The sequence below is a fragment of the Coloeus monedula genome, assembly GCF_965178545.1.
Source record: "Coloeus monedula genome assembly, chromosome: 2".
Taxonomy (NCBI): domain Eukaryota; kingdom Metazoa; phylum Chordata; class Aves; order Passeriformes; family Corvidae; genus Coloeus; species Coloeus monedula.
This window is the reverse complement of record NC_138782.1, coordinates 43,896,416-43,968,136: the sequence shown is the minus strand read 5'-3', so window position 1 is coordinate 43,968,136 and position 71,721 is coordinate 43,896,416. Positions and strand designations below refer to the sequence as shown.

The 71,721-nt window shown below is 44.2% G+C and overlaps 1 protein-coding gene across 1 annotated transcript; it reads left to right on the top strand.

Annotated features, from left to right (window-relative positions):
* Positions 1-29,495: 29,495 nt before the first annotated feature.
* On the top strand, positions 29,496-67,456 carry FRMD1 (FERM domain containing 1). The gene is made up of 14 exons (XM_082299573.1): positions 29,496-29,554; positions 39,613-39,777; positions 44,527-44,617; positions 53,305-53,384; positions 55,493-55,569; positions 57,205-57,391; positions 59,580-59,735; positions 61,907-61,972; positions 62,182-62,250; positions 62,440-62,614; positions 63,502-63,837; positions 63,964-64,092; positions 64,816-64,895; positions 66,947-67,456. Exons 2-14 carry the CDS (start codon positions 39,682-39,684, stop codon positions 67,232-67,234), a joined length of 1,830 nt encoding a protein of 609 aa, XP_082155699.1. The 5' UTR covers positions 29,496-29,554; positions 39,613-39,681; the 3' UTR covers positions 67,235-67,456.
* Positions 67,457-71,721: the final 4,265 nt, after the last annotated feature.

Below are 71,721 nucleotides of genomic sequence, written 5' to 3'. Positions count from 1 at the left end.
GAATTCTAAACAAGAGCAATGAAAGGTAAAAAAAGAGCATGAGACAGCAGAGCTGGGTGGATATGGCTGCAGTTCTCAGTTGCAGTCCCACAGCACAGAGGGTACCTGATCAGCAGTGGGTGCCCACCGTGTGTCCTCCCAAGCAGTGTACAACATGCTCCTTCTCCCTTGCTTGCCACAAGGCCTCATTCCTGCAGGTTTGTTGGAAGTAGGAGGTAGGCAAGCTGAAGGTGTCAATACCCTTCAACCACTTTCTTGGCCTCTAGCTATGTTGTAAATACCATAGCAGCATGGCCACGTGATGCTTGGAGCTCTGCCAGTAGCTGAGGCTCTTATTGCTGACCACCCATTATGGACAGCTTAAGATATAGCTAAGAACATTAACCAGGAAATGACATCCAGAGCAAGTAATCCCTCCCACTATTTCAGTTTTTTGTGTAAATGTGGTAAAAGATGCCAACTGGAAAGCTGCAGAGATATTTCTGAGCCAGGAGGTAGAAACACTGAAGTGTATATAAGTTAACAGTCATTTTAAAATGACTGAAGCCAAGTTCTGTTAACATGCAGAGGTGCTTGGAGAGAGCCTCTCTACTCTACATAATGCTCTGCTATCTCAGTTGGGTTTATACCCAGTAGAAAACTTATCTTTTGAGGTTCAGCAGTGAATGACTATTAGCAATAACTAAATACAACCCCCCTTTTGGTTGTAGAAGTGCACTTAGAACAATCATTAGGCATTTCTGTGAGAAATTATCTCCTCCATCAAAGCCAGTTATTTATGACTTATGAATAAGACCTCTGTTTGCAAAAAAAAACCCCAAAAAACCAACAACCCTAGCTTGTCTGGCAACAAGCCTGTAATTATTCAGAGCTTCGTGTGGGTGTGGTGAATCAGTGAAGCATACTCCCTGTATTTATTTAACAAATAAGTATACCTCTAGCGTATTTGGCTGCCAACTTGCGATAATAATGAAGTTTGCTTCTGAACTAACTCATCTTGCCTAAGGAAGGGCAAAAAACAGATCAAACATGCTTGAATCAAGCTGCCCTTGCACATTTTTTAGTTTGCCCTCGTTTCAAGCTTTGAGTTCCAGCCATCTTTGGGAAAAATGCCTCACACCATTCTATGTGTAAAGATGTAATCTTTGAACAAATCTGCTGGTTTTAGTTCCAGGTGAGCTACTTTTCACACCAGGCAGCTGGAAACCACAAGCAGAGCCCTCTGGGCAGTAGCCACATGGCTCTGGAAGGCACACCATCTAAATTTTGCCATTTCAACAAAGTGAAGAGCGTTGCTTTTGAATTCTGGAGGTTAATAACAACTCTCTTTGTCTCCCAGGAAATTTCTCTTTCAATATACCTATTTTTAGTCATTCAGCTTCAGTCATGGGAATGGGAGGTAATGTTTTAATGTTCCTGGTCAACCTTACTCCATAATGAATCAGAGAGGCTTTTTCTTAAGACATAAAAAACATTAGCAAAATATAACTACACTAAGATATAGAAAAGAGCTGCCTTATTTGTTTTTACCAAGACAGACATGTCATGTACAGAATGTGCACACACAGTAGCTGCACATGTGTGTGCCATGTTGCCAGGCTGTACAAAAATTATCAGGTAGGTGAATGAGGGACATGAGTGCAAGTATTGTTTCAGTGGGTGTTCTGTGCCTCAAAGCATGTGCTGCTGCAGTTCATTAAACTCTGGATACATTATATTAGATAGGGAGAATTTCCACATAGATCATCTAATCACAGAATTGCCTGGGTTGGAAGGGACCTTAAAGAACTTCTAGCTCCCAACTTACCTGCCTCAGGCAAGGACAATTTTCTCTAGACCAGGTTGCTCAGAGCTCCATCCAACTTGGCCTTCAACACTTCCAGGGATGGAGCATCTACAACTTTTCTGGCAACCTGTTCCAGTGGCCTCACCAACTTCACAGAAAAGAATTTTTCTGTGTAAATAGTCTAAACCTGCTCTCTTTCAATTGAAACCATTCCCCTTTGTCTGTCACTGTGTGCCCTTGTTGAGGATAGAACTGTTCTTCAGATTACTGGTAATGCCTACACAGGTGTGAGGGGAGGAGCGCTGGAAAAGTTGCCCACAAGTTGCCCACATTGTGGCGATATCTCTTCCTGAGCCCCAAATATTTTTTTTTGTATATTTTGAGAAGGAAAGTATTTTGAAACATCCAGAAGTCACACCTCTTGTGTCTTACCCTTATCTCAGGTAACGCCTATGGCAAAAAATGCATTACCTGTAGTGGGAATTAGAGCTCAGATATGCAGTCATTGTCAGATAAAGCTTCTATAGTTCAAGAATGTAACCACCCATAATAGTTTCCCTGCCCCACTGCTGTGCTCACATGTAAAGACCAATGCTGTTCATAGTGGCTTGATCAGAGAGCTGGACCTCTGCTCCAGAAAGTTGTGATTGGATATGCTGATACAAACTGCAGGGCCCTGTCCCAATCTCTTAGCGCCCAGTGTTCCCACAGAAGGCGAGCCGGCAGAACAGGTAGCCTGTCCTCTGCTGAACTGCCCCATTCACCACTCAAAGTTCAGTCAATCATTATTGAAATAGGCTGAGCAAGGCTAGCTGAGGAGCAAGCACAGCATCTGTACTGCCACTGCCCTGGAGGGATGGATGCTCCACAGCAAAACTGAGAGCAGGCAGCTGAAGCTAGGGCCAGCTTCAACAGGTGACATTTCTTGTGCTCATGGGAGTGATGCATTTGGGCTCCCAAGGTCAGACCCAGCCCAGATATCACAGAGGGGACTGCTGGCTCTATGATTGCAGCAGATGGTTACTCCTGCAACAGCAGTGTGCTGCGTCTCCTGTCTAACCTTTTCCATTGTTTTTCTTTATGTTTGCTACTGGAACAGGAAAGGTCACAATGCATTATCAGACACAGATAGGACTTGAGCAGTCTGGGACTGTGTCTATTAAATGTCTCGATTTTGTATTTTTTTTTTTTATCTTGAAGTATATACATATGTTTTGCTCTCAAAGGCTGACAAGCGTTGGTCTCAGATTGCCTATAACTCTATCCATTGCCAGCAGGCCAATACCATCAGAAAATCCTTCGTTCTAACTTCCTGCTGTTTATAGTATTGTTGGAAATATGTGGCTGCAAAGTCACCCTGGAGACATGCATTATTGCCTAACCAGGTTCAGTTTGAGTTTTAAAACAGATAGGGCTTTAGTTCTGCTTTTAAGAGCTGATTTCAAATTAGGACTTTAGTTCCCTAACTATTTCAGTTTAAGTCTCTCCAAGGGATCCCTCATTGTGAGAAATCTGCTTAAAGTATTTAAAGATAAGATTTATTGTACCCAAGACAGCTATGCTTTCCTTGTTCTCTTTATGTGCTGTGCCTGTCTGGCATTTTATTACACTTCTTTATTCCTTATTATCTTCTTCCTTTACTCCATCTCCAATAACTGAAATGGATATCAGGTGCAGCACAAACAACAAAGGCAATGCAGAGTAACTGGGATTTCTGGGATTTCTATTTCCTCTTGTCGGCCCACCAGTTATTTCAACATGGAACAGTGTTCAGAGTGCCACTGAGAGGCATGTTTGCTCCAGTGCTCATCCTCATGGACCCCAGTTGTGCAGTGGTCATTGCCAAGGCTGGAGCACAGCTTCAGGACACTCTCTGCCAACCCCAGCACCGTAGCATGGCCCATCTGGACAACGCTCATTCAAAGCTGGGAAGTGTGTTCTGAACAGGGTTGCTGCAGCAGGAGCTGGACTGTCCAGTCCCATAGATGAATGGGTTAAGTGACTCCAAACCTCCCTTTTTTCAAGTTTGCCTCTTCTCTTTTTTCCTGAGATATTGCAGGTAGTACAGATACATTTGAGAGGTGATGTGATAAAAATACTAATAAGATAAATCCACTGAACAATACCGTCCTGAGTGGAAAACAACTGACCATTGTTTCAGCCTCCTCCTCTGCTTTCTTATCTTGTGTGAAAAATACCTGTGGTTCTCAGAGCACAAACATGAAGGATAGAGTGAGGCCAGGTCTACAGCACAGACTTCTCCTTGGCAATGATACCTCTGCCAAAGGTGTGAAGAACAATGTTCCCTGACAGACACAACTGTGCTGGTCAAGAGCTCCTACACAGGTATGGCTATATCAACAAATCTGCACTTTCTCTGATTTTAACCACAGAGCTTCTGACCAAATTTGATGCGTATTAGTGCTTTAAAGTACTGGTCTTATGACCAGATTTACCAGGACTGCTTGGGAAGCTGTCACCCCAGTGTAGTGCCACCAGAGCATGAGGCCCTTGACTCCTGCACCAGGCCTGGGAATGGACTTGGGAGGAAGGTGGGATCTCCAGCTCCCCTACTTCTCTCTTTGAGTCTTTGGAGAGAAAGCATTTGTGCCTCTCCTGTGTAAACATCTGTGGGAGTGAAGACAGACGAGACCTGTGTGAGAAACAAGTATGGCACCAAAAACAGGGCGTGCTTCCGAGTCTGTATATCCTCCTCCTTGACAGAGTGCACATGTGTGGGACCACACACTCACATCAGGGTGACTGTCTAGCTCACAGGCTTACAAAGCCTAGTCCTCACTCACACAGATCTCACCAGCTGTCAGCAGTGTCTCTTAATTCCAGAGAAGCTACTTTTTTTCCTCTCCTTCTCTTCCACTGCAGCCCCAGAGAGTGCTGCTCAGCATGAAATGCATCAGCCCTGTGCCAGGCACAAATCCCAGACATCTGTGGAGAGGAGTGGAACAGAAAAGATTTCAGTGAAGTCACTGGAAGAATATTTGTATCTTTAGCCTTGACGTAAAAAAAGAGGAAAAAAAAGAAGACTACAATTCTGACAAAATTCGGGTCTGAGCTTCATCTCACATGTCTTTCTGAACTCCCTACACTATAGTTGACAACTGTGGTGAACATTCTTATACATGTAAGACTCCCAGACAGATTTAGTAGCATAGTTACCTCAGCAGCCAAAAGTTAGAGCCCTGTCTCTTGTTTCTAAATTGTGTGACTTTCATATCATTTTTAACATAATATTTTTAAGTTACTTTTATGTCAGTTATGTCCTGCAGCTGCATTTGGGAAGAGGCCATGTAACCAAGCAGAGAATTTATAGGGGATATAAATATATAGAGAGAATTCATTTCCACCTGTACAGTGTACACAGGTGAGAGGACTGTGTATGCTGAGGGGCTGCTATAAGGTGTAACCTGGAGCCCCTGCAATGACCATTGCAATGGCTTTTCAGTGTTTTCTTCACCATCTCTCAAGAGGGACTGGGGGGGGCGCTGGTTTCAGAGCACTGCCAGTTGTACCTGTGCCAGTCAGATCTCATCTCAGCCTCCCCAGCACTTCCCACCCTGCCCATGGCACAGGACCCCACGTCAGTCCCCGCAAGCCCCTGCAGCAGGACTGGTTTCCAGTTCCCCTCAGTCCTGCCTGCCTGGCCATGGACCTCAGCCCATCCCTAGATATCAACAGGACAGTTAAAACTCAAAGCCGAGTTTCACACCTCATTTGGCTCCTCTTGACAAGCACATTCAGATCCTGTTCTCTTCCTCCTCCTGCTCCCGACTGAGCATCTGCACCACCTCAAATGCTGGATTCACAGCATGTGGTGCACCAGCCCTGGAACCTAACTCATAAGAAACTGCTCTGACTGCAGCCTCATTATTTTTATACTGTTTGGTATCTGAAAAGTTATCACAATGTGGCTAACAGGAGCTTCCACACCTCTCAGATGACAAGCAGCTGAGAAAACCCCAATCCAAACAATTGTCACTTTAACAAATATATTAATTCAATGAGGCTCACAGGATTTAGATTTAAATACTCAGACGACTGATAATTGTGTGCTTCAATACACTGAGCAGCCGCGGCTCCCTCAGACATGGGGTGCATGGCCGGCACCACCCTGAAAAGTTAGGGTGAGGGTTAGGGTTAGGGTTAGGGTTAAGGTTAAGGTTTGGAAGACTCTTGGAAGCATCACAGATAACAAGAGTTCAGTTCTAGGCAATGGGAACCAAAGTTTCAGTATCACAGATTAGTCTTTTCTGTTATTTGATTATATCCAAGGAAATTTGGAAAGTTCTTGGGATCTTTTTATTACATGTCTTTTGGGCTGGTTTGTTATTAAATTTCAGCTTCAGTTGGGCTACATGAACAGTGTTGCAGAGCTCAGAGCTGCAGCTCAGAAGCCTATGAGCACTCTCCCAGGCAAATTCTGAGCCCGGCATGCATGGAGCTGAGCAGTTTGGGTACGTCCAGACTGTGCCAGTCAGTTCCAGGGCGGAAAACATTTGTGAACATCTTTAATTCGCAAGAAAAGCTATAGCCCTCAAGTCTTCCTTGGCCCAGCTGCCATCTGTGAGATTTTCCACAGGCTGAGCAAGGCAGGATATCTCCCAGGGGATATCCCACAGCTGCACCAAAGGCTCTCACACTCGGGTCACTTGGGATGCATTGGTTTTCTGCTGGCAAGATGTCAGTGCCAACAATGCTGCTCCCAAGCACATGTAGCCCTGACCTCACCAAACAGGTACTGGGGCTGAGCACAGCAGGCAACTTGCGCTGGAGGCTTTCATCGTAGGCTTTGAAGCACAAACAAAAGACAGGAGAACAGAAAGCCGTGAAACATCTCCTTTAAATAGGATCCATAGCTTAAGACTTATCTTTTGTTGTGAGGCAAGAAGTTGACTTCTGTGTTGAATGCAAAGAGGATTTGGGACAGGAGTGTTGTGTACTTGCCATGTCCCTAGTGGTCAAACCACAGGTATTTCTTTAATTCATTAGAGCATATTACAACTCCACTTAAGTATGTGAATACATAAATAATATGCAGACCATAACCTGGGCTTAGCAAAACAGATATTCTTTCCAGCAGAGCCAAAACCAGCTGTGATTCTCTTCAGCTCCACCTATAAAGCATGAATCATAATGTAGCACAAAATACCTACCCAGTTGTTTTTCAGGTTTATGACTATAAAAAGAAAAGTTTACTTCCACCTCTGCAGAATCTAAACTTTGTAAGAAAATTTTTGAATAGCAACTAAGTGACACCAGTTTTAGAATTTCCTAATAATTTTAGAATATAACTTGATAAAGCTTTCAAAAATACTAAGCACAAGGCACAAAAGAAATATTTTATATGAGATGAAATCCTTGGTTTAAAGTGCTGCCATATCCCCAAGCATCCTTCAGCTCCAGGCCAGTAACAATTGCTCCACACATCTTATCCTCCATGCATTTCCTTCCTGGACTACAGCACAGCAGCATCCCTAGCCAGATTGTGTGGAGCAGAGCCAGCTGTAAGCTGACCTGTCATCCTCTTGCACCTCATTTTTCATATTCATTCAGCCCTCCAGTGTGGCATATGATGGAATACTCATACTGTACTACCATCCCTGTGTCATGAGAGATCCAGCCACTGACTGAGCCTGAAAATGCCCAACGCTGGACTGTAGTACTGGTCAGGCTTCTGGAAAGCCTTCCACATCCTTTGTGACTTTCCTTCCATCCTCACAAAAGCCCAGGAAAGTGTCATGTACAAAATGGCTGAAGAACAGTCTGGCTGCTTCCTAAATCACAGTTAAAAAAGCAAATTTTGCCATCCTTTAGGCATCAACAGTTCTTTAGCCTTCTAAAATTGGGGTGCTAATCTAGTTATCTGAGTTTCATCTACAGTCAGTGGAGACAACATTAAAAGCACCTCAAAAGGACAGTTCTTCCCATATATGCTAGACATCTATTTTTACAGGATCAGTTGCCCTCTGGAGGAGGTTTTTGTCTTCGTTGATTAAAAAGAAAGACAAGCAGCACAGACTAAGTGCTTAACCTTTAGAGGACAAAATCTAAGTAGATCTTATCCCCAGTCACATATTTTCCTACCTGAAGGAAGAAACAGAGAAGACTCCCTATAAAGAGAGATAGATTAAAACTCTGAGGTATAAAAAAAGCAAAATTGCAAAGATAAATCCTTTTGATGCCAGTGGTGGACCAACCAAATCACAAGCAGGCATAGCTAGGTTGTACCAGGTGGGAATTGAGTAAGTCCAGGCCCTATGATTGTATCACAAACCCTGGAAGGGAAGTCTGAGAGGTAGGCGATTACATCAGGATCCCTGGGGTGATTTACAGCCAAGGTAACAGAGAGCTTTCTCTCATTCCATCATTTTTATAGTAATCATAGACAACTTCTTACATTAATCATTAAAAAAAAAATTGGAAAAGCAATTCTGTGATGTAGGAAAGGCTTATAAGCTGGCACAGACTATTCATCACAAGCTGGTATGACAGCAGTGAAATGGGAGAACCAGGACAGAGATTACCGAAAGTCTTATTGCAAGAGCCCTCTACCACCTCAGCTGGGATTGCTGCAGCCACTGCATTGTCCATATTCTGGCTTTGGTGATAGTGGCCTCTCATGCATGGATGAGGATGTGTAAGAACAAAATTTGCTTTCTAGAGCATTGTTGAGGAATCTGGTCAGATGTTCCTACTCCAGGAGGACAATGATCCTGTGCCAACAAACCCTACATGTCTTGCAGTCCTAGAGACAAATTCTGCACTGCAGAATAAGGACTTTGGCAATACTCACAATATCTAGCATTCACGTAAGACATTTGCTAGGAGTACGGGTCAAGCATGTTCACTCAGGTGAAGAGCTAAAAGTCTGGAGCAAGCCTGTGATGAATTCCCACTCTCCTTCTCCTCAGGGCCATGAGAATCCTTGGCAATATCGCCACAAAAATTGGGAGCTGGGGAAGGGATGCCTGGAATTCCTGAAGCAGGGCCAAGGTGTTCTTTGCCTTTTCATCCCTTACAGGAGGCAAACATAAATGGGATATGACAGTAGAATTATTACGACAGTAGAATCATTTGCACTAGGATCCTTGGTGTTTGAATCAGTATAGCAAATTCACAGAAAATAAAAATTGGCAAGAGAAAGAGGGTCCAACACTGGCAGGTGGAGATCTCTTTCCTGCTCTCTTTACTCTTCCCTAATACCACATAAGATTTTTACTCTACAGTAGAAATTCTGGAGTAACTTTTTCAAAAGTGCTGCTTTGCCATTTTGCTGACTATTCCTATATCATACAAGGAGGAGTAAATGCTTATCTGTACAAGGAGAGAGGAATTTCAGCTGTACCTTCACTCTTTGCATGCCTTCCTTGCGTGCTGCATTCCTTTTCCACTGTATGGTCATTCCCTGGAAAAAAATTAGTTTCTTTATCTCTCAGTCTCACTTAAGATACATTGCCCCATGCATGGCTGTGTTTCAGCAGCAGGGGCTGTGGCAGGGACCTGTGTGGTGGGGATCCATGTGCCAGTCACAGCTGGGTCCGGCCACTTCCAGAAACAGTCTGGGTGACTACCACACACCAGAGCTGCAGCCAGGCAGACAGGGGGTCCCACAGCATCCCAGCTCAGGCATATTTCGGGACAACTAGGAGCCACTGCAGGCAGGAGATATACAGAGAACACTTTTAGGGAGAGAAATGAAGACAGAGATAATTGTGGAGACATGGAGATGGGGACACACTCTTGGAAGAAAGAGCTCCATGTTAAAGGGAAGCAGCCTGTGGCTTTTGGGCAACCCAGAGTGGGCAGGGACAACCCTGCGGGACTGTGGCAATAGGTGACCAACACTAGGGAGAGGACAACTCTGAAGGACTGTGGCCAACAGGCAAAACTGTAAGGAGCATGAAGAAAAGGAAAAGCCAGTAAGAGTGACAGATGACCAAAGGAATACCAGTAAGAAGCATGGAAAAGCAGCAGACTAAACCCATTGTGTATATGGCCCCAACCTCTGGTATTACTCAGTGTAACCCACATCAAAAACAGGGGGAGGTGAGACTAGGAAGGAGGGAGGAAAGGTGTTTTCCTGAAACTGTGCCTGGGGAAGAGTCAAGAAAGCTGCTTACCCAAGTGTTTGCTTAATTGTTCATGGTTTCTTTTTCTCAATACCCAAATCAGCGATTAGAAGCTTCTGTTAATTGCCAATAAAATAAAGTAAGTAAAAATTCCCTGAGTTGAGCCTGTTTTGCCAGTAACACCACACACCCGGCATTTTCTTCCTTTGCCTCTTTCACCTTTTGCAGATAATCTTGCACGCACTGCCCTGGTGACACCAGTGGACCAGTTTTTCCACAGATCCCCCTCTTTTCTACCCTCTCTTGCATCTCATCACTTCATCCACATTTACCCTTTGTTCTGCCTGGCCTGATCAGCTTGGCCTTGTGAGAGCCTGGGCTTCCAGCTAACAAAAGACAAAGTCACAGCAGGAACCTGGTGAGCAAAGAGCACCTGGACACGCTCAACAAAAGAGGGTAGCTGCATCTCTGTGCCCATGTTGTGAACCTGGCCAGCTCCAACAAAGGACAGTGGGACTGAAGGCAGCTTGTGGCTTCTTGTGTGATGACTGACAAGCTATTGGAGCCCAGGAGAAAATCAGCACGGTGCTTTCTTCTGAACTGAGGCATAACATTCAAGTAATACAAATGGTATTAAATACAAATAGGAAGGAAATGGTTTGCACTATTCTGTTTGCCTACAGCATCTCTTCTTAAGTTTTTCACAAACAATTTCAGTATATTAGACTCCTGCTGATCTTAAGAAACTCCTGAACAATTCTGGCCCTTCTGCTCCAGAAGTATTTGATAGCTTTACCCTGAATGTGCTTGAATGTTCAAACATGCTCTTTATTTCCCATTTGAATTTATCTGCCTGCCTCTTCCATTGCGCCTCACCTACTACTCTGTTTGGAAGCTGGGGAAAAAATTTCACATGGTGTAAAATGCAGCATTGTCTCTTTGTTGTTTAGCCAGAGAAAAGCACTGAACTGTTGTTATTCAGACAAGAAACAGAACAAGCAAGAAGCAGTGGATTGGAATAAAGGGCAAGCAACGGATTTCACTAATATGCAGAAGGCCAGCACAAGTCATATATTAATTACATGCTGGTTGAGAAAGAGTCTGAAATCTGTTTGGGATCTAGGTAGCATACAGCTCTGCACTGGCTTTTACACTGGACCATGAGTTTCACCCTTGCAGTCTCTGCCCTTGAAAACAGTGACCCTTTCCTTGTGAAAGGCCACGGGTTCCCCCTGCCTGGTGAGGGTGGTGGGTGCCCAGCCCTGCTGGGATCTGCATGGAAAGGCAAGGAACGAGGAGCAGAGCTGCTGAGTCCAGTAGTGAGATCTGTTGAAAGATATGAGCAGCCTGAGGGTAAGGAGACGCTGAGAGAGACAAGAAAACTCCTAGGGAGTGGTCGAGCTAAACTAACAAAATTCTTTCCCATGCACATGCCTAATACTTAAAATAATAAAAACACCTTTTGGGGACTACTGAGCCATGGGAAAGCCAAACAAAATCTGTTTTAAATTTACTTTAGTCATCAGCTCAGGAATACCAGAGACCCTGCTACATGAACTGGATATTTAAATACTACAAAATTCCAGAGAGTGCGATAAAGATGGACTTTTATTGGCCAAGAGGCGATGTTCTTGTGCAATGTTCTCAGTCACAGTGCATTTACCCTCACCAATGGAGTAGTGCTTTTCCCAGAACTGGTGGGATTGCCTCCTTTACTCAGCCCTGCAGCCCAGTGCTGAATCCCTAATAACTTGGCCATAAAGCAAACAGCTCAGCTATGGCCCAGCCTAATCTCTCTGTGCAGAGAATTGCTGTGACATTTACACACACAGTTTAGCAAAGCAGCTTCTAAATTTTGCATTAAATTTTATTTCTAAATTTTGATGGGCTTTCTCTGGGCTGTCCCCATTCCCTGCAGCGCTGCAGTCAGAGTTGGACTTCAGAAATGCAAGAGCTGCAGCAGCCAGCAGCTGCCACTCTGGGGTGGGCTGGACATTTGGAGCAGTAGTAGCTGTTCTTGAATAAATGCATAGGCAAAAAGGCCATGGTGAGCAGAAGAGCCTCGAGGTGAAAACCCCAGTGTGTTTTCCCAGTCACTGGGGAAGACTGCTCATCAGAAAGGTACTTTGTGTAGAAAATGTGTTCTTCAGTATGTTTGCTTCTCGTTCAACCTAGGATTAGATTTTGCCTGATGGTAACACTCGGGCAGATGTCTTCAGGCATTCCTTTTTCTTAAAGCAAACATATGCTGGTTCTTTGAAAGACACCATGTTTTTGCTGATTGTGTCTTAGGTGGTGGCGTGGAGACATCCCTGTGGACACACGGTGTGGGACTGGCAGGTGGACACTTTGGTCTCTGCCTTCGCTTTGAACAGGATAAATTCTTGAGGCTGTAGGTGCTTGGGGGCATAAAATCTGTTGGACAGGCTCGCCTTGCATGCTGCTTGTCCTTTTGTTTTGGGGAGCACTGTGAATGCTGCAAGATACACTTTGGGTCTGCCTTCACCCATGGGAACAGAATCAGACACAGTGGGGAACACGATATGGGGACATCTGAAACTGTTAACTCAAATTCAGTACAGTGTAAACATCGCTGGACTGCTTCCAGACTTGTTGTAGGACATCTGTGTACTGCTGCACACAGCCAGGCTCGGTCTCTCACTGCTCAGGAATCCTTCCGTCATGGGGAAGGCAGCCTGCAAAGAAGTGCAACCACTCATCTGAGGATCAACTAGATGAAGAGATGTGTCAGAATCCAGGGAACAACAGCAGTATTCAGTCATGACCAACATGGTTTGAAAGCACAGAACTAGAGATGTAAGGGATTTGCTACAGATGTGTGCCCAGATTCTTCGGGGCCCCAAGAAGAATCCAGGCCATAGCTTGATGATGTTGTAAATCCAGCTTTTGCGCTCTGATTAGATCAAAAATGCTGCATCCTCATGCCAAAAAAGTTCTTTTAAAAAAGGGTGAAGTAGAAGTAAGCACTGTATCTAGTATCCAGTCTACTTATTAAGTGTAACAGTTTTACAGACATATGGCACAGCAGTTCCTCTCCTCAGATGCTGTGTGAAAGCAAGATATAAAGAATCTCCAGAAGAAGACTGCAGGGGGGGGGAAATAGCTGAACTGACAGAGCATAACATCATGTTTACAAAGTAAACAAACTGGGAAGACAAAAGCAAGCCTTCTCTCAAATCTTTAGTTAAAAGAGCCTTGTGTACAGCATGCAGCTATTAGCACCAGCACAGCAGAGATGAGGCAGAGAGATTTGAAACTGATGTTCCTTTAAAGAGCTTGCCAGGTGGTGCTGCAGCACTAACTGTCTCTTAAAATCGTGGTTTAGGAACAGACACTATTTACTGGATTACCACCAAGCAAAGGCCTGTCACCAAATTTATTTCCAGTAGAGGCATCAATGGGCACTGAGTTACAGGATCTGAGAGCCGTTGTCAACAGTGGGCTGAACCTGCATCCCCAATGGCCATCAACTGCAAACCAGCTATACAAACCCTGCCCATCACTTCTTCTAAAGGTGCTCTTTGAAGCAATCACTGAGGGGATTTGGAATACTTCAGTGCAAAAGGATGAAAGCTGCCTTGTGCAGTTGCAGCTTGCCTTACAGAGGTGATGTTGCATGTTTTTCTGTGTGTAGAACAAAACCCCACAAGTAACTGCTGCACATGGACACCTTGAATAATTAGAGCTCCATGATCATCATAAAAACTGGGCTCACTAATGCATCCTGCTAAGAGGATCTCCGCATCACTGTTCCTTCCTGTAGCACCAATGTGCTATAGAGACACAGAGGCTGTGCCTTGAATTACTTACTCAATAGAGTTACTGTTTAGCTTATTCTTAAACAAAGATGAACTAGGTTTGCCTTTGCTGAAGCCAGCTCTGTCGGTAAGTGGGGGTTAAGGTGAGAACCCCACACAATCACATACCAATGCGTTCACACTTAGTGAATCCTGCAGTAGGAAATTGTCCTCAGTGCCATTTTGTCTTCTTTTGGTCTCACTTTTTTCCTCCCAAAACCCTTGTGGTGATAACCAGAGCTACTACCTTGTGGTAAATAATCAGGCTGCTTCACCGTGGATAGGGGCTCTGGGAGCAGCCAAGCCATGTTTTGGTGCTCTTATTGCAGGTGGTAATCTGTCCATGCAGAAAAAATAAAAAGGAGGCTTCAGAAAGGCTCATGGTGGTAGGTCACTCGGTGTCCCAGGTGTCCCAGCTGTCCCAGGTGTTAACCTGCCATAGGAGGGCCTGGCCAAGGATGCCTGGGAGCCCTGGCCTAAAAGACTGGCAGAAATTACACTATAGGCATTCAACACTAAGGCCATTCTTCTCCCAAGATGTGGAAAATTCACTGCTGGATCTGAACATATCATTGGTTCATTTTATTGGCAAAATACCCTGGAAATGAACCTCCTAGCTCTCACACAAAGCTCCAGAGTGCTTTGGTTTCAGAGGGGTGGGCGAAGGCGGCGGGGCGAGGGGTGGGGGGGATTATGCCTGGCTGTTGTTCTGTTGAAAGTCGGTTTGTTTCTGTCTCATAAAGTATGCAAGAATGTTCCCATGCCAGCCCCCAGCAGCATGCTTTGCACATTAGCAGCTGATGCTGGAATGCGGCGTTCCCAGGGCAACTGGGAGCCCCCCATGGGGCACAGCCAGCCCCCACCATTGTGCAGCCCTGGCTGACGCGGCTTTGTTGGGTGAGGTAATGCCGTGTGTATGCAAACCAAGCCAGGGGCACAAATGGCACTTGGAAACTGTTCCATGACTTCAAAGGGCGGGCTGCCTGGCCCCCAGGAAGGCTGCCTCACTCCAGCCTGCACCTCCACCGCTGAATTTCACCTCCTGTCCCACCCTGCTGCTACTGTCACAGCGTCAGCATCCTGGGCTGCATCATTTGCACAAATCTCTGCAATATGGTTTAGTAGGCACGGTGGTATTTGGTCAGATGTTGGGCTTGATGATCTTGGATGTCTTTTCCACCCTTAATGATTCTATGAGTCTATGAAAAGAAGCGCAACCAACAGGTTGAGGGAGTGGTGTCTATGCCACTCTGGTGAGAGCCCACCTGGAGTACTGCATCCACTTCTGGGGCCCCCAAACATAAGAAGGACATGGACCGGTTGGAGCGAGCCCAGAGAAGGGCTGTTGTGGTTTAACCCCAGCCAGCAACCAAGATGTACTAACCACTCTGAAGAAGATTAACTCTACCCCAGCTAAAACCAGCACACTGGCTACTAAATTGACTGCAGGGGGTGGAAGCCAAAGCATCTCTCCTGTGATGACAGGCTCAGAGAGATGGAGTTGTTGAGCATGGAGAAGAGAAGGCTCCGGGGAGACTTTATGGCAGCCTTCCAGTACCTAAAGGGTACATGAATTCTGGAGAGGGACTTTTACAAGGGCATGTAGTGATAGGCCAAGGGGGAATGGCATTAAACTGAAAGAGGGCATATTAGATAAGATCTAAGAAAGACCTTTTTTTACAACGCAGGTGGTAAAACATTGGGACAGGTTATCCAGAGATGTGGCAGATGCCCCATCCCTGGAAACATCCAAAGCCGGACTGGATATAGCTCTGTGGAACCTAATGTAGTTGAAGATGTCCCTGGTCATTGCAGGGTTGTTGGACTAGATGAGCTTTAAACCTTTCCAACCCAAACTATTGTATTCTACAACAGCACTATCAGAAGTGTGGCAGGAGCTCTGCAGTGGACAGAACTCAGGGGTTGCTATCAGTTTGTCAGCCTAACTTGCTCACCCGTGTCTCCCCACATGGACCTCTAGCATACACTCAGAAGGCTTTTCTCAGAATATTTTTATTTCTTGATGCTGGAGTCCCTTTCAGTATGAGACTGAAAAGAATATTGCACAGTAAGAAAGAAGAACTGTCCTCTCAGGTCCATATCTCAGCTATGGACACAGCTGAATTCTTACCCACTGCCTTCAACAATTCAACTAATTCTACTACACTGTATCCTCAAGAGATATGGCTTCATACTGACTAGAGGCTTAGGCTCCAGGGAGTCATGACTTGATGTAGATCTAATGCTGTGTAAATGTTAAACATTATTGTTGTCACCAAAGCTTCGCTGCATTCGACAGGCAATGAATATTGAGAGAGGAATTGGAGGTTTGCTACCAGACACAAAAAGAAAGACCAATGTTATTGTTACATTTAAAACCCTTTTATTAAATAGCTGTCTAAATTATGTGCAGAAACAGAACATCAGGGCATTATAGGGACAAATCAATTCCTTAACACCACCTTGAGTTTAATGAAAGTGCCAGCATCAGACCACTCACTTGCCAGATTGATTGAGAAATAACAGAAATCTGCCTGTTCTGTGAGCCTAGTTTCTGTTCTCAACAAGAAAGTGGAGGAGGTATTTCAAAGGATATTAAAAAAAACGGCAAGTGGAAAATATGCAGGGAACAAAGCAAACTTTATGGTGTTCTTTGGTTGTGCAACAGCAAACCAATATGTTACTACAACTGGGACTGAGAAAACTCCTGCCTGGGAACCAAAGGCATCCCAGTTCCACACCTATTTGAAGACTGCAGAGTGCTTTAATACTGACATCTTGTCCTAGTACATTTTGGCCCAGTTTTTCAAATATACATAGGGTGCCAGAACATGCACATACACATCAGTGAGTTAAGTGTCTAATGTTTTGGACCATGTGTCTTCTTATTTGTGTCTTGCACTACTGTGAATTTGTCACATTATCTCAGCCATTTCTGTATCACTTCTGAGAGGCAAGCAAGTCAAATGCACCAGTGATGTTTTTTACCCAGTGCAATATCAGCAAGAAAAATGGCTAGCCCTTTTGTCACTGTCAGTGACAAAACTGGGACAAGAAATACTCTTGATTCCAGGAGAGTGGGGGGCCAACGTTGCTCCCTCAGCTTTCTAGCTTACCTGCCATGCATTGAGGTGATTTCATTATCATACAGTTCTTCTGATGGGAATGAAAACTGAATTGCAATGTTCTCTGTAATAAAGATAAAGAAAAATCAAATAAAACTGCATTATTGAAAGCCAAGAAATTAAAAAATACTCTTAAAGCAACCTTAAAATGTAGAAACAGAGATTACTATAAAGCATATCACTGTCCAACATGTTCCTACCAAAACTGCAGCAGGAGGGCTTCTGCTTCAGTTATCCAGCTCCCTAAAAATAAAGCTGAGTAGAGAAACTTCCTGACCTGCTCTAGTGGGACCCAATTCTGCTTCTCTTCAGCTTATACAAAGCTTCCATTACTTTCAGTGGGAACAGCTTAGCAGTTCTAGTAGTGTGAATGGATGCATTATAATGTCAGTAATAACAAATGTCATGCACATTCCATGATTAGCTAGAAAAATGATTCTAGGGTTAAATAGGCATGTCTTATTCAGATGCATGTCACTGAGCAGGGCCCATCACCTAGGTACTGGATGCCATCTCTCTCTTTTTCTCCTTCTCCTATTGCTAAACATGCTAATCCCAGGCAGCAACCAAACATCACTATTGCAGGCTTGTCCAAAAATTATGCAGAGACAATTAGCCTCATTGAAAAAAGGTATCAAAGACCCCACAGTATCAATTATCTGTTTCTCAGTGCGCACACACACACACAGGCATCCAAGGGATTTTAAACATAGCTAAAGACAGTGTTTTCATTAGTGCACTGTGAATGGCAGTGACTTCATGCATTAAAAACTCTGCACCTCCCCCTGTGGTGTAATGCCCGTACCCTGAGATGAATGGCTTTGCTGCAGCTTTTTGTCCTGAAAGGCTAGGAGAGAGATACTCTAGTGCCAAGGCAGATTGCAGCTGAACGTGCCCTATTACAGTCATACTGGCAGCATTTTTGATCACAGAAAGCAGGTGACAGCATGCCCATCAAAATAAACACAGGCATAAATCAAACACCTCAAAGTGGGCAGCATGGAAACTGGGAAAGGAGAACTTAGAGAAATGCTGCTGGTTTAGCTTCTTCTAGGACATAAGTAGTCCACAGCAGTAGGAGTTTGTACTTCCAGACTGCATTACTAGTATGATCAGCCACAGTGCTCCTGAAAAGTAGAAATTACATCCTTTGTCTATATCCTTTATGTTTTAAAGGCAAGAAAAAGAAGCAGGAGGTGTGTTCAGTGAAGATGTTGCCAAATGTAACTCCCAGCATCCACAGAGCCTGAGGGGTCAGAAAGATGAAAAGTTAGGCAAGTGAGTGCAATAAGGATCCAGATGTTTGCAGGAAACTGTGAAAGTGGTCTGATGTGGCTATAAGGTTTCTGCAGCAGTTTCCATATAAAATGATATTATTAAAGGAGTATTTCTTCCTTAAAAAATGCTTTTCATGTACTTTGAAATTGTTTTTTATGACCACAATGAATATATCCTGTGGCCTAAATTAGTTATTTTCTTGTTCAGTGCATATTTATTACAAGCACATGCTGTAATTACAATTGTGACACAATGCCTGAACCACTACAGAGTGAAACTGAGTGAATCAGCCTACTGAACAAAATACTAAATCACTTCATACTTTATCTTTCAAAGAACTTGTCAATAGAGAATGTGAAAAAATCCCACAACTGTGGGAAACTATTACAACTGTAATTTTTTTTGAGGACTTGGCAGAGCAGCCACAGCTCCACCAAGCCATGGAAGCTGAGCACTCAGGAGCAGATGACTCTCTACAAACCTACTGAAGAGCCTCTGGGTCCAAAAGCTCACTCACTTTTTACAACTGTATGAGCTCTTAATGCCATGTAATAGCCTCTGGACCACCGAGGCTGCAATGCTTTCAATGCTGCAGCTCTTCAAACAGGTGTCTTTCACAGGATGATCTGAAATTGATGGCCATAAATAGCAGCCATTCTAAAGGTCCCAAGTCTGCTTGAAAATAACAAGCACAAACTTTCCCAATTTCCTTTAATAAAAATATTTACATGCTCTGAAATAATTTACAGTCTACTACCAGCCCCACAACAGCCCTGTGGAAAATCACTGTTATACCAGATAAGTACATTTTTACATCAAGCTACTTTTTAAGGGCAAATTAAACCACACTGAAGAGGCTGTGCACAGCCTTTAGGAATCTGCTGTTGTTAATAATTAAACTACACACCATTTCCTAAAGGTGGTGCTGCAGCCAAAATGCAATTCATAGGTGGGCAGTAGAAACCAGGCAAAGTAACTGTTCTTCTAATAAAGAACGATTACTGCCTTCAAGCATAACGCCTTTGACAGGCCGGTCTAAACTCTTGTCAGGGTCACAAGGTTAATCTCACAGCAGCCACAGGCCCCCTCACTGCTGAGCGTGAACAATATGGTTAACATTTTTGGAATGGAGTTAAATTTCTTTGTCATTCCTAGCCTACACCTGACAGACGCAGCCCTCTTCTCTGCTTTCATAACCTGCCATCTGGAAGATAACAAATTCTTATCTAGCCGGTTGATCTTTCCTTCAATTGCTATGAATGTTTCCCACCACCGACCAAAAGGCCAGAAAACAGAGTTTACCCACCTGAAATAAACTCTGAGCTTTCCTGAGGCTAATTCCTTCAGATCCTGCAAAATACAGGAATGTGTGACACAGCAAAGAGCTCTTAATACCAGCAGCATTCCTCCGGCTCATCACCACAACCACCCCAGCTCTCATTCCTGGGCTACTGACTAAACACAAATAAATTTTGACATTGTTTTTTGTTCACTATCTCATTGTATTTGGCTTCATTCACCAGTTTATCCCATGTAAGGCTAAGGGTAAGTTAATACAGGATGGATGATGTTATTTAACTTATGTCCTAACAAAGAGGTTGCACTTTGCTTGAGCACCAGCATTGACAGTACATTTGCCTTTAGTAAATTAGAATGAACAACCAGTTACTGACAATTTCAGTAAGGGAATACACCTGTTCTCATGAAGACTTGTGTCCCACTTAGGGGGAATTCTGTAGATCAAGTCCTTGCAAACATCTGCAAGTGTTATTTAGAGACCCAAGTTGGACCCAAATGTATACATGGCTCATCATATCTTCTTGGACTTGGGCAAGCTTCTAGCCCCCAAAAGGTGTCACAGACAGTGTTTACTATCCAAACCTCTCTCTCATCCCACCTACAATTAACCAAGAAATTCCAAATTTTCTTTGCTAGCGGTGCAATCAAATACTTAAAAGCCCAGACAACTGAGGTCTTATTTACATGCCCAAATTAATTCAAATCATTGTCAGGTGCCTATGCAGACCTGGACTATTGAGAGCTATTTATGCTGCCTAATTTTAGGTGAGATGATCTGTATAGCCACAGAAGAGAGAGGGGCCCTCCATGGCCAGTCAGAGACAGGGGTTTTTCTCTTTCTTAAACTGGCTGATGTGCCCCGTCCAGGACTAGGGGAAGACAATGTACACTGGGAAAAGCAGGTATATATGAAGCCCCAATCTCTTCCAGAAGAGAAGAGGCATGGTATGAAAAGTTGGAGAACTCCCTCTGCTAAGCAGCTTCTCTGTTAGAAACATGGATAGACTACCACCCAGTTGCAGCTACCGCAGCTATCCACCCCCATTCTTCTGCTTCACATCAGATCTAGAAAGCATGAAATTTTAAGATTTAGGCCTTTTCTTTCTGAGTGTGAGGTGCCATTTGACATTTCAGTAAACCCTATTAAGCAGTGGGTTTCTAGTGAAAAGGCTGTTTGTCCCTGCAGCAATTCCAACTGCAGTCCCTGCCATTCCTCCCTGTAACTTTTTGGAGCAATGTTCTTCAATTCGCCACAGAATTATAAAAGTAAGTCAGTTTTTCTAGGGTAGGGCAAATGGACCAATCCAATGCACCATCACTAGGGTGCACTCCAAAGAAGCAGCAGAAGAAGGCAGAGAGAGCAAGAGGGGCAGAACATTCCTTTTGGCTGGAATGGCCAGTTTAGCTGTAACCTGAAACCCTATCATAAATTAGGTGCCTTAAACACAGAGAGCAGCAATTTGCCCCTTGCCACCCAGGAGCTTAGACCACAAGGCAGTGACACAGTCAGCTATGAGCCATGCTCTGTTTGCCTCCTCAGCAGGTCATGACATCCCTCCTTTCAGGTTCTTTGTGGGCACTCAGAAGACCAATCTTTACCATGGGCATCCCCGGTGCATCAGTGCCAATGATGCTCCCCTCCTTTGAAATGGAGGACAGGCCTGGATGCACACACATGGATGTTTATGGATGAAGTAAAAGGAGGAGATCAAGTTCAAATACTTTTGGGAATACTATTTTCTGTTTCAGAGAGGTGAACTTGCAGGGGAGAGAGCAGCTAGATAGCAAAAATGGTGTAGATATCTGAAATGACCTTACACTTGTCAGTCCAGGGACGCTGGACTGGCTTTCTATATCTGGCATGTGACTGAAAGCATGACAAAGGTATCTCTATTTACTTAAAAGTACTTACCCTACTTATTTTTACCCCTGCAGAGTCACAGTAGGGTAAGTAAAAACCAAAAAAAGCTGATGAGCACAGACAGCCATGTAACTGGCACATGCATGGTGATTGGAAATTACCTACCTATTTCTAATTTTCTTATCATTCTTTTCAACACAAAAACTGATGAAAGAGTATATTTTTCACCTAAAAAGAAGTCAAACAACTGAAAGGAATATGGGATGGGCATTATAAAGTTCTATGTACCTTAATACGAAATTTCTCAGTGGACTGAAAAGGAAGATACTACAGCATAAGATGCTTGGTTAAAGTGCTTTGACCTCTGCAGAAAAGCTCTCTTTCAGCAGCTTGATCAAATCTACATAAACAAGTGTTATGTTTGGGGCAGGGTCCAGAGCCCACTGCACCCCCTGAGAATGAGACCCACCCCCAAGGAACTCTCTTCAGTACCAGCAGGACTTCCCTCTCTAGAGCTCAGCTTTACCACTGGGGATGGCAAGGGGTAGCTCTAAAAGGTGCTTTTACTGTTACTGAGACGAGTATTTCTTCTGTCATTTTAATGGAAGGAATAGAACCAGCTATTTTTAAAATGTAGGACTCCTGTATGGAATCATTTCCAAGAGACTGTGGATATCTTCCCCATGGAAAAAAACCCAGTCATACAAACCCCCAAATCCCAGTCCTCAACCTTGAAATAAAACATTGAAAAAATCAATAATGGTAACAGTGTTCATGGGACATAACTGATGCATACAAAGAATTAGAGAACACTTCCTACCCTTTATGGACTTTGAATACGTTTTGGAAGTAACTTTAAGTGAACCAGGCTGACTTGTGTTTCTCATCTTTACTTGATGTATGATGACAAAAGGAGATAACCTTGGTATAGATAGCATGATTTATTCAGAACTGAAGTCACTGAGACATGCTTACAGTCACTGCAGATTAGCAGCCCCTGTGTGTACATTTTTTATTACTTTTGCCTTTCCTCCACTTACCAGCCATCATCTCCAGCTTTTACTTTTTTTTTTTGCCTGTCTCAAAGTAATGTCCTTTCTAGAGGACAGAAACCAATCCCACCAGGGATTATATTTCACAGCCACATTCTTTATTTACAAGGGGGTTTCAGTGCTCAAGACTTTTTATACTTATAAGATACTTAAGTTGTTTTTGTAACTTGATGAAATATTTATAATGTGATGAAACAGCTTTCAATAGAGAAATACTTTAATGAGGTGAGTTGCAGCAGACTTTTTAACACTCCAGGCCACCTCTAAAACTGAAGTTCGATGAAATGTGATTATTATTTCTTGATATAAGCTTTCATATCAGCTCTGTTTCTTTTCAGGAAGAAGACATTTCTTCCTGAAGAATGACAGGTTGAAACACTCAGTTCCAGGTAAATAGTTTTGTTCAGGCACTAAAGGAACCACCACCCCCTCCAGAAACAAGAAAAACACTAAAATGGGCAGGAGCTCTTATGACAGGTAAGCAAGCCTCTGACCAGAGTGGTGCTGCTGTGAAGGGTAGGGGCAGAGCCGTATCTGTAAGAAAAATGGGGGCTGCATGGAGCTTGTGAAGCACCTTTAAACCTGACTCCCATTTTCAGAGGCAAGAGCAAATCCTGACTAACTCCACCCTTGGGCACCCACCAAATCACTCAGAAGGAATTTATCGGGCAGAAGGGGAGAACTAGATGCCTCTTTTACTAATATATTTAAAAGTGTACTCTCTGGGTGGAATAAATCCCATACTGCAGGCACTTTTCCTAATGTCACCTCCTGTATGGACAGATCATAGCACTCTTCCCAGTCATCTCTTGGCTTTGCACAGGAGCTGGGAATTCATTTATACTGCTTACTCAGTGCCAGGTAATGTGATGAGGAGGAAAGCAGACAGGACCTACACATTAGTAATTTTATCCAGAACACGGTGAAGAGAAGAATATTTATGGAACAAATACTCTGTCTGTGCAGGAGATTCACACTGCACAGCAGAAGATAATTTCTCGTGAATTTCTACAGCATTTTAGTCAGGTAGAGGAAATGACTTTTCTTTCTGTTTTGCCCCAAGTAATGCAAGAATTGGAACCGCACTTTAGCCAAACTTACCACATTTGACCTCCATTTGCATAGATGTTGTTGTAAATTCAAATTATTGCATTCCAAGATCTTAATTTGCTAGAACATAACTGACTTCTAATGACCATTTTTCCCTTTGCTTACAGATTTCACTGGTTCTTCCTCTCATACTACATTCTGCTCCTACTGCCTAATTTCAAAGCTCTTGTTGCTGTGACACAGCATACCAGTGTTAATACATAACTGATGCATTTACTAAATGGGCAGGAGGGAAAAACAGATGAGCAAGAGCACGGTAAGCACTTGACTGTAATTATCTGTGAATAGGCTTAGGTTAGCAGTGATAATGGTAGAAATAGATTTTACACGTCAGGCTAAATTCATCCTGTGGGTAATTCAAATCATCTTAGTGCCATTACTTCATGGAAATTTCCAGCCTAAATGTGCCCCTTTTCTCCTTTCATCCCCCATTTCTCATTTAAGCAGGGTGACACAGCACATAAAGGCATCCCTTTCCTTCCCTTAAACTTGCAGGATTGTATGCTTATTTTTGGCTTTCTCTCCATTTTTTTCCCCAGTATTTTCTTATCTAGGCACAAGATTTCCCAAGGCAGGGGAATCTGCAGCGCTGCCTGGTAGCAGAAGGTAGAGAGAGGACTGCCAGGGCATTTGCAAGCCGTGGCCTCTGTTCAGCCAATTGTTTCCTGCACGTAGGATTTTGGAGCTGGTGGAGCTGCTCCCAGGCACGTTTCCTTCCCCATGCACTCCAGCCCCCTCCCCATTCCCCCTCCAGAAACACCAGCTCTCCTTTGTGTGGCGGCGCAAGGTGCTCCCCAGGCAGGAGGCTGCAGACAGGACCCCAGCAGCCAAGATTACATTTCTTCCACTTCCCAGTTTGCTGGGGGGTGGGGATCAGAGGGAACATAAACAGGATTTTCAAAAAGGAGGAAAGGGTGATGCTTTGGGCATGAAAAAAATCTGTGGTTTTGTAGAATACTCTTTCCTGGCTCTACTGCCTTTCTAGATGGACTTTCCTGACACTACTGCTTTTTTATTAATACTCTAACACTTCATAATTGCAGACATTTCTATTATTAGATCTAGGGAAGAACAGAGAAATACAGATTAAAAAAAAAAGAAGAAAATCTCAATTTGATACTAGAAAAAAGCTTAACCATGCAATATTCTTCCAAATATTTCCAAATTTTATTAGTTTATGTAAAAACAATCCACCCTTCCCCATCATCTAGCAGTGTTATTCTTCTTTTTGGACCAAGAATATATAAGTCAGCTAAAGAGAAAAAGTTAAAAATAGGAAAACAATATTACAGACCATAATTCTAATAAAAAAAAATCAAAACACATAGATGAAAGGAAGTAAAATGAAGAGAAAAGAGATTGTGAAACCCACGTTCAGAGATGGCAGAAGCCATTTACTCCTTTGCAAGGTATGGCTTTGGCAGGATTGCTGTTTTTAGGGGCTGAGAGAGGAAAACTTGCAGAGAACAGGCAGTTGGAAAGAATTCTTTATTAAGCAGTGAATGACAATGTGTGTATACGTTTGCCATGCCGAGGACATGAAATTACTTTAGCGTTGTGATGGAAGCCTAGCAGAGACATGTGAAACCCTGGGCAGGGATTTAACAGCTCTGGCATGGTTTCAAAGTCATCTGAAATTAACCAAAACTTCACAGTTTGAATTCCAGTGTATGGTGAAATCAGTAGACAACTCCTGTCCCCAGAAAGGAATTCGTACCAGCAGCTTATGCCCTTTATGTGTATTTAGCTGCAGATACCAACTTGCCAGAGTACCTGTATAGGCAAAGATACATCAGACAGGTCCTGTCAGAGAGAACGTGACAAACTCCTCATGGCCAGTGGCCGTGCTACCACCAGCTGGGTTCTCAGGAGGCTGTGTAATGAACGCAGGTTTGGGCTTGATTAGAGCTTGGGTTAGGAAATCTTGAAACCAAGGGCCCTGAGAATTTGGTCAGACTTAGAATAAATTCATAAGCCTATAATGATGTTAAATGATTTAGTGTTACTGAAAGACTCTGTTTCTCTTTAGAATAAAGTGTGGCTTGTGACCATTTTAGTAAATACGGTCCCACAGAGACGCTGCCAAGGGTAAAAGTTACAGCCTCTGTGCTCTAGGGCCAAATTTGATTTATGAGCCCATTCTCCCTACCCAAATTCCCCACCTGGTTTCCAAAGATTGCTGACAGAGCAACATAATGCAGCTGTTCCCTTACTACCTGAAGGTGTCTCTGTTGAAATGTCAAATGAAAAACTTATTGAAGAAGTACATCAGGATCCTCTGGGATCAAAGATACAGTATGCAGTGACATATATGGCTCCAGAGACAACAGGCTATGAAGTAAAATCTCCCATGTCCTCAGCAGTCACATGGCACATGCCTGGCACAGGAGCCATCCTTCAAGTGCCCACAAGCAGTTTATGGCTCCAGGCCTGTACCTTGGCCTCACTTGCAGCGTAATGTGGTCAATGATCAGCACAACAGCATTTGACTTTTATTTATTGTAAACTGGTGTCTTAAACCTCACCAATTATATCTATACCTTGTACACAGCTTTTGGTATAATGACTAATTATTATCAATAACATAACCAATACTGTTACTAGCAGATAAGCCACACTGCGACTTTATTTTTACTGTTTACGCACTATTTTAGATAAATTTGATATTTCACGTGTAAAAAAAAAAAATTCCCTAGCCCAGAGCTCAAAATTAAGCCTGATTTTGCAACGTTAATCATGAAAGCCATAGGATGATTAATAGTCTCACTGAAGCTATTGATGATTTTCTAGGAATAAGGCAAGCAAAATCAAGCTCTTACATGCACTGAAAACATCACCAAATATGATTTTGCTTCAGCATGTATGCTAACAGAAAGCAGATTATTATAATTTCATGTGTAATACTTATGATGACTGTATACGTAATGAAAAATACACAAAATAATTATTATTCCTGCAAGAGCTGCACTATGGCTGGAAAGCCTCTGTGTGCAGCTGATTAAATCTGACTCTGAGAATGCAGTTCTGCAAATAGCCTTTCATGCAAGACAGTCAAATAATTTTTTTAAGGCTCCCTGACTGCCAGCTAGCTGCAGACACAGTTAGCTCAAACTTTTCTTTAGGATTCATTTCATGCCCTCCTTTCTCTTAATATCCCTGAGATCAAACCTTTCTCTAATGAATAGCTGACCTATTCTTCTTTGATTTGCCATTGATTTCCTCTGCTTACCTCCCAACGCTTTGCCTGTTGATTAAATGCTAGACATAGGAATGCCTCAAATTTCTGACTTCTGAGTCATCCTCTCATGACTTGAACAGCTTGAAGCCAGCTTCAGCTCCCCAACATCATTAGTGAAAACTCCTTTTGTTTTTAAACTCTACAAGCAACCCATTTCTCTCCAAGCTGAGGTGCTGTTTGTGAACTAGACAATAAATTGTAGCAACAAAATTATCTCCTACACACATTGCAGTAATTATTATAAGAAAAGGAAAGGGATATTTTTTCCGAGACAGACAAGGCAAGCCACAGCTTTCCCTTTTGCACTAGAAGATCTCTTTGTCTACATGCAATGCAGACAAGACCGTGAGTAAAGACATCTGCTTATGCAAACTTTTATTTTTGCATGGGGTCCCTCTGACTCCAACATGACTCTGCATGAGACATCGGCTTACAAAAGCCGCTTTTTTTTCTGAAGACACCGGCTTTTAAGAACCAACCCACAAATCCCCCTCTCCAGCTTCCACTTTACAGAGCAAGCTGGATGAAACTGCTTATCAGCACTGCAAGAAGGAGAGCTGGAGTTGATGCTTTGAAAACTTGCAGCGGTATTTCCTTGGAACACAGATATCTTCAGTCTCCAACACTTTGATGTCTCCTTCAAAAACAAACAGGCTGACACTATCTCAATTTTCCTGCAGTTCTGATGTTTCTCAAAATGCAGCTTGTTTTCTCTAGGGTGATACACAATCCTAGAAGACCAGCTATGCGAGATAATTGCTATACTTCCAATTAAGGAAATCGTACCTGACATTCTGTACTATATTCCATTATGATCACAGCTACATTGGGAACATCACCTGCACATGACCCACACTTTTCTTACTCTCCTACTCTCCTTCTGTGTGAAGGAAACACAGAGTAAATAGCCTTAAGGATTCTAGTGCAAATGATGAGAAGAGCAGGTTAAGGTGGTGTGCCACAGAGCACACTCCTGTCTCAATAGCCTACACGTGGTGCTTCGCTCTCATGATAGATAAAGCACCCTGTCACCAAAACTGGAGCCATGAGTTTGTAAGCTACTGTAACATTTTCTTTTTCAAATGATCAAAACCCGGAAGTATGCAGCAACTGTTCAGAGCTGTTTGCAAACATTTCAAGTTCTCCACTATCTGTCAGAGCATAACAGAAAATCCTACTGTGACCAGACTACTGCGCTGGCTCCACTGCAGGCTTTATGCGTGATACAGGGCAGGTTAACTAAGAACAGGTTCAACAACAGAGCCTACACTTCAGTTCTGTGCCCTTGCATTCAATCTGCAACCCATGCCGGAAAATAAGTGAGGAAGTGTAGGTTATGTTACAAGATGCTGACTCCAGCACCAGCTGGACCACTGCATGAGACAATCTAATCCACCGACACAACAGACCACTCTTCCAGCAAAAAAAAAATCTGGGGTTTTCTGTCCATTTAGTGAGATTGACCAGTTTAGCAATCTGAAATGCTCCAGTGCTGGTTTAAGGAAGGTACTACAGCCATGAGCAAAGGGAGTGAAGGAGACAGAAAATGGTAAGGAATAAAAATGGACAGTGTGACATGTTTCTATGGACAGAAGGAAGATGTCACGCCAACTCAGCTGCCCGTGAAACCACGCATTAGGCATCTCAGAATAGCATTAGAAACGGCTGGTGTGCTGAGAGGGCAACTACATAGATCAGTCTTGGCTTAATAAAAGGACAAGCCATGAAAAACTTCACCTTGGCCATTGGCAGTTGCCTCTGTTCACCTAGGACACACACCCCTGGAACCATCCCTGAAATTAGGTGCCTGCCCATTTGCTCAGATAATGAGTAAGACACCAATATTTTCTGTCAGAAGACTGCTGTGGGATAAGATGCACCCTGTGCTCACAGAGCAGCCTCACTGTTACAGTCCAGCTGGGAAGAGGCAAAAGTAAGCTGTCCTCTTTATTATCCATGCCAGCAAGGCTGAGATTTTAGACAGTCTCATGTCCAACCTCAAATGCAAGCTTAAAACCTGGAAGTACAGGTGACCTGGTGCCCTGCTTCCCTCACCCTGTCAGGTGGCCATGTCAGACCAGCAGTCAGGCTCACTCTTGTGGTTCCTCCCGAGAAAATCTCAATTTTTTTTGCTATGGAGTTGTGCAATACTGTGCAAAAGCCTTCCCACCTGCTCTCCTGCTGCCAGCCCAGTTCCCATGCCGGCTGCATCTTCACATGCAACTGAATATGTGGGGGAATTGAGCAGCGACCTATTCGTGAGGGAGCAACACAACAAAACTTGAAATGATGTCAGCCTTCTTTCAGAAAATTACTACATTAGAAAGCAGATTATAGATTTATAGCAGATTATATACAGAAGAGGGAGAGAAACAAGAAGGTTTATGCCATGCGTGCAGCACACCACCTTCTTCCCGTGCACTGTGGCTCCCAGCGCCTGAAACTCCAGGCGCGGAGTTCCCAGATCCGATCCCTACTCTTACACTGCACCTCTTTACGATTTGTGCCGTCTCCCCCTGACAGCACCGCCCAGCCACCCGGACCGAGTTACAGTGACTTGCTGTGGTCACTCTTAATTGCAGTTTCCCCTACGCAAACTTCATTGCTGCCAGTACGGTGCACTGAGTACCCTCCGAGAGCGAAATCGCCCCGCTGCCCCCCAGCAACCCCTCGCCACTGCACGCAGAGCGCCCACCCCGTCAGCCTCCCCGGCACACCCCGCCCGCCCGTCCCGCCCCCGCCGCTCCCCCTCCCCGTGTGCCGCCCCGCCTGGCCCCGCCCCACCGCCGGTCCTCCTCCAGGGCTCCGGCGTGCGCCCGCTGCCTGCCCCGCTGCCTCGGTGGGCGCTGGATGCTGCACCGGAGAGGGCGGCGGAGCTCCGCGGCCGGGGTCACCCCGCGGTGAGTCCGCGGGCTCCGCTGTCGGGACAGCGGCGAGGGGGTGTCCCAGGGCTCCCGCGTCCCCCCGGGACCCCCGCAGCAGCGGTGGGGGGGGAGAGGGGGGCGGGCGCGGTCCCGCTGAGCTGCCGGGGGACAAAGACGAGGGGGACGGGTCCCGGGTGCGGGGCGGGAGCGGCCGTGGGGAGCGGTGCCGGCGGAGCCCCTGGGCGCGGTGCTGCTGCGGACGGCGCTGCGAGCGGACAGACCCGCGGGGCGAGGGCGCTGGGACGGGGGTGCGCTGCCCACTGAGCCGGGAGAGGCTCCGTGCTGCGGCGGTCGGTCCCACCGCGCGGCAGCCGCTGTGAAAGTATATTTACAACTTCGTGGCTGGATGGGCGGTGCGAGCTTCGGCCGGAGCGATCTCCGGCTGTGGCACGCTATCAAGGGGCTTTCCCGTCAGAGCCACCGCCGCGGGTGTCCCTGGGCACTCGTGGCTGCTGCTCCTCCCGGACGGAGGCAGCGGGAGCGGGCAGGCACAGGCTGGGGACAGGAGCGAGCGGGACTCTGGAGCAGCCTGGAGTCGTGGTAACTTATCTGTCCCTCGGTGTCGTGGACCGGGCGCTGCCGGTGGGTCTTGCCGGTGCTGGATGATGGGATGATGCTGGGGCGGGATCAGCAATACACCGGCTGCGCGACGGGAGACACCCGAGGCGGCTGGCCGTGTCCCAGAGAGCTCCCGTGGGGCCGTACGATGGCACGAGTGTGGGACGCGTCCCAGCTGGTGCTCGGTTGGCTGCCACCTGCCTCGCAGGTGCCGAGGGAGAGTGACGGGGACACGGCCCCGCGGGTCCCCCCCGCTGTGGTGCAGCACCTGGGCGGCCTCCTCCGTGGGGCAGCCTCGGGGGCGAGGGGCTGGAGGCATCTCGTGGGGCTGGTCTGGGTGGTCTGACAGCCGTGAGGGACTTGATGCACCCGTACGGGGCGGGACGGGGAAGGAGGAGAGTGTCCCAGCAGGTGTGTGCGCGGGAGAAGGGGTGGGCGTCAGAAAGGAAAAAGTCTCCATACCTCGTTGTTTCTCCACCTCTTGGAATTCTTTTTTGGTAACGATTTACAGAGAAAGGCTTTGGGTTTCCTGTGCTGAGAAGTCGTCATCGTCTGCATCGAGAGATGTTTCCCCTGCTGTTCGGCAGTGACAGGCTCTCAGGTTAACTCCCCTGTGGCATTTAAAATGCACATCTGTGTTTTTCCACCACACCAGAAAACTAGCACACTGTCTGAACCTTGTCCCTTCTTCAGAGTACTGCTGTGATGCCTGGGCCCTGGCAATAAATATTTCAGAAATGTTTTTAAAAACCCAAACCAGGAAACCACAACTGTTTGGACATTGGTGACCCATTAATTTGTTTAGCTTTTTTAATTTTTATTTTGTTCCTGGAAAACTTGGAATGACAACAGAATGCCTTCGCTTCACTGTTGTTTATCCCTCCCATTTAATTGTTGTACAATTAAACACTCCTAATCAAAGTGTTCTGGTTTCAGCACTGGTGATGATGGGAGTCTGTGAAGTAGCCTGTGTTTTGGCTTCAGATGAGAAGTGCCATATCAGAAAAAAATGGAATCCAAAAGGCAGGCAGGGGTTGTGTTCCTCTTGTAGAGATCACCTTAGGGAAGAAAAGAGGGGAGGAAACAAAAAAAGACAAAAATAAGTCTACACAATGCTATTGAAGAACATGAGTTGTAGTGAATCTTTGCAGTGGTTTACCAAAAAAAAAATACTATCTGTGCTTTTTGGACAGTTTGTTTTCCTCTTAGAATTTTTGTTGTTGTTAGCCGGATTTTTAAACAAACTTGATAAAATGGGATAAACACCTGTGACACCAAAAATATTTGGATACACATGTGGTTTTCTCTTGTAAGTCTTTTTTTTGATAGAAGTTTTTAGACAGCAGGTAAGGGCCATTTTTATGGGTGAATTTGTGTGGGGTTTTTTTGGTTAGAGTTTGGGTTGTTTGGTTTTTTTTTTAATCAAAGCTGATAGCACTTTAAAGCTACAGCACTTTTCTGTTCCCAACACTGCAGGTAAAAAGCACATGAATCCAGTGATTAGCTCTCTATCAGTTGGCTTTTGTAGTAAAGTTGTTGCCCCGCAGTTCCTCCAATGTGGGATAATGTAAATGACTTGCATGCTAACTATGCTCCAGGGTTCCACTTCTTTTCTTGCAGAAAGTCCCGTGTTCCTGCGCTGCTGCTTGATTATCTTAGTGGTGTTAAGCAGTGGTACCTTAATTCGTAGTGCGTGGTTAGTAACTGAGCACAGACAAATGGTGGGCTTGGCCCAAACAAAATCCTCTGACAAGGAGGAGCTCCTCCCTGGAGAACTGCAGGAGAAGATGATTTGCTTGTTCTTTAACAATTTCTTATGTTTGCTTTTTCTTTTTTTTCCCCCTCTATTTCCTCTTTTTGCACAATTCTGCATCGCCTCAAAAATGCAGCACTCTGTAAGGCTGGGGGGTTTTTTTGTTCTCTTTCTGTTTTTGTCTGTGTCTTCCCATTTCCCCATTGCTTTGCTGATGTCTGACAGTGCTGTGTGCAGTCTCTGAAACTGCATCTAATCATAAAGACCTTGCTGTTTGTGTTAATTTTATCAAGGTATTGGCAGATTGGCATTTTCACACTTGTAAGGAGGCAAGCTATGTTCCAGGTGCAGTTTTATCTATTCTTTTTGTCCACTTCACATAAATCAGCACTCCTCTCTGCTCGGAATATGTTCAAGACTAGCTGTACACTTGAGGGGGGAAAAAGTTAGAAGCAAACTGATGCGAAGGTGCCTAGTTGGTCTGAATATTTAGATAGTGATTCAGATGCAATGAGATCAGCAGTGGACTTTCCCCTTCCTCAGGGGAAGCAAGCCAATTTAATTTTTTTTACCTGGTTATTGCTGTCAGCAAAGCTATTCCTACTCAGAAGAATTTGTTACATTGTTTAAAAAAAGCATGTTTCCTTATTTGTCCTGCTACTCAACGTACTGCTTGTGAAATTACAATTATGCTTTGCTCTTTATTTATTTGTTTAATAAAGACTTCATAGTCTGCTGCTTCTATAACTGTTACAAGATCTTGGTGAGAATAGAAATGAAGAAAATTTTGGACAGCTCTGCAAAGTACTTCTGGAGTCTTAGGGATACATACCAAATCAGTCCAGCCTAGCTCAAGGGAAAAATACTATCCCTGTAAAACAACTTGTGCAAAGACAGGCTTGTAGAAGAGTATCTCTCATCTGTTGTGCTTGAGGCAAGAGTATAATAGATCCCCTTGGGAGAAATCCTGTTTATAGCCTTGGTAGACTAAAAATGGAATATGTTTCCAGTTGGAGAATTAACTGATAGGCTTCTGGGTCAGGAGGTGTCGTGCATTTGCAATCTGTACGTAGGAAAGTGCTTTTCTTTTGCCAGTCAAGAAACCAGGTCTTTCTGTTGCCCTCCCTGCTCTTCCTAAGTTTCCTGACAGTTGCAATGGCTGTGAAGGAAGCCTCACTTTCCCTTATTGCAAAGAAATTGCTGCCTGTACTTTGCCTCTCCTGTTTCCCATAGATAGCAAAGACAAATGGTCTTTCCTAAAGATTGCAGTACATGGCACTGGAGTGCTAAATTGAAGTATTTTTGTTGTTGTTCTTCACACTGAGGTCCTGGATCGGAATTGTCTTCACTGCTCTCCTGGCTGTGTGTATGTATGCCCATAAATGAGATTTCCTAAGAGTCCATCTGAAAAGAGACATGTCCATGTGTTTGAGGGGTGGTAAGGTTGCTGTGGCTGAATGGCTATTCCAGAAATTCACTTCTCTTAACATTTGCAAGATGTCATGTGATGTGTCTTGGGCATCCAGCTGAGAAAATGGAGCTTGGCATTTCTGAGCAGGCTTCCTTTGCAGCTGCTCTTTGTGAGATGTAATGGATACTGAGGCTGGCTCATGCCCAATCCCATGTTTTGCTGGTTCTTTCTTTTGCTTCTTCAGTTGCCTAGGCCAATTGATACCTTAAATTGCCACTTAGTCTTTAATTAATGTGCTTGGTTTATGAAGTATGAGGAATACTTAAAAGTGATTGGTATTGAATAAACAAGTCCATTAGTAGATTATGCAGGAGTAAAGAAATTCATTGCAATGAGAAACTACGTCTTGGTAGAGGGATGCAATAGGGTACATACTACTACTTTTACCAGTCAGTGAAAAGGAAGGATCAGTTGATCCATTGATCTTGCCACAACAAGATTGTTTGATTTCCCAGGAAAAAAAGCATGCTGGAAAGGAATTGCATGCCCTAGATGCAGACTTTATTGTTTGGGTGTTCTTTAAAACATGTACATTACTAAGTTTTGCATGTGCTTCTGATAAAATAATGTGTTTTAAAAGTCTGCATGTTTTTGTATACAAAAATTCAAAGCCACTTTCCATCACTTGGAAGAGATGGAAAAACATAATCCCTCTGAGATCCTAATTTGTCCCTTTTTGCCTGAAGCCTTTAATACTCATTGTCTATTTCTTTCAAAGAGCTCCTGGACTCAGTTTTGGTTTCAGGTGAATATTAAGTTCATAAAGTGCTTCATGTTGTGCTGTCCTCAAAGGGAGTAAACTTCTGGGGAGCTTTTTTCATCCCATGGGAGAGGTGGATGGAAGTGTGGCAGCTACCCTGCATGGTCCTGCAACCACTGCCCTGCCCTTGTGCTTCCATGCGCTGCAGGAGCAACTCCTTTGGTGCTCTGTCCTTTGTTAAGCATTTTTTCCTCTCCTTGAGGGCTAGGTAGTGCACCCAAAAACATGAGTCACTTTTATTTGGCTGCAAGAGAATGCCACCATCCCTGGGTTAGGAGAGCTGTGCCTGTCTTTGAGTTTAAGGGCTAGGGCAGCCTACAGACAGAGTAGCATAGCAGCGTGGTCCCAGGTTGGGGATGGGTGTCCATGGAATTTTGAGAGATCCCTTCTTCCTAAGCACAGCAGCCACATTTTGGGGGGTGCAGACCAGAAGAGTTACAAGCACCAGAGCATGCTTCCTGTTCTAGAGCTTGCTTGTGCTGCTTGATGTGGGGCAGGAAGACTTTGTAGCACAAAGGGGGAGGGGGGGGGTGAGCAGTCATGCCTAACTAAGAGCTGCGTCTAATCCTGCAATGAAGACTAGCGAGAAAGCATTTTCCTTGCTATTGTTAAAGCTCAGTGTCACCAAGGAGTGCTGCTTGTACAAAAAGAAAAAAGGATGTTGGTATCTAAGACCAATGCTCAGTGATTTCTCCATTTGTCACATCTGCTTGGGTTCACAGCCTTGGAGTTTTTGAAGGCATCTCGCATTGTACCTCTTGAAAATCCTAAAGGAAAGGTGGGAGCCAGGCCCACATGCCTCCCCTGTGAGAGGACTGTGGTCAGACCTGACCAGATGCAGAAGGCCTGCTGCAGTTGTATCTACCACTTCTGTAGGCTGAAGCCAGTTGTCTCTGCTGTCAGTGTTGCACCTGTCCACAGCCAAGCTGCACTGGTTCTGGAATCCAGTTCTTCAGATCACCCAAGTGACTGGGAGGTGTTTTGGTATTCCTTGTTCAACGGCTTTGAATAGGGGTTTCCTACTAAGTAGTGCTCAGTTTTTGAAGACAGGTGTGTATTTTACCCCAAAAGCAGTGTGTGGATACCAAATTTGGTACCTTAGCTCCTTGTGGCATCTTTACCCTTGGTTGTGTTGAGCTAGTCCTGGAATGGTGCTGAGGTAGACACATTTGAAAAGTCAATGTGCTTCTGGGAATTTGCTGCAGGATGTGACCTAGTTGTCCTGACTGCTGGTCACAGGTGGCACATTTGACATCATCTTACAGCCATGACATAAAACTATTTAGCTTCAGTCTTGTTTTCTGCCCTGACAAGTAACTTTGTTTCTGCTCCTTCCTGGTTGATGCATCTTCTCAGAGAAATTTTCATCATCACAGGGGTTAGTCAAAGGAGGTGGGTGGAGTTTTTTTGAAATTGCTGAGAAAGGCTTTTGCATGCTATCATGACAGCTTTTACTTGCTCAGGCGCTTTCTTACTCTCTTTGGCAGATAGTACTGGTGCCCTACAGTGTGCGTCTGAGGGGACAAAATACCTGGAAGGTGAGGGGGGTTTTCAGTTTTATGACTGTGTTTCATCATGAGTACAAGGCAGCCCAAGTGTGGGTTGCTGCCAAAGGCAGATTTGTTTCCAGGCAGTTGCCTGTCTGTCTTGCTGCAGGACTGCCTTAATTAAAGCTGCTTAAGCTGTTTGTGAAACTGCAGCCTAAGAGTCTGGTGTTCTTAGAAGCCTAAGACATCTCTGGATGATGTCTGGAAAATATTAAGAAGAGTCTTAATGTTTCTGGACAATTTTTTTCTGAGAGGCCGTAGGGCCACTGTGGTAAGGTTTCATCAGGAAGATGCTCAGTGCTCATTCTATATCAGCTCTAGCAAAGGCAGATGTTTTACTGTAATAAACCTTAAAAAGCCTGTTTTCAGGTGTTTGTGGGTTTTTTTTTGATAGATGAGAACTTTGTTGTGCTTTGCTACTCTGAGTTGGTAAGTTATGGCTTGTTCATCTATTCCCTTTATCCCCTTGAGATGTGGTTGTGGCTGTACCTAGAGGCTGAAATGAGAATTAGGACCCAGTTCGCTGTGGTGCTATGAACTAGTGTGTAAAATACAGTGGCATTCATTATATGAACCCACATGCTGTCTGGATGATACCGTCTTCCAGACAGGCTGACAGTGGCATGGCCCCAAATTGTGGTGGCAGGACATCCTTGTGTCGTTGGGTATATGGGGGTGTGAGGTATTTTAGTGAGCCATCCTGCTGATACCTGAAGCAAACAGGGCCCTTCCTTCTCATTCAACTCCTCTTCTTCCTCCTGTGGAGGGCTCTGCTGCTCTTATCTGCCTTGCTGGGGCAAACCTCATCCATTCCTGCTTTGACCCAGCAAGTGCTGAGATTCTGGCCCTGTGCTGGGAGGCAACTTGAGGCTCTGTGGAGAGAGGAGGGGAAGATTTAATTGAGTTTTTATGACCACGTTTAAGCTGCTGAGTGAGAGAAGGCTTGAAGTTAATGACAGGCATGTTTTCCAAAGACCCTCTGCATGTGTGTTTAGGTAAAATAAACACTCCTAAATAAGCTGTGCCACCATTCTGGGCACTAATAAGCCTCCTGTCTGATACCAGAAGAATACAAATAAATAGTGGCTTTGACTGTTTTAATTGATAGACTTGCTGGGCCTTTGACCAAGCAATTACATCTCAAAATGCCCTTCTGCAGGGGCTAAAACATGAAGTGAGGTTAGTTTAAAAAAGCAACACAATAAAAACAAACAACCTGTAGGATGTCCCAGAGGCTGATTATTGACTTCAGCTTTTATTAATTCATCTGCAGTGCATTTGCTGGAGCTTTTATGGTTTAATTGAGGTTAAGAGGTTGGAATCTATGGTAAACAAAAGGATGGCATATGGGCAGTCTGAAATTGTGTATGTTTAAGTAAGAGCATTCCTTCTGGTCACTTGTTTTCATTGGGCAGTTACTCTTGACTCACAGCTTTTTAAAAAAAAGGTGTAAATATGCATTGCTAGCAAGTTAATGATTCATGATGTTTTATCACATCCTAGCATACCTCTGAAGAAGAGAAGGTTGAGCTGGGCTTGTGTTTGACCTCCCCATTCAGACTAAGGACATTTTTTCTTTAACCCCTTACCTGTCTTGGGAAGGTCCACAAGCTCATTTGTTTTGAATCTCTCCTGCCTTTCTCACTTCTCTGTTCTGGGGGTCCACAGCTGTTCTCTTAAAAATTCAAATGGAAAAAGCAGGTGTGGGAAAGAACTTTCCTGAAGCTTTTTGTTATAGAGGCTGTGGGGAAGTGGGAGTCAGTTTCTTCAGCTGTCTAAAGGAATCTGTGTGCATGTGTTTGTTTTTTTTTTTTTATGGTCACTTTTTTGTCCTGTTTTCAGTTCTGTTTTGAGCCCCATGAACGTCTTCACTGGCTGTGGTATCCCCTTGTGAGAGAGAACGTGTACTGGCCAGTGCAGCCGTTTGACAATTAAGATAAACCTCCTTATGTTGAAAAGTTCATACTCCGAGGTCTTTATGCTGCTGATAAAGTTTATGGCACGAATTACATCAGCTGGCAGTAATAGTGGTGACCTGTTGCCCTCAAGTCATTCTGCAGACATCTGTAATTTATATACAGCTATTAATAGTGTGTAGTCCAGAGCCTAAGAGAGCATGTCAGAATAATTATATCAATAAGAGAAGATAAATCAGAATTTTCCTCTTAATATTTCAGTTAATAGCAGCTTTCACCTGTCCAGAAAGTCAAATGTGTTTTTCTCACTTGCTTTTAATTTAGAGCAATCTTTTTAAAATTCCTAGGTCTTGTTAAACTAAATACTTGTTCTGAAAAAAAATACTTTAATAACCTCCTTGTCTGCATTTTTTTGTGTATTTCTGTCTTATAAGGAATTCTCTACATAATTTCAATCAAAAATTGCTTTATTAAGAAGAATTGTACATGATGGTTCAGGGAAGGAGGTGCATGGAACAACTTCTATATTTGCAAAAGGACACTCCTGGATCTATCTTGTATTTGCTTTAAAAAAATAGTTTAAAAAATAATTGATAACTTGAGTACAGAGTTGAAGGGAGAGGGATAAATCTAAGTTTCACTTGCTATACTCTGTATGATAGTTTGCTTTTCCCATTTCCCAAACAAGAATTTGATTCTGTCATAATTTTCTCCTGAACCAGGACAAACATGACTTTAAACAAAAAATGCTTCTTAAACTTACCTGTAATCACATGCACACATGTACATGCATGTATGTGTATGTGTGTTAGCATAACATGGCCTGCTTCCCTGCTGCTGATGCCTCATCTTTTATCCATTGTGGAGAGTGAAGGAAAAGCCCATGGCTCCCTTCACAGCCTGTCCCCTGAAAGTGGGCTGGGCTTTGGGTGGTGGGAGAGGGTGGCACTGCCAGAGCCAGTGCATGGGGCTGCCTTTGCTGGGGTCTGCCGCTGTGCTGGGGTGTGTGGGGACTTTGTGGGCAGGCATCAGCCAGCAGCACCTCTGTTGCTGTGCTGGTGGTGAGCACCCCGGTGTTGCTGGTGGGAGTCAGCCCCTTTGCTCAGGGCAGCTGGGGGTTGACTTGCATCAAATCTTGTATGGGGATGGAGTGGACCCCGCGGTTGGTCTCTGCAGGCATTGATACCTAACCCACCCTCAAGGAGCCTCTCCCCTTCCTAAAGGATTCATCAGGTGCCACAGGATACTTCCTTGAGAGGAATGCTGAAGAGCATTGGAGAGGAGAGGACTGTACACAAAATGGAACAAGTTGCTGAGGAAACTGTCTAACCTAGCTGTAAAGTGAAGATGATGTTGGCTACTGTGTGTTTGGCTGCAAAGAAAACTCATCCCTTATTTCTGTTAATATCTGAACTTCACCTGAAAGTTGCTAGTGCAGCCTAGGCTCAGTCCTTGAGAGAGGAGGTTGGCAGTGCTTGCCTCACAAAAGGTGTTATACAGCGGCTCAGCCTTGTGAGTGTTGTGTTCCACGTCCTCCTTTGAGTTGAGGTGTAGAGGATTTCAGGCGGTGGTTTCCCAGGGAGTAGGGAGGGAGTGAGGGGGAGGACAGCATAGATGAAGTTCTCTGCACTGACATGTGCCTGCTGACAGCCCATTGAAATCTCTGCTTTGGGAGAGAGTGAGGTCCCTGGCTGAAGGATGGGGCACTCCCCTATGTCATGGGTGTTTTCAGGCAGTGGCCCAAGGTGCCACCTGCCTTATCACTTATATGAGTCTGGAAACCTTGAGTCTGGTTTGTTATTCCAGGGAGCCTTCATTGCTTTATGGCACTCTCCTGGGACTTTCAAGCTGTTTAAAAGCTTGATGCTGCCTGGTTTGTGCTGTGATGCTGGTGGAAACACTGACTGTCCCTGGAAAATGGATGACTGTTGGGAGTGGTTTTGTTTTTAAACATCTCATCACATGCATGCTGTGAGCTGCTCCCAGTGCCAACAGAAGCACGGCACTGATGCTCTTGCCTTTTCAACAGGTACATGGGATGAAGGGAGCCTGACACCCGTCTGGAGAGGAGACCCCAGCCCCTGTGGAGCTGCCCACCATGAGCAGGGCACTGCTGGCAGGCAGGATGCAGCCAGAGGTCCGGAGCGTCTGCGTCTTCCTGCCCACCCGTGAGCAGCTCAGCCTGGCCGTCGGGGTGAGTGGCCGGGAGAGGGGCCGGGAGGTCGCTGCATCGCAGCCACAGTTCAGTTTTGTTAGTTCCCATTGTTCTCCCAAAAGCCTGGTGCTGGTCTGCTGACCGAAAGGCTATTAGCCAGCTTAGGGTAATTGGTGCTCCGTTTTCTAATTGGGCAGCTTCAACTCATTCACAGAGTTCATTAAAAGTCATGGCTGTGTTGTAGGATGGGGGTCTCCTCTGCTCTTTTTCTGTTATTTACTTATTATTAACTCTGAGTGGTTTTGCTGCTCATAATAATCCAGCATTTTTAAAAAATTGAACCTGAAATACCTTGAGTACTTAGCAAGTGTACCCAACACGTGACCGTTTACTCTTGTAAAGAATCCAGCTATCCCTGGTTTTGATAGCCTGCAGATCCCTTCAAAGAGTCTAAGGCAAACAGCCATTGAGGGTGGGGTTTTTCCCTCCTCTTGAATACTTGTACACATAAAAAAAATCGAGGTAAGTCACTTCATTTCTTCAATTGCTGCCTTGAATGCCTCAAAGTGTGCACGAGTGACAGAAGGGCCGGCTCAGCTGGCAGCCCAGGGTGGCACGGTGTCTGCACAGCACGGTGCTTCTTTGTGCAGCGCCGGCTGCTCCTTGAACTTGTGAGAAACTGAGCTGACAAGAGGCACTTGGCGTTCAGAGGACAAGCAAGTCTCAAAGATAAGTGCTCTCTTGTGAGCGTGTGCGTGCACTCATGTGTGGGCTGGGGAGATTTGGCTTTGTTTTGGGTAGGTTTTTTCCCCCGCTTTGGGATGAGGAGGGGGAGAAGACAGTTGAGGTGAACTGTTATTTTAAGTACTTGATTGAAATGGTGGCTTTTGAAACTATGCGTGCTAATCTTCAAAATCCATGCCGGAATTTTCCTACCTGCTGTGTGTAAGTGTAGTGTCCTTAACTGAAACAGCCCCAAGGGCTGGATGGAATAAAGCTTTAACAGCAAAATCTGGGACGCTCTGCTTCTAGGTTACTGGTTCAAACCCAGCCCATCCACTGCCCCAGAAGGCTTTTGCAATCTGCTGGCTTTTGTGCAAGGCAGAAAACGATGATTTAATTAAGTTCTTGGCAGCAGGTGTACAGGCCTGGGTAATGGTCTGTTGCAGCTGACCCTAAATCTCACCTTCTTATAGCTCTTATCAGGGAGGCTAAAGATGGCACATAGCGGAGCTGCCGGCCATGGGGAAGGTGCAGGCTGGCATACAGGAGGGCAGTGCACCAGCAGGGCTGTCACTGCTCCTCGCTGCCTGTGCCTGAACAGAGCACACAGCTGTTCCTTCACCAATGGTTCATGCTCCGGTATATCACAAAAACCTGCAGTTTATTGTAAAATAAATTTGGGGTGAGAAAGATCGAGTCCAGCCATAAACATGACACTGCCAAGTCCACCACTAAACCAGGTTTCTAAATGCTACATCTGCATGTCTCTTTTAAAACCTCCAAAATATTTAATAAGCATAAGAAATGGTCTTTTACATTGACCCCTGACAGGGACAGAGGAAAAGTGCTGTGTCCCCTCCTGTTCCCCTGTCCTGTCCCAGCCTGATGCCCCTTCAAAGAGCTGGGGTGCCTTGTGCATCACCATGTTGTGCTGCAGAGGAATCCTCCACAACACCTCTTTGTATTCATTTTAAAGACATTCACCCTTGTCATTTTTGATGCCCCTTTCTTTTGTGTCTGGGACGTTGGGAAAGTATGTACTTGGAGATGCCTGCATCTGAAAGGGAATAGCTGCCTGGGCCAAAACATGAGACCTCAACACACAGTTGTGTCCTAATTGCATAGAGAGTGAAACATGGCCTGTTTCAGCTGGGCACGTCACCAGAAACAGCTTTTCATTTGGCTTCTGACTTTACCACAACATTTATTCAAAATAGCAACAAAAATTAAGATTTCATAGCTGGAGAGATCTTTCTTTTTTAAAGAAACATCAAGGCAATTTTCTAGTGAAGTTGGTAGAACCCAAATGTAATTACCACAACCACAGATGATGCTTTCGTGCATTTATTAGGATAATAATGCCACTACTAAAGATTTCCAAAGCCTTTTAACCTCTTCAGTGTGGAATGCAAATACTAAACAAGCTTGCAGCTCAGTGAGGTAGGTAGGGATGGTTATCTTTCCAGCAGAATAAATTATAGATCCTTCCCATGATAAGCACAGTGTTTATGCAGGTAATTCCTCCCTCCCCCCTCCCATATAAATTCCACCCTTCCAGATAAGAGTTTACCTATATGTGTTTTATGTGGTCACATATAGATTTGAAGCCTGTCCTTTAAAATGGATTTGTCTTAACGCCCTTCACAAACAATGCTGTTGAAGAGAGAAGAGCAGGAGCCACTTTAGATTCTCTTCCCCCACAATCGAGTATCTCTTAATTAACTTTGACGTCTACCTTTCTGAATGTACAATGAATTTGGGGGGATAGTGAGGAGTAAAACTGCCTTCTTGGGACCAACTCTGAACATGAGGAGAAGCAGAGCAGTGAGGGGAACTAGTGGGTGCTACAGCTCACCAGCTGCCCTGAGGAGGGCAAGGTAAAGTGGGAGAAATTTTTGGAGTGGAGGAAGTCTGGTGAGGTCCTGTGTGTTGGTGAATGGAAAGCATAGGTCTGAAGTCTTTCAGTTGTCCTGTGAACAGGAGAGCTGATGTTTCAAAGCATATGTGCCAAGAAAAATAGACATAGGTAACTAATGCACTTGAGTATCTATACACAGAATGACCTTGGAGTAGCAGTTACCTTCTGTAAAGTTGCACTTGATTTCACTTTGGACTAAATTTCACGTGCGCAGAAGCCCTGAGCCTGACATGGGGCAAAGCTGTGTATCAGTGAAAGGAATGAGTCATAGCATTTCTGAGATCAATCTTGGCACAGGAACCATATGCATAGGGAGGAAAGTCCAAAGAGAAGTGCACAGATGAAAAATGCAAAGGGAAGTATTGGTTGCTTTGAGCAGAGGGTAAAGTAGGAGGAGGGAACAGCAATTGCAAATGTAATTGGTATTGCATAGCCTTTAAGGCTGGGAGTAGAACTTGATACAAAAGGGAAGTGCCAAGAGGAGAAAGGACAAGGTGGTAGTCACATACCTGCTATGCAAGAAATCTGCTTCAATCACTGTTTAGAGCTGAATGCCACGAAACTGTCACTTGAAGTGCTCAGTTCCCTAGAATTAAGTACCTTAAAGCAGGTTTTTCTTCCCTTAGGTAGGAAGGCTTGCCACTTAGAAAATTCATCTCATTGTGTAGCATTTACAGGGGGTCCTGTGCTGCCAGTGGCTCTTGTATGCCCATAACCATTATGGCTAGAGATAGGTCACATCTTTCTTAGCAAACCCTTCCCAGGTAGGAGGACATGCTCAGAGCTTGCGTCTTTGGCAAAGGGGACTGCTCTGTGCCAAACTTTACCTTCCAAATGTGTGTTCTTGGTGTCTGAGCAAACACTGCATTTAGGTGTGAGACAGGTGTAGTCTCACACGGAGACTCATAATATGATCCAGATGTGGGTTTGGGTCTTACCAGAACTGTGCACTACCTCCTCCCTGCTCGAAGCTTACACGTGTTTGCATTGGTGTAGTGCAGGCTTCAAAGCTCCTGATAAAACAGTACGGAGTATCTGGCTAGTGGTGCCTTGTCAAGTAGAAGAAAATGAGTACTTAAATGACCTCCTGTTTCCCATTGTCCATGTCTAGTGACATGGTACATCCTGGGGCAGGGAGGGGAGTGCAAGCCAGTTTCTGGGGTGTGTGGCATACCTACACTAAAAGAGCTTGAAAAATTAGGATGGTGATTGGTTTGTAGGAGAGTTAAGCAGTCGACTTCTGCCCTGTCATCTTTGTTGCTCAGTAGATAGCACTGCACTGTACCCTTCCAGGCACTGCTAATCCACATCGTCCAGCAGAGGGGTAATGAAATTCCAAGGTCCTGGCCCATTTTGCAGCTGCAATTGGCTGCACCCTGGCCTGAGCTGAGGTTGTCTGTGTCAGTGCTGTTCTGTTCTCCCCATCTGCTCTTTCTCTGAACTGCTTCCCCTGTGCCTCTGTGGGCTGAGGGGTTTCCCTTCATGCCTGTGGTTTGTCTGTCAGTACTCCTGGGATGGTGCAGGGGGACAGGGGGAAATGAGGCTAGGAATGGGGGGACACTTAATGGGGGACTCTTCCAATGACAGTACACATCCAGGTCTGCACATGCAGTTAACCAGAACCATGGTCCTTCTGGGAGAGCCTGTGCATTACAGAACACAGGGGTATTGGGAGGTCTCAGTGTGCAGGGAAACAGGCAAGGGCTTACAGGCTCTTGGTGACAGCTGCTGAAGATGAAGATGTTAATGGCTGTGTAACTATAAGTCAGCAGGAGACAGAACACAAGCTCTTCTGTGAGGGGTACAGAGCAACCACATCTCTAACCTGCGAGCTGCTCAGAGTCTTGTGTTTGTTTGGGTACTTTTGTTCCTGGTTCTTCTGAATGAAAACTTTTGGGTTTGGTGGGTTTTTTTCTCTTAACCTCTCAAAAAAATCTGCAAGAAGGCAGTATTTTCATTTCTGTAATTAGTAATGATTATTATATTGTGATAATAGCAATAATACTGAAAACAAAGCATGTTCTCTGGTGTGGTTGTGTTTGGGTATTTTGCTTTAGTACCCAAAAATGTATTGGCCTACATAAAAAAGAGTTGCTCCACCCAGGTGTGTGAGCCATCTGTAACATTGGATTGGTTGTGTCTTTCAGGTCAAAGCCACTGGACAGGAGCTCTTTCAGCAAGTTTGTGATTTAGTGAAGATTAAAGAGCCTCACTTCTTTGGCCTCAGCATTGTTAAAAGTAAGCAAACTCAATGCACGAGCAAGTGACTTGGCAAACATCCACAGACCCGCTTGTGTATTTACAGTGTGTGCATATATACACAGTGGCTGTGCCTGCGGGGGGAATTTGATTGTAATAAGGTCACAAAGTATGTAGATTATGCAGAGCCTTCCCAGAGCTCTTTTGATCTTTGGTATGTGGGCAGACAAATTGAGTAAAGGGGGGGGCTTTTTTTCTCCACCACTGTTCTTAGATTCCACCTCTTTGTGGGGCTTGCTTTCTCTCCTGTAGTGGGAGTTGCTAGTCAACATATTTGTTACTGTATTCAAAACTGCAGGTATTGAACAGGAGGTGGATTTTAAAAGGACCTTGGAGCTGAAAGTGTTACTCCTGAAGTCACACATGAATAATGTGGCAGTGGGGAGGTGTAAGGGACTGAATGCACGTGTGGGACACATTGGGTTTTGAAATATCATATGGGAAATACAAAATTTCTTAGTCCATGAATTAAAGCCCAGTTTGCTTGGTCCTATGGCTTAGCATTGGCCAGGAAATGATGTTAAAGAAGCAAATTGATATGAGAGATCACATTTCTGGTATGGTGTGAGCATTGGCATTCCCTCCCACGCCCCAACTCCTAGTAATTAGAAATGGATCTGTTGTCTTGTTTATCTTGCCTCCCCACATTTCCAAAAGCACTGAAAGACTTCTCTCTTCTCCAAAAACTTTCTCAAGTGTGTTATTTACTACTGCAATTCTAGAAATTTCATTGAAATTACAGTAGTCTTTTGTAAGTCCTTCTAAAGAAGATTTATTTTGCTTCTTTATAAATATGTGGGATAAAATAAGGGTATTTTTCTAAGTTTGTCTCATTTCCTTTATGCTCTCATTCTGTAAGAACTGCTTTTTCTGAGTGCAGCATTCAAACTGAGAGGAACATAAGCTTTTGATCTCCATAAGAGAGATTCCTTAAACCTGATATACCTGTGCTATAAACCAGCACAGTTTTTTTTAATGTGAGGAAGACCTGAATGCTCTTAACTTTTTTCACAAATCATCTATGTTTCTGAGTCCTCCCCTTTGTGACATTTTTTAACACCAGGTTTTGCCTATTCCAGTTGCAGGACATCTTGGCTGAAATTGGAGCCCCTTTCCTCTCCTGGAAGACAGGGAAATTTCATTCCTATTTTTTTTTTTTTTTTAATTCTTCTCCTGTTCTTCTCATACTTCTTTCCCTTTTTTCTCCCTTCACAGGTACTTTCCATACCCTGCTTTTTCCTTTCCTCACACCTTTTCTGTAAAGCAGTTTCTTTCACCCTGTCAAGCACAGGGGTTCTAGTCCCAAAATACCCTATTGTGGCAGATGCCTTTTAACCTGTTGGAAATGCATTGTAACCACTGCATCCCAAAGAGCATAGTAAAGCTGTTCTGACTGGACTTTAGAGTATATTGTCCACATCTTTAAGTGGAAACAGTCTTCTCACTTCACAAAGATTCTTCTTTCTTAGAGCAGCTAATTTTTCCAGAAAGCTCTAAAAAGTCAAGGAAAAGAGTTACAGAAGTCCAGCAGCCTGAAGTAACATCTCTCTTTTTTTTGTTTGGGGGGTTGGTTGTTCACTTTCCTGAAAGGAAATACTTTTTCTGTTCCACAACTTGATTTCTCCTCTGCCGTGTTTTGGTCAACAGACTGGTGATCATCTTCGTTGCTGCCTGTGGTAGCTGAGGTCTCGTTTCTATAGCAAATGTAGCACTCTGTGTCTGGCATTTGGAAGTAGCCTTTAAGGCACTGCCTGCTTCTCAGGGATTTTTGACTTCACAACAAGCTATCACCTCAAGAAAGGGAAGCTCTCAGGTCAGGTTGGGGGATGAGCTGGGTAAGTTTTGCATTCCCAGGGTTGCCTTGTGGGTGCTTAAGTCAAGTGCCTTGGCTGAGCAGCTAGTCAGTGTACATCCCACAGAAGCTGTGAAGGGGAGGCCTGGGCCTGGTCTGTGAGGAAAGGCTGAGTTAGGTATCCAAAAAATTGAGAGGAAGCATTGACATTTTTGAAAAGGTAATCCTTTCCTGCATCGTGATTTCACCTCTGTGCTGCAGCTCAAGAAGAAATTTTTAAAAAAATAGCCACCCTGTTTTAATAATGATATTTTTCCTGGTTTCTTAATGTGTGTTCATGTTTGGCAGTCTGATACTGCCACATGCAAAACAAGGTATTCTAATCCACCTGCATCCATTACTTTGCTGCTAATTTGTCAACAAAACCCTGACTGTCAGCAGTAGCAACAGAATGAAAATTAAAGGATTTCTACAGAACTGTAGCCAATCACACAGCATGGATTATCTGGATTAGGAGCCCATTTGACCTGCAGACGTTGTACAGATACACTAATGCTCAGTTGGTCTCATAGTAAGTGTGTGTGTGAGGGGGATAGGTTGGGGTCCTTAATCATAAACAGAAGTTTTAACACCTAAGTGTGGCAAAAAGGAAAATGGCACTGCAAAGCACCATGCAAAGTACAAACCATGAATGCTGCAAGACCTAAGTTGTAGGTCTTGGAGCCTATTTCCCAGCATTTGATGCCTAAATATGTTGCATTCTCTTCTGGCTGTTGCAGATGCTGAGGGCAAGCTTCAGAATTAAAGGTAACAGTAATAGTGTCAGGGCAGAATTTTTCATCCCTTCTTCTCTTGAACTGATTTTATTGTCAAGAGGAAAACTAACCCAATATATTTGGGGAGAAAAAACGTTGTTTCTGTAAGAAGTTGATCGCTTTGAAAATGTATTTCAGGAATGTGCATTAGTGGGAGGTCCCACAAACCTTGGGTCATGTTGCTCTTCTAGTTTTGGCATGGATCATCACACAGGCTATACCGTGCGTGCTCCTGCTGCTGAAGTGCTTTTTTTTTTCTCCTTGTAGTTTGCTCAGTGAAAGATCCTGCAACCCTGCCCGGTTCAATCTGGTTCCATAGACTTCAGCAGCTGGGTCTTATACAGCAAATCCTCCTGCGGGGTCAACCTTATCTAGTGCCCTGCAGGAGGTTTCCCTCTTGTTATCAGAAAGTGTGTGCAGCAACACATCCAGTCTTCTAAAACAAAACTGATTGTCAGCAAACAAAGAACAGCCAGCCTTCCTTTGTCATTATAACCCAGATCCCTTCAATCCTGAGTTTTGGGCAATGCCTTTCTAGAAGCAAACCTTGCTTGACCTAAGCAGATGGAAGCCTTCAATTGGGAAGGAACAAGACTGCAGCTCTTATACCCTCTGACTGTCTCTGTGTCTTCTTGGGAATTTGTCAGGCTGGCTTTCTTACAAAACCAAATCCCCTGCCTCAAGGATAATACTTTGGTTTTTACAGCTATGGCTGTTCACCTTGCCAGGCCCATGCTTCCCAGCACATGCTTACCAAGGAGCTCAGTGACTAACTCCACCAAAACCGCTCTGCCTCAAGTAAACTCTTCTGCATCTGTATATCCCCCCAGTACTGAAGTTCATGGACAGAATATGCTACCATGTTATCTTTCTATTACATGGGTATCTCTTATAACAAAGGGTCTCTTAGGAGACAAATAACAAAAGCTATCTGAAATACCTTATAATGATTTCTACACACCAGTCCTTCCTCATTATCCCTGCTTCTTGTCTGTCCTCTCTTAAATCTGCTTGCATAGTTGAGTCTCCTTTGTGGGTTTCTCCTGTATTCTAACCTAAGGTACAACTCTATTACAGTGACTTTTGCACCTCAAATGAGATAAATGCAATATAAGAAATGTACCACCTAAAGGGAATTGCAGGGGTTCAGATGTCCAGAGAGTATAAAGTACTCCTTGAAAGGACTTACATGGTCTCCTCCTATGAAGGCAATTTTTTGCCTGTACCCTCTGTCAATTGTTCCTCCTTCGGTATCAGTACAACATCCAGCAAAGTGCTCTCCTGCCTGAGAATTGCAAGGGGTTTGTTTGCCCCTGGATAAGCAGCGCTGGAAATGGTTTTGCAGCTCTTCTTGTGCTTCTTCTTGTTCCACTGTGACACTGCTGAAGTCTGGAGATCTTTGCCTGGGCATGCCTTGTTGCTAAATATACTCTTGCAGTGCCTATCCATTACCAGGAATGAAGGAGCCTTTAGCTCAGTGTTCAGACCTCAGCAGTTCCTAACAGCCACATGATCTCAGGCTTCTTGATATTGTCTCCTTTCATGCTACCCTCCACAGGCCTTGTGTCCATCCCAGCTAAAGTGACCTCAGCCACGACCTCCCTTGTTTTACTCCCAGCCTCTGTTGTGATTCTCCCCTTCACTTGAGATACATGTACTTTCCAGCTAAAGCTAAAAACACAAGCTTATCCTGAACCAAGTTTTTAGACCCTTTAGTAAACTAATCAACCAGGTATCAGAAAGTGGGCAACATTTCTTTCTACTGGCTTGAAAGGTAGCACCAGGAGCATCAAGAAGCCATGTACAGGTGGTAGGAGCAGAGGCCATGTGGATAGTGATTTTCCCAAATCACTGAGGCTTGGAAGCTTGGGAAGCTCCACATGCAAAAGGAGTGTGTAGTCAGTGTTTCTTCAATAAATAAACAAAAAAATCCATGCTGGTGCTCAGGTTATGTGAGGTCTACAGCATGTGTTGTGAGGTATTTTTTTAGAGTGGGGGGGTGTTTGTTGTTTTTTGGTTTTTTTTAAGCTTCAGCTCTCTCCTAACCCTAGCATCCTTCTGTCCTGCTCGTGCTCTTTCCTGTTGCACCTCAAGGGACATAGTGGTGTTGCCATGAAGCTTCTTGAAGCGTCTGGAAAAAGTTAAGTGCAATAGCCATGGATAATTTTTTCCGTTCTCTTTTAGGCAGAAAATGCTTGCTATGTGGAAATTTGGCTTTGCACTAATTCATATTTTATTTGAATCCTATTCTTCTGGAATGTCTAGTTGCATTACTAAATATGCTTAGCCAAATTTGTTAGTGGGATCTTCCTGGCTGCCTTTGGGGCCTAAGCTCTGACTCTTGGTAGGACACCTTTGTGGAATTTCTTGGTGCTCCTAGGCCAAAATGGGCACAGGAGGAGAACAGGTTTTTGGCATTCACCATTACTTAGCTTTTATGCAGAGAACTCACTTTTCATAAAAAGTAAGATGAGGAGGAACTGGTTAATGCAAAATAATGGCCTTTAGGTTAACAATGACTTGGAACTGATTTGGCCCTGTATTACAGCCATAATTTTCTATTCCCATTTTTCCTTCAGTGTAAATAATGCCTATTCTAAGTCTGCATCACTCACTGGAACTGTGTCACTTTTTTCTAACTGGGGACCTGACCCATTATTTTTTTGCAACAATGCGTGTCCTATTTTTTTTTAAATACATAAAATGTGCTAAGCTAATATTGCAGAGTGGAAGTGTTTTTCATTTCTGGTAACTGCTTATTTTGAAATGTGATTTTTACAGCATAAATTTTCAATCTCATTTGAAAATTCTTAAAGGTGAAATTGGGAGAAATGTGTAAATTGCCTTACTGCAAGGGGCTGTCCAGATGCATTTCATGGGATTGCAGTGCACTGGTGAGTTGTTCCAGGTCTGGTATTTGTACACACAAACATGGGGGAACCTTTCAAGAGAAGCTGATGTACTTGTAAGATCACTTACAGTGCTGAGATGAAATTTATGAACTCGGTGTCGGTAGCTGCAGGTGGATGAGAGTGTATTTCTATGTGTGCATGCTTCTCAGTCAGCTTTTTGGTACCTTTCACTTGTCCTTCAGCTGAGGCCAGTGGAGCAATGACAGTTTGTACCTGCTGAGTATCCAGCCCCATTTGGATCCACAGATCAAATTTATTCTTCCCTGGAAAGGAGGCCATCTGTGCATTTCTATATTGTCCTTTACAGCACTGCTCAGGGGTGCTGCAGTTTGGTGCCCTCATATCTGTTAGAGATGCTTATTTTCAGAGCAGACAGTTTTAGCATCTGGCAAAAGATCTCTTAGGTTTCATCACTAATCCAGTGTAAGGAAAAAAAACCCCAAAGCCATCCAGAAACCAGTAGGGCTGCGGAGGGAAAATACCTCCTTGTTTTTGTAGATGGAGTCTTACATTGCAGGTTGACATTCCAGCAATATTAACTTCATTAAGGCAGGAATGCAGTGCTGCATTCTCGCATGGGAGGGAGGATGCTGAGCTGGGCTGGGGAGGAGTGGGACCCCCAGGGAGAGATGATACTTTGGGGTGTCCTCCTGTAGCCTGGCTTATACTTGTGGTTTATGTGCATCTCTGAGTAGGTCTGATGATAACCTGGAGTCCTCAGGTATGACATCTGGGCCCTCACAAAATCGTCTCTAACCTAATGAACATGACAGATAAATAGGGGCTGTGGGGTGTGGGTAACAAATAGCTTTACTGTAGTGTAACTGTTCTGTCACACTTTTTCTCTTTCTGACTTAGTATTCAGGTGTGATGGGATGGTTTGGGGTATGTCATTGTGCTTGCTGTTGCAATTTTTCCCTCCTGATTGAGGAATAATTAATGTGTTTCTCTGAATGCCTCTGGGCATGGGATCATTCTTGAGCCAGAAAGGAAAACTGACCCTTCAACTTGTTATAGCCTCTTCACGAGGTGTCAGCTAAAGAGCACAGTGCTGATGGAGGCAACACAGGCTTTACCCAGCACTGCTGTGCCGTCAGGACCAGCCCCGTGCCACGTGGGGAGCCAGTAGTGGAGCGCTTGCCCTGCTCCAGGGCTATCAAAGCCCAGGGAGGGACTGGGTGCCGTGCTCGTGTTATCCCACTCCTGTCGCTTGCTGCGCAATTGGTTCCTAAACGAGCTTTTACTTCTTTTTTAATAAAAGCTTTACGGAGTGATGCTTACCAGCTTGGCAGCTGGCAAGGGATAGAGACAAGTCTAACATGAACAAACTCTTCTCTCTCTCACTGACTAGGACTTCTATCAGCCTCTTCAAGGCAGTATTATCTGATCTTAATGGACCTAGAAAAGGAAGGGCTAGGGCCAGTGTAGCCCACCAGCCTCCCTATCTTACAGGCAGAAGTGAAGAGGCAGGTACAAGATGCAATCTCTGTGACAATAAAAACTCTTCCTCTTCTTGTCAAAACAGCAAAAATAGCTTCCATATCATCTTGTGTGTTACAGCACTTAAATTCCCACCACCAACACTTTCAGTAATTTCATACAGCCATTTCAATGGTTCTGTTAAATACTGTTTTGTTTTTGTGTGTGATATGCCAAGTAAAGTGATAAACAGAAATGTAAGTATATTAAAAGTACAGCTGCAATCAGTACAATGCAGGAAAGAGCACGGAGACAGAAACAGGACTTTTTTGGACATTGTCTTTTTTGTGTCCAGTGTTATTGATATTTTACAGAAGGTTTCCTAGTAGGGTGATGCGTGGGCCAGTTCTGGATAGCACCAGGTGTGGTTTCTTTAACTTGAGGTGGGAAGTTAAGGAGGTGGTGACAGAGGGTTGTTTTGCTTGTTTGTTTTTTGAAAGCTAGCAAAGACAATATTTGCAGTTATCTGCCCCTCTAAGGATCTGGAATGCTTTGGAAGGGTGACTGCAAGGTAGCTCAGAGCCCCTTCAACACCTGCTGTAACACTGACCATGCCAGGCCCGCATCTGCCATGCAAACACAAGTGCAGACTCTCATTTGGAAGCCTGGGCTGGTCTTAAGGAGAAGTTTGTTTTGTGAAGGGTTCTTCTTCCTTTTTTTTCCTTCCCCTTTTTTCTCCTGCTTCTTTCATGTCTAAGGAGCAAGCTCTTCATCTTGGGACTTGTGTCACCTGTCAAAACACTGTCCTAAGCAAGATCAAAGAGTAGAGGGACTGGTCAGGTGAATGTGCTCAGCTGGCATTGCTGCTGCAGCCTGAAACACCTGTCAGGTCTTGTCATTTGTTTTTTGTTTTTTTTCCTTAAGAGACTTGAAGACTCAGGGAAAAAATCTTTCACTGGCTGAGTTTTTTGTATTTGATAATTGGTAAGCAGTGTTATGAAACATCAGCTTTGAAAACAGCACAAAGCTCTTTCAAGGTGATGTGCCATTCAGGCTGTGTCATGTTCACTCTCACTAGGGTGGAGAGCAAGTCCTGGTCCTTTATCTTTTGAAGCAGGCCAGGTTTCCCTTCCTTTCATTCATCTTTTTTCTATATGAAAGAAGTTGGGTGTGAGCAGGAGACACCAGACCTTCTGAGGAAGGCGTTTGTGTTTGGTCTTCTTGTTTCTCACCCTTTCAGAGGATCCCCTTCACAGGCAGAGGATGAAAACTGTCAAATACCCAGCTCTGTTTACTTACTTGTGCCATGTTGGACCATGGTGCAACATGATGGCAGAGTACAAGCTTGGGTAGGGCTTGCTTGTTTAATAACAATAAAAAACTGAATCCAGCAAGCTGACAGTACAATTAGCTCGGTAAGATGATGTTTCCCTTTTGTAAATGGCTTCTTGATTATAAAGCAGGAATTCTGCATTTCTGGCTAAGGTGTTTGGGAACCTTTAGCTCAGGATCTCTTCAAGGTGTGACTGACCTTCCTTCCATACTGTCTGGAGTAGCACATGTACTTAAGAGTACTCTTCTTTTTTTTTTTCCACTGCCCTGTCTATTCCCTGGTTAGCTTTGTTTTAAAATATATTGCTTGGAAATAACTTGTAGAGTCAACTAAATGTTTAATGACTAAAAATTTCTAATTATTTAACATTAAATTCCTTTATTCTTATCTTTCAGATAATGAGTATGTTTTTATAGACCTGGAGCAGAAGCTTAGCAAATACTTTTCAAAGGAATGGAAGAAAGAGACCACCAAAGTAAGAGAAGTGTTTAATTTTGGAGGCTGCTGCTTTTTTATTGGATGACACAGTGAAATGAAAACTCTTAAACTGAGGTCCACAGAGCATTTCTTGAAGATGGTCTGCAGAATACTTTTCAGTAGCAAAATGCAGTGACTTGTGCACAGCTGTACAATTAATTAAAAGAGCTAAAACAGCCCCTTACACAACTTTACCTGAGCAATAATAACCACATGGTTGCTGCTTGGCTGCTACAGAAGTGGAGGTCAGTTGGTCAGTTTTCCATTTGAACTTAGTCTGGATCTTAGTCTGGAGACCTCATTTTTATCCTTAAGCAAAACAACCTAAAATAACCTTCTGTGACTTGAATCTGACATAAGGGAAAAGACTGGAGCTGTGACTCTTCCCAGAGTAAGTGCTAAAGGACAGTGGAGGGAGAGGAAAGATATTTTGTTTGAAAAGAGGCCTAATTCTTTAATGCTAACTAGCCCTGACAAGAGAGGGAAAAGCTATGTGAAATAAAGACAAGCCTATGTAATTGTTTAATGCTGTTCATTCAGACATGATAATTCCTGTTGGTGGAATGTGTCATTAATATTAATGTGTCATTAATAGAGGAGTCATAGTCTAGAACAAAGTATAGCATGCAATTGCTTTCAGATATCTTAATTGGGTCGTTATGACTTTTTCCACCTTGCTTAAGGGTTTTCTTTTGCAGAGTAGGCACACTTGCCATTTCTGCTGCTTAGAGAAGTTTGTAGATGACTAGTGAGGTTTGGGGATCTCTTATCCCCAAGCATGTGCTCTGCTTTTCCCAAATGAGTGAGTTACTTCAAAGACAGCCAGAGTCATTCGGAGAGCTGTCTGTCCAGCCAGTGAGAGCTTCCCAAAGCAGGTGTTTCTGTTTGCCTCGGGACGGGGTAGGCTTTGAGGTTGCTTTGTGATTGGATCTTGCAACACTTTTCCGGTCAGGATAAGTGTTGAACCTCTGGTGTGATGCGAATCATAAAAGACTGCATGAGTTGCCATTGGCAGTACTACAGTCTGAGATGAGTTAGCCTATTGGACTGGGTTAATTGACAAGGATTTAATTCCTATGAAGAGGTTTCAGGTAGAAAGCCCAGTCCAGCTGATAAAATAGGGTGACTGTGAACAAGTTCCAGAAATAAAATGGAGATATTTACATGATCAAGAAGCTGTCTGCATCAGATGTGGAGGGCATGGCATGTACCTTGTCCCAGTGAAATGGGTCTGACCAGTAAAGCCTTGGAAGTGCCTGTGGGAGAAAAGTTATTTGTGTGAACATTAAAGTGGCAAAGTAGGAAAGATGAGAGAATAAGCTAGTAAGATGTTCCTTTCTTCTTCTCATTCTTTTCTTTTTTTTTTTTTTTTCTCCTGTTTAAAACAAGCTGTAAGTCAGAAAGATAGGCTGTAGTTAAAACCATAGGACTCGTGCTGGCTTTCTTCTAACAGCACTCCTCAGTGTAAGGCAGACACAAACATTGCCTTTTTGTCTGTGGCTGCAGGAACGTGTGAATAACTTACCACGTGCCCTGCCAAACAACAGGCACGGAGCTGCTACCAGGCTGGTGCGCCTCAGCCCCAGGCAGCGACTGCTGAGCGTGGCAGCGCGTGTGTCCGTGCTGAGTGGTGTGGTGTGGTGCAGGGATGGATGGTTGCTCCTAGGAGTGCCCTGGAAACGCCAGGGCCGTGCCAGCGTGGCACGCTGCCCTGCCGCCTTGCCTGGCGCTTTGAGGGAGGCTGAGTTAAACTTGCTGTGTTCAGCATGAATGTGTTTGTGGTGCTGCCAGGTGCTGAGCTAGGTAACTCTGGGCCAGGCTACGTGTCCCCAGGCTATGCTGGGACTCTTACACCAGCTCATCCTCCTATCCAAAAAATCTTCTGCTCTTCCTAGGATATTTTGTCGTTCAACCTGTCTGAATGTTTTGTGATGCCTCATTGTCATGAGCCTCCAAGACAGTCAGACTCGCCCCTAAAACTTGCTAAGAGTAGAAAATGAAAAGCAGTATGGGGAGTGAACTTGGGAGAAGAGAACATTACCATATAGGGTAACAGGAATTTTGGATGCTGATCATAATTTAACTCGTCTCCTGTCTTTGCTCTAGGGGACAGAGAAATTCAGCCCTCCATTTGTTGCATTCTTTAGAGTACAATACTATGTAGAAAATGGAAGAGTAATAGGGTAAGTTCCCTTCTGTGGTAATTACTGTGTTTTCAATTATTCAGTGTGTTCTTAAAATGAAAGAAAAATAATGTTTCTTTGTTAAGCTCATCTCTGTGAGCTCACTGAAATAAGTCTTAAAAAATCTGCTTGAATTTTTTTTTTGAAGACCTCCACAGACTTCCTCACTCAGCTATGAATGTTTTCTGCCTGAATCATACTCCATATCCCTAGGAAAATTGTGACTGCTTTTCCATCTGTGTTGAAAGAGCAGGTTGAATGACGACATTATCAAAACATGATTAGCACTCTTTTGCTTGTGTCTTTTGGTTGTATGAAAAGCACTAGATGAATATACCAAAAATAGTTATTTATACTCCAAAGCACTTTGGATCTGGTTTTTGTATTTGAGCAGTGCTCTGTGCAGTTTACTTCTGGAAATGGACTTTCATACATGGACAAAAGAAATTACTTCATAAGTTAGAGAGTTTTGCATTTGTAGACCATTCACATGGAATATGGGCTGCACTCAAAACAGCACCACCCTCACCCATGGTACAGAACAAAGGATGAGGTAGTTAAAAATGAACAACTGACAGAGTTAATTTACATCAGCGCTTCTGGTGTGGCTCTGTCCCCAGGGCAAGCCAGGAGCTGGGATCATTAGGTGGGATTAAAATCTTTACCAAATTTTTGGCATTTGTTCTTGTCTTGAACAAAGCTTGTGGTTTTCTATGTTTTCTCTCTCCATAGTCTTTCATTTTTGGATACAGGGGACTCTTTCTTATGGAGTCTGTTTGGCTGATAAGTGTTTTCTATTTCATTTTGCTTTTTTTGTACAAAGGGAGATTACATATCATTCTGCCACTCCCAAGGCACATATCCTTCACTATCACAGACACTAGTGATGCACTAGTAATTTAGTTGGAGAGGTTTGTGGAACCATGCAGAGGTAGTTATCTGGCCCCTTGAAACTATACATGCACACTTTTACAAGCAGACTGTAGTGTCCAGCACCTCATCTACATGTACATGTCAGCAGCCTGCTTCCCATGATTTCTGAGGGCAGGGGGTGTGTGGGTTATCAAGGCTATGCCATAGTTATGCCTTATCAGACAATCCCTGTTTAGCAGCTTGAGGAAGAAGACAAAAACAAGCCCAGGGCTCCCATGTCTTTTGATCTACCTTGCAGGGAATTAGCTGTTGAAAAGTATCATGAGCCTAAGGCAAGGTGAAACAAAAAAGCAGTGCCAAGTTTAGAGGGGAAAGGAGGACAGGTGTGCAAGAAACAGGACTGGGAATCCAAGGGAGTTGACTCTCCCGGCTGCTACAGGCTTTCCAGGGAAACAGAAGTGCTTGATTGTAGTCAGTCTCCAAAACAGGTGTGATGTGATTTTTCTTTAATCTATCTTCTGCCCTAACTTCTTAGATCTCATGCTCCTCAAGGTAGAAGTTACCATTTCTCTTGTTTGTACAACACTTAGTGGGAAAAGACCTTGATCTTGGTTTGATGCTCCTTATACACAGACCTGTATCAGGGTAGCATTGGCACACATCAGATGTGTCAAAGTTTAATCCCTCTTCTTAGCAGGATGATGTTTTTGAGGGGCCTTATCTGAACTTTGTTCTTGGAGTAAATTTGCCTTTGTCTTGCAGAGATAAGGTGGCACGGCAGCTCTACTACTACCATCTCAAAGAGCAAGTACTTATGTCTCATTGCAACCACAAAGAAGAAATCTACTTCTTGCTGGCTGCCTACAGCTTACAGGCAGACTTGGGCAACTACAGAGAGAAGGTCCACACTGGCAAATATTTTGAACCTCAGGCTTATTTCCCGCAATGGGTAAGTTGGGGGGGGAATCCTTCTGTCAACAGATTATGCATGCAGCAGGAGCTATGCCAAGGTGGTACCTAACTGCAGCCACATGACTTCCTCATCTCCCACTGCAATGATCAGGCAGACAGGTAGAGTGTCACCCTGAAGTTCCCTCAGGAGGTATCTCTTGTCTTTTCGCTGGATGTAGGTGCATGTTCCTGGGCTCAGTCATTAGTGAGGTGGTGGTACATCCTTCCTTGGTGATGGAATGTGTTGGTGTCACATGAATAACTCTAACAGTGCAGCTGTCTTTGTTTAATTCTTCTACGGCTTAAAGGGTTGTGTGCTTCCAGTGGTACATCAGCAAGATCTGCACAACCCAAGCTCTCCAGAAAACCTCAGGGCTGTGAAGCCAAGTCCATTGCCCTTTGTTCCCATCTCTGTAATGCTTGCCTTAGGGAGAGATAGATAGATCCAAACCCTACAGGGTAGTACTGCTGTGCAGTGCCTCTGGTGCTTGCTTTGTCATTAATCTCTGCCTCAAGTTCAGTAAGAGGAAAGAGAAGGGGTTTGCATGTTTGTTTATAAGCATGTACATGTGACTTGTGCCCTTCAAGACTTACAACCAAGAATTGATTTAATTGTCAACTGAGGCAAATTAGCTAAGACTTGCTCTCTTAGTTGGCTACTTGTCCCAGGCAAGTTGCATCTCCCCTATAAGATACTGTCCCCTGCTTTGGGGAGAAGGTTCAGAACAGTGACAGGACTTGTCTTGAAGACTGATAGTCTCTTTCGTGCACAAATCCTAGCCTGTCTGCCTTGCTGTGCAGCAGTGTGCTTTTCTCCCAGACAACAGGCCCTCATCCCATGCCATTCCTTGTTATGGGGTGCCAGTCAGGAGGTAGCTAAAAAAGGGCTGGAAAAGGTGGGTCTTATGTGCTGTTTCCAAGGCAGTTAAAGGGCTTATCACAGACTGTTGCTCACCTGCGCTGAGCCACAACCCCAAGCAAGTATGTGGATGATTTATTACATCATTGCAAACAGCAAAATCTGGCAGGCATGGGGACGCTTCTCTCCCTGCCTCTGGGCTCCCATGGGGAGATAGTGAGCAATCTCCTCATCCAACACAATCACTTCCTTCAACACGTGCTTCTTATTTGGCCAAGGGTTGCCCCAAGTCTCGTGCCAGTGAGGAGAGGCAGTGCTGCCCTGGGCTGACCCACCCAGCTTTGAACCGTGGAGCTGGCACATCTCTTTTTGCTGACATTGCACAGCTGATGGCATTGATGTTGTCCTCCACCAAGGCCCGCCTTCCTTGTGGGAGGGTAACTAATCTGGCAAGGCATGCAGAGGTGTTAGCAAACAGAGTAAACAACGGGTTTAATATAACATGTAAGTGGGAGCTGGGTGGTGATGGGGTCTGGTTGGTTTGAGCCAGGACAGGTTGTTCCTGGCAGTATGTTCTCAGGTACCTGGTGCAATCCAGTTTCAAATGCCCCTGGTGGTGAGGGATGTTGTGAAGTGAATTCAGCCAATCATCCCTCTTACCTGTCACTGCCACTTACACCCTGAAAAGAACCAGTTGGGCATGGGAGGGGGCTGAGCCGCCCAGTAGCCTTGTACGGAGAGGGCATGTGGGCAAACATGGGAACTGGGCACTTGCAGGGCAGGAGCTAAAGGCCCAGTGCAGGTTTTTCTACTGCTTAGTGAAGCCACGTGCCTGCCAACCACTCCCAACAGATAAAAAAATACCTTGAGATAGTGTTATCCATCCCTTTGAGGATGGAAATGCTAAATAAGCCTAATGTGTAGTTTCTGGTCTTAAAAGGAAAACCTAGCATTTCTGCCTGTTTGGAGATGTTGCTGCTGATTGTGCTGGCATGCAGAGCAGTATTTGTTATCTGCCCATAAACATTTATGGATGCCAAGACTTAGGAAAACTAATTGCAATACTTAAAAGTGAAAAGATCTGACATGACCTCTATAGTCTTGGTCTGTTACAGTTTTGCCACTATGATCTGTTTGGAGACATCGGCGTCATCTGGGCTGCTTTAAATGCTTATCCTCCAGGGAGGTAGAGGCGAACGTGGACTAACATCTTGAGGGAATATATGAACCTACTCCACCTCCAGCCACTGCTTTGCTGTTGCTCACAGCTGCCCCTCATGGGGATTGCTGAAGAGTTGCTGACCTGTTTGTTTTCTTTGCGGTTTAGATAATTGCGAAGAGGGGGAGCGACTACATTTTGAAACATGCCCCAGAGATGCACCGAGAACAGCAAGGGCTCAGCGCTAAGGACGCGGTGCTGAAGTTCATTAAGGAGTCCTGCCTGCTGGAAGATGTGCCTGTCCACTTCTACAGGCTGCAGAAGGTTAAACAAAGAGCTTCTTATTTTGAACTTCTCTCCCATCATTAATTGAGCACACCATTGCATTTTTCGTTCTGTTTGTTTGAGGGATGGTTGCCTCTGATTCAGAGACGCCAAACAAATCTAAAATGCTCGGCCAATGAGGCCTGTCCCCACAAACAAATCCGTTGCCAATATACAGATATAGCTGGAATTTAATTTTGCTCCTCGGCCAAGAAACTGGCCACAGGAATGGCAAAGCTTCATATTTGTCCCTTCCTGTCAGTAGAATTGCACCAGGGAAATCAGTGAAGCCGCTTTTTTTTCTTGTTGTAATTCACTGAAAGAATGACAAGAGGTCAGCCAGCTTTCACACAAATGTCACGTAGTAACTGAAGGTGACACTGAGTCATTCCAACTTTCGTATCCCCTTCCTTCTCCAACCCTGCCAGAGTGGTTGGCATTTTTTCAGCTGTGTGCTTTTTTCGGCAGTTTTGGATTCTTGCATTGTTGCTTGTTAGACCCCTTACCCAAGCCTGCTTAAGCAGAAGGTGCTTCATTTTCACATGCTGAAAGTTTAGACCTAGAAATAGGACTAATGAGAAGTTTTGTGTTCCTCTTAGGTGAATGAAACCTGCCTATGCAATTAGGAACATCTTGGGCCTTTTTTCCAAATGGAGATATTCTACTCTGTCAGACTCATAATTAAACTTTTTGGGTTTTTGTGCTCAGTGGGAATTATGTCTGGGAAGTATCCATGTCCTTTGAACAAATGCTTACAAACCATAGATGCTCACCTACCTCTCTTCAGTCCTCTGGTTTGATTCTTAATGCTGTTAATGATGCAATCACAAGAGAGTTAGTTACACTTGACTGCCATAAGAAACCCAGCTGGCAGGACATGATACATTTTATATCAGAAAACATCAAGGCTGGGAAATTGGTTGCTCTTAGTATCCAAATTCCTGTCTGACTTGAACTTAGGCATCATGTACTCCTCCATGTGTTGTTTGATCCCTAATATGCTCTTATTCCTGCTGAGCAACACAGCACATTTTGTGGTGAGAGATCCTCCTTCTAGATGCCGCTTGGGTCACAAATCGCCTGATCAAGCGCAGAGGGGTGCTAGGTGAAGGTGTTGGTATGCTGGCTGCCCTGAGATTTCAAAAGCAGTCACTTTTGTCTTAACACCCTCCTCATGGCTTCTACTGAAGTTGGGAACTGCAAAAGAAAACACAATGCACCCCACATCTCTCATTCAGACCAATACTGATTTACAAAGCTCTTTGCCCTTAGGAGGCAGAAAGTATTTCTTAGTGACTTTGAACTGAAGACAGGGATGGTACCAGGGGTGAAGGGTGAGGTAATGTGATGGCACAAGGCTTGTATCTTGCAAGCCAGATGAGGAAAGTTAGGATGTAAAGTTTGAGCTCTGTGAGTCCATACATTTTTACCCCAAAATTTTCTTCCTACTTTTCCTCCTAGCAAAAAAAGTATGTGTTCACCTCCCTAACTCTGCTGTGTTAGGAGAGCTGAAAGAATTAGTTAATGATATTTTTTGGTCTTCAAGCAAAAGAATCTGATTAGAGACCAAGTATGTCATACCAAGATGCAACATGAGTTAAAAGCCAGACAGTATTTCAACCCAGGTAATAAACATGTAAAACCACCTGCTCCCAACACCAAGATCGAATGTTAGAATGAAAGTCCCTGTAACTGGGCGTTGATTAGCTCCCCTCAGCCAAGGGACACCTAAGATCTAGCAAATCCCTGGATGGGATCAGCAGTGCTATGGCAGGGAGAGAGGGATGGCTTTCTCTTCAGTTTTGGGCTCTTTGTCCGCTGGAGAACAAGAGTGGTGCATGTTCATGGGGACAGCAGAGACAGCAAGTGGTTGCAAGAGAGGTTACAAGGTACCTCTGAGAGCAGTAATTGTCCATACTCTCAAATCACTAAAGCTACAGGATTCCCTATCCAGGGCAGTTAGGACATGGTGACATGCCTGCACCTCCCAGCATGAGGGGATTTTAGATATTTCAGGGGTCAACAAGGCAAGGCGCACTTTACAAACATAATAAAAACCAAATGATCTGATGCATCTGCCCGATGAGGAGTCCTGCTACCTCTCCTGCAGTAGGTGCCAGAACAAGAGCATGGTCTTTGTAGATTAACCTTTGACTCTTCTGTTCTTTTAGGATAAGAAGGAGGATCGACCGACAGTTATCCTGGGCCTGACCCTGAGAGGAATGCACATCTATCAGGTAACAGACTGCTGTGAAAGCCTTCTGGTGTAGCATTAACTCTGCCCAGTTCCCCTGTCCTCCCCCCTCACCATGGCTCCTCTGCCTCCCCTTTGAACACCAGGCTCCACATATCTCAAATTCTTGGTTGTTTGCAAATTCTTTGCACATCGCTGGCTCCACCCTGTACCTGCCAGTCCCTGTGTCACTCTGAGTTTGATGTGTTGCAGGAGGTGAATCACATTCGCCAGCTCCTCTACGACTTTCCCTGGTCGCACATCGGGAAGCTGGCCTTTCTGGTGAGTATCACGGAATGGAGGCCATCTGCCAGTGGCTGCCAGCCTGGGACGTGGCAAAGCTGTCAGCCTGCCTGTGCTGCCGCCTCAGGTCCTGTCACTTGCACACGTAAGACCACGGCTATCTCTGGTAGCTGTGTGACTGAAAACGTGCTCTTGCTCATTTCTTTGGCATCTCTCCTCTTTGTGCAGGGGAAAAAATTTGAAATCCAGCCAGATGGTTTGCCCTCTGCACGGAAACTGGTTTACTACACGGGTTGCCCCTTCAGGTCACGGCATTTGCTGCAGCTACTCAGTAACAGCCACCGGCTCTTTCTGAATATTCAGCCAGTTTTGAAGCAGATCCAAAAACTGGAGGAAGCTGAAGGTATGTTAGGGAACACCCAAGTGAGTTTGGAAAGGGGAAGAGTACAATGTGTTAGTCTCTCCTGTTGTTTCATGGTGGATGCTCTCATCTAATTAATGGTGTTTCTGCCTTATCAGAGAGTCAGTAATAGAAACAGAGATGTAAGATACGTTTCAAGTCCATTCCTAAGAAGTGTTTATGGCTCCCGCATTGTAGACTGTGATCAGGAAGTGTATTTGTGTGAGAGCAGTAGAGGGGTAATATCTCCTTTTAAGTGGTTTCTGTCTTTCCCTTCAGTGGGGTTACAGCAGTGGCCTTGAGCTGTGTGGGTGCAACCAGTGGCACATAGATCAGTGAGCCACTGATCAAGTGCCTGTAGGCTAAAGGCACTGAGTTGTTTTGTGTCCATTAGTGTCTCATGGATTTCTCGACCACCCTCAGTACATACAAGCCATGGGAGAAATAATAAATCATTAATAAATACCAGCCACAGGAATCTTGTTCTTAGCTGACTTCACACAGTGGTGGGTATTTCAAGAACCAATCAGTGCATCTGGTTTTAAAGATAGAGCACTGAAGTTAACTAAGTAATTCCCCTTTTTTGTTTGCTTTCGTTTTGCTTTGTTGTTACTGACCTTCACTCTGAAACCTACTGGTTTCTGTATCATAACTGCCTCTACCTGCCTGTTCTAATTTAGGAGATGCTGGGTTTACAGTGAATATGACTAATTCTTTTACAACCACCTGAGCATCCATCTGTTGAGCAAACAAAATACAAAGCTGTCCCTGTATTTGTTCAGTAGCTGCAATAGTTGTTCCTTAGTTATTTTGTGCCAACAGAACTTCCTGAATATATTTGCTACCTTTCCTTAAAGTTCTCACTGGTTTCTCCCTTCTTTCCTCCTCAGAGAAGAAGCGCTACCGGGAGTCCTATATCAGTGACACTCTAGACATGGACCTGGACCCGTGCGACAAGAACTCCCATGGCAGTGGGAGCAGTGGCGGCAGCCGCAGGGACAACCGCCTCTCCCGCCAGTCCACGGGAAGTCACGGCAGCTCCCACACCTCGGGCATCGAGGCCGACTCCAGGCACCGCGTGTCCGTGGAAATGTCGGTGGATGAGCCCTTCAGCATTGACCGGGTGCATAGGAAGGAGAAATCCTGCAGCTCAACCATCAGCTACGGTAGCTCCGGCATTGACAGTGGCAGCAAAGGACGGGCTGAAGATGACACTCAGGATGATGGTAAAGAATTTGGACAGGTGGAGCCCACTTTTGTCTTCTGAAGGAGAACAGGGAGTAAGAGACTGTACAGCAGCTTGGAGCACAACTGTAATGCTAACCATTCTCCTGCTGCTCTCTTCCTCCTAGAGCTTGAGCTGGCAGTAGATGAGCCAGAGGAGATGCCTGTAGATGAGCCTTTAGAGGGAGACCAGTTAGAGGAGGCCACTGTGGGAGAATCTGTTGAATCCCTGCCTCTAGATGCTGCTAGCTGCCAAGGTGAGATGGCTTTCTGCTGCTGCTCAATGCTGTTCTTTAAGGCTGTAGCAACAGGTGTAATCTGAGGGATCTAAGAAAACTGTTATCTCCTTCCAAAGAGCTGCCAGTGCTATTTACTGCCCTACTGCAACAAGATTTGCAGGCAGCTGATCTAGAGTTTAAAGGCCAGCATTCTGTATTGCACAGTGCTGCTCTCCTCTGTGCTCCTCAAAGTCTCCCTTCTTTAAATGTGCCAAGCTTATATTCAGTTAATGACAAAAAGATAATTGAGGTAAACCTTTTGTAGGGAAGGAATATGCTTTAAAATCTTGTATGCTACAAAACAGCCAAGGGGTTCAACCACAGAACCATCCCACAGATGGGATGGTCACAGGAATTTCTAGGTAAAGTTTTGTGGCTTGTGATACAGGGAATGGTAGGCAACAGGATTATGCAGGAGCTGTCTGGCCTTGATACATACAGCCTTTATAGAAAAGCAAGAAGGGTGAAAATGGGACAAGTTGGCAAGAAACTGTTTTCTTGAAAGTTTTCGAACACTGATCTTTAGGGCCAAAAATGTACTCATGAGCAAAACTCCTGGAGTACTGAGGGTGCTTAATGATGTATACTTATCTTTAGAGGATAGCACTGTTTGAGTGTGGTCTGTGAGAACAACTTCCCTGTTTCACAGCCCACAAAACCTCAAACTTACAATGCTTTTCACTTTCTCCTTCTCCTTTGCAGCTATAAATCAGGAATCTCTGTCTGTGGTGCAAGTCACACTAATCAAAATGAGGGGCCAAAGTGTGGAATCCCTTCACCAGGTAAGGGAGAGATTGCTCAGCAGGAGGGTCTGTGTGGGCATTGAACCAAGGTCTAGTGTAATGGAGACAGCTGTAAATCAGGACACCTGGATTAGTTTGGATTTGACTGATTTTTACGTGGTGTAATCAAAACCAGCTGCTGGCCAGCTACTGCTCTCAGGAATAGGATAAGAGCAGCATTTGGGTTCAGAATAGTGTAGAAAGGTTTGGAGCAATCAGCAGGGAGATCTTGCAAGCCAGTTATTGTCTGCCTTAGTCTTCTGACTGGGACATGGAAAATCAGACACTTCCAGATTTTCAGTGCAATACAGAGCAAAGACTATCTATGCAGTTTGGATGTGAGGTGCCAACTTGATCATCTTCCTGCTCCTGAAGCCAGAAGTAGCTTACATCAGAGCAAAACCGGATGCTCAGGCTCTAGTTGTTGTATCATTTGTGTGATTATACTCTGTGTACTGAAGTCTTTGTTGTCAAGGTTTTCTTTTCATCAAACACTTGAGAAAGGGAAAACTATATATGGTAAAGTACCTCATAGAAGAACTTATATTTGGAAGAAAATTATTAAAATGTCCTTTTTAAGACCTCTTTTCAAAGTATAGCTGTACCCATTGGGGTAGAAATGTTGGGGTTTTTTTTCAAAAAACCCAAACAAAACAAAAACCACAAAAAAAATACCTCTACCGTTTCTTCCGTCTCTTAATCCAAACTGGCCTTATCTGCTGAGAGAATTCTAAAACACTTAACAAGGATTTCAGTCACTTCTTAGGACTTTTTTTTTAATTTTTCAAGTTTCTTTCTGGACCGAGTCAAAAATGATAAGAAATTTTCATTTATTCAGCAAAATAGTCCATGAAGTGCTGTAGGAGATTTGAATAAAATCTTGGTTATTTTTTCCAAAGCTGAAGACTATACAGTACAAATCATAATTAATTTATTCCTCTATTTGAGTGGAAGACTTAAGAGCTCATGGCTGGAAGTGGGCATCTTGCTTAAAGCTGTAATGTTTTTGAAGTTACTGCTGTTATCATGCTTACACTGTTAAATGATCATGAGGCATCTGTTTTATAAAAATGGCTCTGCTCAACACAGGCCTGTCTTATGATCGCAAAGACCTGGCTGTCACTTTAGTGCATCACATACTTGGTGCCTCCTTAGAAAACTAGCAAAACCTTCCTTACAAGGCTGTGTAACTCAATGCTGCAGGGTTTCCGTAGCATTGACCAGACAGTGCAACATATTCCTATTTCTGGGAGTACAGCTGAGCCAGCACAGGATTTCCTCAGGGTAGTTTTTTAATTCCCCTCCCATGGCAGTGAGGGAAGTGATACTGGGAGGAAGTTTTCTGTGATGTCAACAGAAGTGTCTTGGTTTCAAAATTATATTCTTGAAATTAGCCTTAATAATAGCATTTAAGAGGTGATTATTAAAGAGGCAAAGAAAGAAAAAAATACAAGTGGTGAAGCTGGAAATACTCTCCAATGGACAATAATTCCTTCACAGAGGCTTGTGTAGCAAGATGGTGCCTCTGGGAATTACTGCTGATTTGTTGCTGCTCTTTATGGAACAATGTTATGTAGATTAAACTGTTGCAATTACTGGACACTGGAACCCATTAGTTTGCATTTGCATGGTTGCCTTCTGAACCTTCCTTTCAGCTCATTAGACTTAACTCAGTGTGTTCAAGCACTTGGGGTAGTTTTTTGTTAACTGCGTGTTGTCCATTTGAGGACAACTGCATGGATCTGCCAAGAAGTGTGAGGTCATTCAGGTGTCAGTATCTGTCAAGTGTTTCATCCATTGCACAGGACACTGAGGACACAGTGCAGACAGATCAGGATCTGGCTTAACGTGGCAGGACAGCTTATTGCACTTGTAATTTCTGAATTGTTCACAGCTCCTTCTTTAAGCCAACATCCTTCAGAAGGCTGGTGGGGCTCTTTTGAAAGAGCGGAAGAATAATTTTGGGAAACTTTTAGCATGGCATAGCCAGCATCCTTAGGCTGTATCTGAGCTCATTGTTTTCATTTGTGTGTGTCTTGCTGAACTGGCAGGTCAGATCGCCCAAAAGCAGGAGCTGCACAGAGCAGCACAGCCAGAGTTTGGATGACATCCGCCTGTACAAGCGCCGGCACCCATCCCTAAGTGCCACGCTGTCTTCAGACACGTCCCACAGCTACACCTTCGGCTGCAGCCTCGAGGATAAGCTGTCTATCTACGGCTGCGTGTATTCCACAGCGGACTGCAAAACCAAGTCTGCCCTTTACGGGAAGCGATCCATGAACTGCCTCTCCTTGGATCTTCTGGGAGAGGACCAGGTCCCAGAGGAGTTCGTGGTGTAATGAGATTGGAGCTCTTCCATACCAGGAAACAGCTCATCATGGAAATATATACCTCATTAATACATGTGATGTCACTCTGGTTCTTGCAGGAGGTGGTGAGTGGCTTTGTTATTATGCTCCATATCAGTGAGTGGCATCACTTCTGCAGACAGGGCAAATCAACTGGAGTGTAGCACTTAACACTGGCATTGGAAGTGTCAGTCTGAGCAGGAAATTGAAGTGGCCTGCACCCTTGACAGTGACACAACCAACATAAAAACCAAAAAACAGTGGACCAAAATGATGCTGAGCGAGTAAAGCAAACTGTGTCTAAATGGATTAATCAGAAAGAAATTTAAAGTCTATGCCATGTTCCTGCTTTTCTCTTGTGGTCCGTGTCTCTTAATGCTAGTGTATAGGTAGTGTGTTTGTCTTCAGTTTGTGCTGCTGCAACATTGCCAACAGCTGTCAGGCCAGGATATATTTTTAGCACATTTGGAGGGCTGTGCATGGAAATGTCTGGCCTGTTTCAGTTGTAATGAACACAAGTTGCTTATTTGCTGCATTGGGAGCAAGACCTGCTCTGCCAGGAGTTTCTTCTTTTGTTGTTATTTTGTTGTAAGCATCCAGCCACATACAATGTGTGGTGGTTTTTTTTTTCTTTATTGCAACAAATGGAACTGACTGTCAGCTGTCTACTACTGCTGTGATGCAGATTAGCATTATATCCTTAGGGGAGACAGGGAGGAGATAAAACAAATGACTTGGCTGCTTCTGAGAGTAGAGAGGGCAAGAGCATTAGCTGACTGGCTTTTAAAGAGAGGAGTGTGACTAGACAATTTGTCCAGGCATGATCACCCCTTACTTTGATACATACTTTAATGTTGATCTTTTCTTTGTTTTTAATAAATCTGTTCCTTAGATTTTTTTTCTCCTCTGCTTAGGGGGCAAGTAAGGACTGGAGAAAGTCACTTTGTAAGGACAGACAGAGTGACTGTGTCCTACTTAGTCACGGATAGGTCATGCAAATACGTGTGTGTGGTACTGCAGGGCTGGTGTAGGGTGTTTGTGTGCCAGACCAAGGGTACTTGTTTGGTCATCTTGAGAGTGGTAGAGCTGGCTGTGCTGGCTCTTGCTAGGGAAAATAATCATAATTATGCTGTTTGATTCAAGCATTTGGTGTGGAAAACGTCCTGCTACCTTGTTACATGCAAATAAATATATGTTTGATTTCCTCCCCTCATCAATTCCCAGCATTGGGAAGCTTGTACTTGAAGGCTCAGCGTTGTGCCCAGCTTTTGACCGCCTTCTAGGAGTGTTTTGGCAAATTCTAGAAGCAGAGGAATACTATTCTGCTGGTTGGGGAAGTGTGTGTTGTGTAGTGTTGGTCATCAAAAGCTGAAGATAGCCTAATTCAGGAAGGGAAGGAAGCCAGACCATGACAAGGAAGGTTTGAGCTGCTGTTTTGATAATGGGCTTGCAAGCTCAGTAGTTGTTTGGTAAATTGCATTCCCATAAGTCATTAAAGTAGCAAATCCATGAAGTCCATCATCTTGCTACTTCTGTGTGAGTGTGATGCAGAGACAGGCTGTGCAGGTGTATCTGCATTTACTGAAGTGGGACCAGCAGCTCTACATCCTCTGAGATGAATCCAGCACCAAACCCAAGCTGTGTGTTTGAGGAATGAATGATGGGCACAGGCTCACTGTAGCCACAACTTAATTGACTGTGCCCTCTTTGATCACACTGTTCTTTCTTTTTGTAATGAACAATTAGGAGCTGTGTGTTCACTGTAGCCTCTTTTCTTCCAAACAAAGCCAAAATGCCTTTGCAAAGTACTTGAGGTATGTTTACTGCATCCAAAATGAATTCCCCTAAATGGATAAAGGACATCTGGCTGGTTACTCTTGAACAGTCCAGTCAAGCCTTCCACTGTCAGTGACTCCCTGTTACCTGGTTCCTGTCTGACTATAAGCCACGGGAGATGGGGCATGGCCCCGATCCAGGAGGCCAGTGGCTGTACTGCAGGGAGCAGCCTTGCAGCAATGCAGGAGCCTTGCTCTTGCAGCCACCATGGAGCTGGAGGGATGGCTCTTACTGCAGCAATGCCTGTCAATGAAAAAGGTGAGGGGGAGAGGTCTGGAGTGAGGGCCCCGCTAACCTGTTGCTCTCCCACCCATGCAGATGTGCAGTTACTCGTGGTTCTGGGAATGGTTGTTAACAGGGGAAAAAAGGGTCAAAATTCAGTGGGTATATTTGTTTGGAAAAGTGTCATAAAATGCATGTGCACCATGTGCACACTTCTCTCAAAGACAATCACATCCATGTCTGCTTCAGCCTAACCACATCACGGAAGTGTTTATTGCCAGCAGGCAGCTCATTATTCTGGTTTTGCAGTTACCAGGTGCCTAAAGGATTTGGTGAAGCGCTGTAAGGCTGCTGCCGCTGGTTACAAAATACACCAGTGCCTGAAAACAGTGTAACTGACTCTTGCATGAGCATCACTGCCTTGTACATACCTGGAGGATTCCTGTATTTATTATTTGCTAGGGAAGGCAAACTCTACAGGTCTGACCATCTTCTCTCAGTGGTCTGTGCAGCTCCCTCCAGTACTGTTAAGTGACATATGCATATGAAGGGGAGACCAGACACTTTAGTGTATAGACTGAAAATGAATCAATGTCTTACGAGCACTGTGAATATCTATTATGCAACTTTTGTATTCATAATAAGAAAACAAAAACACCTGTTCCTGCTAGTAGTAGATTTATTTTTTGTTTGGATTTAGAAGGTCTCTTATTTTTGAGTTTGATAGTTTGGTAGATGTTAGTGTGTAAGCATTTATCAGCTGATGTTAGAAACTTGCTGCCAATATTTGTACATATTTGTAAAATACTCATGTTATAATCACTCTATTTTAAAGGTAAAAGTTTCTCCTTTCCATGAAAGGAATTTCTTGTTTAAAATAAAATATAAATAATTATATGTACACCTGCAATAAAGTATGGATAGAAAAAGGTAATTGTGTTGGGTTTTTTTTGTATCCAAGGAGTACTGTGTCTAGTGATGTCTTCCATTTGAGAGGGGCTGTAGAAATTAATTTGCTGCCAGACTGTAATCCATATGAGCTCAGCTTGTGTTGACAAACCCAGAGGCACTGTAGTCACTGGAAAAAGTCCTGTTCCTCCTTGCCATTCTCAGTAGCTCAATGCCAAAGAGGCCTTTGTCAGGTATTGAGAGCACAGCTGAGCAGGTTGGAATCAGCAGGACACTAGAGGGGGCTGAATCTGACTGAAGAGACAAGTTGAGCTGCTCGTGGTGGTTAGTCAAGAAAACCAAGTGTGTGAACTCCCAAGGGTGTAGAGAGATCCTGTCAGCATCCTCTCAGGGGCTGCATCCAAAGACAGCCACCAGCCCATGTGATGCAAAGTGCTGCTGAAGAGCACCGAAGTCACCTAACCTTCTGGCCTGGAGTCTGGTGTGGATAAAGGAAAGTTTTTTCTTCTTGGGTCATAAATCTATGAAGCAGTGCCACAGTATGACTATGTGGATCTCTTCTTGAAGAAGCTTGCTCATGGGAATCTCTTCTAAATGTTTTTTTTTTTTTCTTTTCTCTGGAAGAAATTTACTTTTTAGGTATTTTGATGTTGTAGTGTTGTCCCTATTCTTATGATTTCCTTTCTTGTACTTCATATTTTTGTTCAGTACTGGCTATGTTTCCGGTATATAAATTTTCAAGGACTTTAGAAGCTCATCGAACTCAGGTTTGGGGATGCTGGAAGAGGGTGATCTGATTACACATGGAGCTTTGTATGATGCCTTAGGTTTTAACTTTTTCAGATATTTTTCAAATATTGTTCAAATTTTGTGTAACTCTGAAGTTTCATGTGGTGTGTTAACTACTGTTCACTCGTGCTGGTTAGACATAACAAACCTCTCTAGGTTTGCTCTTCAAGGACACCTTGATTGTCCCAGGCCCCAAAATATGTAAACTAAAGCCGTGAGAGAAGGAGCAAACTTAGCGTAATTACATCCTTAACTGAAGTTATAATTGGAGAATTAACCCTGATATGCAAATGGACCAAACTGATAAAAGCGTGAAGATCCTGTGACCCAGTGTCCACCTTGGGTGGAGCCCCTCATAGGCTTTACACTCCCAAGGTGTACCTTTGAAGGCCCTTTAAATAAATACCTACTTTTATTCTCTTATTTTTGTCTAGCCTCTGTTTTCAGGTGGCCACTTCAAGGCATCGGTATGGAGGTGAAACTAAATAACAGATCAATATTAAGTCACCCAAATTCAAAGGACTTTATCACTTCTCTTTGTTTCTTTGCTTAGCAAGTAATAGCACTTTCTTGCCCTCTAGGGTGGACTGCTGCTGACCAAAACTCATAGAATGAGTCTGTCTCAGACGATGGGGCTTCTCATGGTACCAGCAAATCCTGTGTGGGTTCAGTCAAGTGCTGCAGTGTGGGGTGGGGACAACGCGGTTACTACACAGGATCTG

Coding starts and splice junctions, on each gene's coding strand:
- FRMD1 (XM_082299573.1), top strand. CDS start 39,682: ATGAGCAGGGCACTGCTGGCAGGCAGGATGCAGCCAGAGGTCCGGAGC. Junction 55,570..57,204: donor GAAAATGGAAGAGTAATAGG/GTAAGTTCCCTT, acceptor TTTGTCTTGCAG/AGATAAGGTGGCACGGCAGC. Junction 62,251..62,439: donor TCGGGAAGCTGGCCTTTCTG/GTGAGTATCACG, acceptor CTCTTTGTGCAG/GGGAAAAAATTTGAAATCCA.